At 45.5% G+C, this 72,089-nt stretch overlaps 1 protein-coding gene and 1 long non-coding RNA gene across 5 annotated transcripts; one reads left to right on the forward strand and one right to left on the reverse strand.

Annotated features, from left to right (window-relative positions):
• Nucleotides 1-9,623: 9,623 nt before the first annotated feature.
• On the forward strand, nt 9,624-35,697 carry LOC147620464 (uncharacterized). Of its 4 annotated transcripts, XR_015269931.1 has the most exons (5): nt 9,701-9,781; nt 10,104-10,181; nt 10,287-10,375; nt 35,094-35,261; nt 35,417-35,697. It is a non-coding gene; the product is annotated as an uncharacterized LOC147620464 (long non-coding RNA). The 4 variants fall into 4 exon arrangements; XR_015269932.1 differs by lacking the exons at nt 10,104-10,181; nt 10,287-10,375 and having other exon boundaries at nt 9,624-9,781; XR_015269933.1 differs by lacking the exons at nt 10,104-10,181; nt 10,287-10,375 and having other exon boundaries at nt 9,628-9,781; nt 35,124-35,261.
• Nucleotides 35,698-40,887: 5,190 nt separating this feature from the next.
• LOC147620465 (uncharacterized) lies at nt 40,888-42,459 on the reverse strand. Its single transcript, XM_086825530.1, has one exon. The coding sequence runs from the start codon at nt 42,457-42,459 to the stop codon at nt 40,888-40,890; it is 1,572 nt and encodes a 523-aa protein (XP_086681656.1).
• Between the last annotated feature and the right edge of the window lie 29,630 nt (nt 42,460-72,089).

Raw genomic sequence — 72,089 nt, forward strand, 5'->3', positions numbered from 1 at the left:
TCCACGTGAAGTCCGGTTCACGCGTGAAGGTGTGAAACACTAGTTCACGCGATAAAAATTTTAAAAAAAATTTTCCACGTGAAGACCGGTTCACGCGTGAAGGCGTGAAACACAGTTCACGCGGCATTTAAAAAAAGACTCTAGAAAACACCCATGTTTATTAGAGCCGTATCTCATAAACCGTATATCCAATGAAGGCGCTCTAAGGCTCATCGAAAAGCTGACATCGAGCTCTTCGACTTTGGATATCGTTTGAAGTCAAAATCAACCATTTTGGTCTCTGACCAATAGCCTCAAAATTCAACCCGAAAATCGGTAAAAAACAGCCCAAAAATCATAAAAAATCGTTAAAAAATGACGACAAGCCATATTCAGGCTACTTTTTGAGGGTCTAAACGACAAAATCCCGGACGACTCAGGGAAACAAAGTTATAATCCAACTTTAATGGATATCTATGATACTGAACGCAAAAGGATACAAGCCTCTTCCACAAAAGCCCCTCTACACAATGACCTATCATCTGCGTCAACAACCAACTCCGATAAAGCCTCTACTCCTTCAACGCCATCCTCACATACGAAGTTTGATGCCAAAACCTTACAATCAACAGCTATTACTGAAGAATTTCCCAGAGCCCAACCAACACAAACTTCACCAAAGGAGGAGACAACCACATGCTCAAAGGCCTCGTCATCGACAGCCACTCCACAAGAGACTCTAACATCATTAAAAATGCCAATGAGTCTCAAACCTATAGCCTCAGTGCCAACCAAAGTCAAGGAGGGCCCTAAATCTTACACATCAACCCTAAAGAAAACTCCACCAAGACTACCACAATCACGATATCTTAATAGTATCAAAATGTGGGTGGAGAAGCAGCTACTATGAAGGTGCCAATCAAATTTGGGTGCCTCGACAGTCAAAACTTATTCCTCAACGAAGCACTCGAAAGCCAAGGAAGAAGAAGAGTACTCCACAATAGCATCCACAAGAACCTATGCGAGTTCCTCAAAGAACACCAATTCAACAAGTGTAGGTACCAAAAACATTGCATAAAGCACAAGGGTACTACCAAAGAAATACCAAAGCTTAGGTCCCCAAGTGCATCACAAAGTCTCCTAAGCTTGCACAAAGAAGAAAGCCTCAACACCAAGCACATCGGCAACCAAATTACAGTGTTTATCCAAAGATGGGTGCCTATGCATGTACTTCAACAACAAGGATACTATGATGGTAATTCCATCATATGGTTGCCAAAATTGAACAATGTGAAGAGACCAACTTCAACCCCAACAACTTCACCTATAGTTTGACAAGAATGAATCCCAAGCAACAACAAGCAAATCTCTCCACCACTCTCATGCATTCAGCACCAACATAAGAGCTTATCTGTTCAAGCAAACAATCAGCAGTCTTCCCTACTGCCTCGACATCATTTTAGCAATAAATTCAAGATCAAATACGGAGACTTAGGAGCACATATCAAGAACAAAATAACAATGCTCTTGTCACCCACTCTGCTAGTGAGAAATGAGCGCACAAGAAGCTGTTGCTTGCAAGTCATGACCTAGAAGACCAAAAAAAAAACACACACACAGAGGGTCAAAATTACAAATTCACAGAATTCCATTTCACGGAATTACAATTGAAGGAGTTCTATCTCACGGCTTAAGAACCTGCACTTTCACGATTTAAGCCTCATCACACGGATTAAGCGATATCACACAATAGCCACTATATATTTGTTAACCTTATTGCTTACTATTCTTTTGTCTAAATTAATGTAGTAGAAGCTCCATGAGTACATATCCATACTCATGCACTGGAGAACATTTGCACCAAAGCCTCACCATCAACAACTTCTAGGTACATCTCTGGATGGGGGGGCCATGGTGGGCGAAAGCCTGGTCAATGGTACAACCCATCGCCTAGAATTTTCCTTCAAATTACAAACCTCTCCAAACGATGCCACAATCTTCACAATTCAATGATTTTCAATCCCTAGTGAAGATATCTATATTAGCCTCGCAAGTCGACGTAATTCTTTCAATCCTCACCAACAAGTGGCTACTTCAACACAGAGTAGTTTAATAAAAGTCTATATGACTCAGTTCTTGTACTTCATGAAAATCTGCTTCTAAGAGCACTTAATTATGCATAAAAACATAAAAAGCACATGGGTAGAAGAAGACAAGATTAGGTCCTAATCAACAACATTTGACAAGAATCCTGCCACACAAAGGGACACCATCACAAGCCAATTACTTCAAATGATGAATGTCGCTTCTTCAATGAATCAAATGAGGAACTGAGAATCACCATCTCGTTCTGATGATTACGTCTATGTTCCTCCGGATCCTTCTCTCTCTTCTATCCCATTATTAACATCTCTTAGTGTCCCCACTAACAAAAATCACATGTAACCTTGTCGAAGATTGCCAAAAACAAAGTGAACCAAAAAAAAAAAAGCTCACACAAATATAAAAATGCAATCATTCGAAGCCTCCCACCCCATTGGAATTCCCAATACACCACTAACCTCTTCATTCATTAACTAGCTTTTCTTATTCCTTCCAGAGGAACAAAGACCATTGAACGTCATTCAACATCAAAGCCATCGACAAAGCTTGTTCATTCTCCCCACACAAAGGTCTTCAACGCGATCACGAGGACGCGATCGTCATCTCAAGAAGGGGGGAATGTTAATCCAATTCTAGGATTAACAAGAGATACCACCATTATCTTACATCAAGGAGTCATGATAGATACACCAAAGGGTCATACATTCAAGATATAAAGCAATAGTGTCCAAAGCTACAACTTGGATGGGTGCCCGTAATGGTGTGACAGAGTATTTATGGCAATTCCCGCTTCAAGAGCGTGTGGTAGCAAGATAGGATGAAGTCTTAAGTGATGTACTTCATGGATATATTATGAGAGTAGTCATTGTAAGAGCATTAGGCCTCTTATGAGCCTAAAGTGCCCGACCGACCATAGTTAAGTGAGTGTGAACACTTATGGCCATGTATATAAGTGAATTTCTCTCATAATACAAGATACTCTCCCATTGTGCAATTGAGTCTTGCTCTTGCTAATCCTCTTGCTAATCTCTCTCCCTAATGCATGCTAGTGAGTGTGTGTGAGTGAAGTGAGGTGAGAGGAGGGACGAGGACCCGTAGTACAACGCGGTGATGTGACAACGCTCGCGAAAGACGAGGTGGAATTGCTTCTCAAGGAGTTGTGGAGCTTGGAGACCTCAAGGGTTACGAGTTCGACCATTGGAAAGATCCTCACACGACAGTTGCGGTTCACCAGGTAATCTCTTTTTGGATGTGTTTCAAGGAGGGCTAGGGTGAGCCTTAACAGTCACATAAGCCTCATTAGACATTTGTGCATCTTGTATAAGCACTTGCATATGCACAATCATAGAGTCTCTTACGCTGATAGACAACTAATACATCAGCTTTCTAGCTCTTTCATAACATGATTTATATGCTTGCACCACTGGGGGGGTGGGATTTTTTTTCAGTAATCTCTGGCTCCTTTTTATCACTTGTGAATCCTTTTCCCACAAGGAAATTGGTCATCCTGAATTTCCAAGACTGGAAATTATTCTTGTTGGACTTCTCGCTCATAATTTGTGACAAGTTGTCAGACATATTTACCAGCAACTTACTAAATAGTGCTTTGCAAAAGCTTCTACACTTACAACAAACGTGCAATCTCTAACACAGTAGTACTGTAAACGTGTTATACTATAACTATACATGGAACAGTCACACAAACATATATTCACCAACAACTTGCCAATCTTATATCCTCTTCACAAACTGTCCTACAACTAAATTTTTGCCACAACTTTGCATGGAACCAGAAATTGGGCATACACATTCAAAATCGACACTTTTATAGGGTACCTACAAAAAACTTGTAGGGTCAAAATGGGACCCAAAATGGACTCGAGTTTAAATTTTGAAATCATAATATAATGCCTCTTTACTTCACTATGAAGAGCGCCTCAAGATGTGACAGTGCACCTTAGTGTTGTGCCTACCCGAGACTCTTGCCTAGCAGCTACCTGCTTGCAAATCAAAGAGAAATAGATGAAGTTACCTTTACCATGTACTGCTTCCTTTGCTTGCCTATTGCTTTTCTCTTAAGCTCTTCACACATACCGAAGCTCTCATACCATGAGAAGAATGAGGGGGGGAGGATAAGCTTAAGCTCCTTGTAAGCAAACACACACACACAAGAGAGATGGATGGTTGATTTTTTTAAAATTCTCTTCACTTCTCTACAACCATAACATAAAGCAATAAGAGTACATACTATATGGGAAAGTACTCTCCTACTATAACTTCAGTCCATAATGTGAACTCAACTATGACATGAGCTGGTGCTATAAATATGCCATAACTCTAATACACCAAAGTGGCTATCATACAACTTGTAAAAACCACTAATGGCATATCATCCATAATCTCACCAACCCAGTGGCGTAGGGTGGGGTCATTAATGTGCAACACTAGTTGAGCTCTATATCTCAACAATTTTCTCCTTACATAACTTGGATTATTACTTTAAATCTTGGTAAAACCCACATCATCATATCCATCACATTATTTCATAATTATAAAAGTGGCTTTACATTTGGTTCCACTTATCAAGGTTTAAGTGACTTCACATTTCGAAATAGACACATCATCATATACACCATTTCATAATTGTGAGAGTCACTTAAAATTTTAGTAACCACATCATTATACAGCATACCAATAATTGTAAAAGTGAATTTACATGTGGTTCCACATCATCAAGTCTTAAGTTACTTTGCATTTCGGTATCATCAATATTTGACTTCAATTTTGGTTGTTGCCACACCATCAATTTTTAAGTGACTTCACATTTTGGTTGCAATATCATCAATTTTTAAGTGACTTCACATTTTGGTTGCCATATCATCAATGCTTAAGTGACTTTACATTTTAGATTCCATATTATCAATGTTTAATGACTTTAGTTTGGTTGCCACATCAACAATCACATTCATGAACACACTTCACATTGAGACTCACATCACCCACACATCGTAAGATAAGAAAGTATGCCTATGGGACTCAATACTCGAATTCCCTTTGGGACAATGAACACTTGTACAAGAAGACTTCAAGGATTGACTAGCCATCAATTAGTGTAGGTTAGTAGTGGAGCAAGTGCACAAGAGTAGGAGTAGAAATAGGTTTGACTAGCCATTAGTTAGTGTAGGTTAGCAGGTGGAGGAAGTGCATAAGAGTAGGAGTAGAAATAGGTAGGTTTTGTGTGTTATCACTAGTCTGATGTGCTCTCTTCCAAGTGATATATAGAAGTGGGAGTAGAAAGCAAATCCACCAGGTTTCCTTAGCCCTTGCTAGCGCACCATACTAGTGTAGTCGCCCATGTGGCTAGTGATTTCAAACCCTAGGAACTTGACATTTGTGTGCCCATAACAATTGAGTTAACATTAAGAGAAGCCCAAGAACAGCATCATGTACATTAAGACTTAGAGGAAGGTCAAGGATGATAAAAACCAAGGACTAGTGGCATCCACCAAGTATGCTTCCTTTTCAAGGGTATTCTGCATTGCCTTGTTTTGTTCAACACTCTTGTGAGATGATTCATTTTGCTACATGGATCCACTTAACCTTTTAGCAAATGTATCCTTAGATAGAAATCATTTCCTAGATAGATAAAGGGCACTCTCCATGGCTAAGTGATGTATTATTACACTTATTGTGTTTAGTTTATTCTTGTAGTCTCAATCATTCACATGTAAAAAAAGATGCTACCAAAAAATTTTAGTAGTCGATTCTAACTGTATCACATCTTATTCTTTTCAAAGCAATCATTTGGCAGTTACCATGCATGAAGATTGTGATTTAATTAGCTTTTTCAATAAACACTTAGCAAGTCCCAACTTTTAAACACATCTTGGTCAAAGTGTGTAGCCATCATCATCAACCATGCAAGTAGGCCAATATGCTTTTCAATATGATATATATTTTATAGGCTTATCATCATGGCAAGATTATAAGTGTAATTGAATATTGCACGACAACCTTAATATGATTTTTTAACCACATGATCTAAAAAGATAATTTATTACATCTAATAGAAATAGTTAAAATAGAAGTGAAGTCAAAGATGTGCATATACAATTCAAAGGCAATATAAATTTCATCCATTTAAGTCATTTTTAATAATTGCATGATCCACCAAACTTGTAGTTATTGTTGGTGAATCTTTTAAAGTTGATCACATGCATGTTGATGAAGACTTACATGCAACATGATTAAAAGATCCATTCAACACCCAATTTGCATTCATATAGTAGAAAATCATTAGAGAATTCAAACCATGATTTTTTCATTACCAATTGTATTTGGTACTTTCCACCACCATCATGGTTTTTATATTCACTTGCAAGGGTACTTTCCAACAACTTCAAAGTTTTTATATTCACTTGCAAAGGTAGAGTAACCTACAAAATCTTTCCTTACACCTACCCTACAAAGACAAATAAAGTGACAAAATCTTTCCTTAACACCTACCCTATAAAGACACATAAAGTGATAATAGGTTTATTTAAATATAGTTTCATCTAATGTTTTGCATGAGAGTGTGAAAGACAAACTGCCTTATCTAGAAAGTCATACTACACAAATAAAAGTTCAATAATGCAATATGCATGGTTAAATACTTTGGGAAATCAAGTGCTCTTTGCAATATCCATGGTTAAATACTTGGGAAAATCAAGAGCTCTTTGTATTTAAACAAACAAACAACTACCTTCAATAGTAATTGGTGCAACTTCTAAAATTTACCTCACTACTTACATTATTTAAAGGGCCATTTTATTTCAAAATATATTGCATGAGTTTATGAGCAAAAGGTTTTCTCCCAAGTTGCAAGAGCATTGATTGTGAAAGAAGAAATAAGAATGCATAACACATCTAATGCTAATAAGGCAATATAGATAAGCCACATGGTAATGCATAGCCCCCCCCTCCCTCTCTCTTGGGATTGCTCTTGGGATGACATGAACCCACCTAGGTTCAAGTCTCTCCATCGATTGGTCTCTCTAGATCAAATGAAAATAACCCTTTAATAATACTCATACGATGGGGATTACTCTTTTTTACATAAAATTTAATTACTAGAAATCCTCTTTTTCTTAATTCATCAATTATGCATAACATAAAAATCAATTTCTCCATGATTACAATAAAATTCTTTCAATTAATCTAGGATGATAATTCCTAGAATATGGTAGGAAGTCCTCTTTTCATGCTTTGAATGAAATTATTTTATGTGTAATTTTTACAAAAATTTTACCATAGCTCCGCTGCTATGACTGATAAATCTCAATTATTTTAAAGGATAAAGCTTAACATTAAGGGAATGATTAGAATGATCCCTAATTGGATCATTAACCCAATAATGGATTGAATCATCCATATTCATGAAATACATAAACTAAAAGCATAAAAAAAGCCATTAATCTGGCCTCCAATTAAACAAGCATAAATTAATCTTGGATTAAGAAAAAGCTTTATGAGAAGCTTCATTTGGGTTGAGAATAGGTCATGAGAATGACCATTCTTTGAGTGAGAGAGAGAAATTACACTCATTGCCCGAATGAACCTGGCCATGAGCTGTTCTTCATCTAGAGGTGGTGAGTATTTGAGTAGAAGAGCAAAGGCCTGGTGATATTCTTCAATGGTTTTGTTCTCCTGCTTTAGTTCTAAAAATTCGTTCATTTTGGTTTCCAAAAATCCAGGGGGACAGAATCTCTTTCTCAAATAGTTTTTTAGGTCATTCCAAGATTGGGTATTTCTATTTAGACGGTTGGTGTCACAGTGGTTCCTCCATGCTACCCTGGCTGTTTCCACTATTTTCAACCGGCCAAGAGCTATTTTGCTCAGCTCATTATAACCTGTGACGTCAAAATACTCTTCCATGGCAATCCTTTGCCATTTTTACTGCTTCAGCCATGGACACTGGTTTGGCATTTTTGACCAGTGTGTCCACAAAATAGATGTGGAAAGGAGTAGGTATAGGTCTCTCTCTCTCTCTCTACATATATGTGTGTGTGTCACGCATATGTGTGTCTTGTATATAGATGTATAGCAACATACATGCATGGAGCCATGGGGGCGTCATTGAAAAAAAATCTATGATATCACCTAAGCACATATAGAGACCTATTTTTTATTAGACCATTTACAATTTTACATTCACAGGAGGTGAATGTATATTCCCAAAAACCATGTATTCATACCTATTTTTAAGTACCTACTATTTGTTGCATTAGGTTTAAAAGATACACACGCGAAATTCTCATTATTGTTCATGTATTTATCCATTACATACTCATATGGTTTCCTACTGGTAGGGACTATCACCACAAAAATAGATTGGTAATTTATGGGATAAATTTATATGGTTTTTTTATCTATGGATTTTGTCACACTTAAATGACAAAGAACAGCTAAACAAAAACATTAGACTTTAATAAATGGGTTTCTCTAGGTTTTTGTTTGTTTGAGTGCATGATTGGGAAAAGAGACAAGGAGCCTCAATTATGAGTGGTATTACATAGGTGCAAAGTTGTGAAATTTTTTATTTGTTAAGGGTGGAACTTTAGAGAGTGTGGTCATCACACATCTTGAAGGCAAAAAGTTGAAAGCTTTTGATATAAGCCTAGACACCTTGTCAAGACATCTATGTCACCACCAACATCGGGTTTACTTTGTATGGGGGTTGGGATTTGCATGAGCACATGGTCATCCTCTGATGTTGCAATCTTGCAGGCACACTTACGATCCGCATATAGACCCACACACACCTTGGTGTTGAAGGTAGGTAGGTACAAAGTGATGGTGGGTATGTGGGACTTTAGGGACCCAAGAAGGTGGGGACATGGGGGCTTGTGGTATACATAAGAAAGTCAACGATGGGTATGATGATGTGAGACATTGGTAAAAAGAGAATGTAGGCTTGATTTTTACGGCTACCATGCCCGTTTTCAGGCATTTCCTTGTCATATATATATATATATATAGAGAGAGAGAGAGAGAGAGAGAGAGAGAGAATGGAAGGAGTTGTAGAGAGAGGAGTATGGGACTACAATGGAAGGAGTTGTTTAATGTCACACCAAAGGGTAACAATATGATCCATGTGACAACAACAAAGTGCAAAGAATAGAACTTGAACACATGAACTCAAGATCTCTGGCCTATGCGTAAAAACCACTATGCTTTTTTGGGAGACACAGAGAGAGAGAGGGGTGCTGAACGCAAAAGAGGAGAAGAGGGAGGTGGTGGTCAAGGCAACACAGGAGAACGAACAGGGAGGTGGTGGACATGTCAACGCAACAGAGGAGAAGAGAGAGGTGGTGGACATGCTCTAGGTAGTGCACATGACGTGGACCCCTTGTACTTTGAGCTTTGTGGGTGCTTAGGGACCCACTCAGTTTGTGGGGTGTGGGGCCTACTTTGTTGTTGTCGCTAAAGATGCCGGGGCAAGGGCTAAAGTACAATTCATGGGGAGGCTGAAGATCCGACGGTGGAGGAGGGGGCAGGTTTGACACGTGTCACAAGTTAAGGGTCGTCTCCCTAATCTCGTGGAAAAGCCCAGGACATAACCGCACAGAAGCGAAGATCCAGGTCCCATTTGGCCTCTCTCTCGGCAGGCAAAACTTTGCCTGCATGAATGGGCGCAGACAGCTTCGTGAGGCCACAGGTGCTCTCTCTCTCTCTCACACACACACACACATACACACACATGCACTCACACACACACACTCTCTCTCTCTCTCTCACACACACACAACACAATCTCTCTCTCTCTTACACAGACTCTCTCTCTCTCTCTCTCTCTCACACACACACACACACACAAAAACACACACAAACACACACTCTCTCTTACACAGACTCTCTCTCTCTCTCTCTCGCTCTCTCTCTCTCTCTCTCTCTCTCTCACACACACACACACACACATTTCGCTCATTTTTGGCTTAATCAAATCAAATTTATTTATCTTTGTTGTTACTCCTGATCAGCCATTCCTTAATTTTGTATTAATCCCTATCCTCAACATCGACCTGATGTCTTGTTGAAGGGTTAACGCTTAATGAAAGGTTAGAGCAAATAACATTAAAGCAAATCGGTTTGGTGCTTGTCGAAGAGTGTATCTCCTGCCTTCCTAATGGATACTCAAGATTCATGTGTCTTAAATGAACCAGGGTATTGCTGGCGCTTGCGTGTAACCCCACTCTTTCAAGGGCTATGTTGGAAAACTCCCACTCATCATCGGGATGGTCATTGCTCATGAGTGTGTATAATCCTTTTTGGCACTCTTGAATTCCCTTCTTGGTTGGCTTGGCTTTGTTGCTCACTATTGCGAGCTCGATTGCTTGATTGTCACTGGGAATTCCTATCATGGATGCATGTGCCATATTACTGGAGTAAATAGATGAGGGTTGGCCTTCTTGTGAGTCCTATCTGATAAAGAAATAGGGGCTGGAGTGAGTAGTTGAGGGTTGGGGTTGGCCATTCGTGAGCCCGATCTGATGGCAGGAGTGATCATAAGGATGCACAGATGGTTCAAGTGCACCGAAGGGTTTCCACGTCTCTGAGACAAAGCATATGAAATGACAGGCTGGGAGAACCGATGGAACTGAATTTGGACAGCAGCAAAGGTTGATGGGCAAAGAAGTGCAGGTTTTTTTTTTTCTGTTATAGGGCTTGTTTACAGCCCACAGGCAGTCTCATGGCGAGGGGCTGGGCATGTGAAAAGGGCAGAAAAGGCCCACATTGGGAACTCCCCCGAAGTCGCTGGAAGGATGTTAGGTGGCAACAATCCTTGAGGCTTAAGAAGGCACTAGCAGCTGAAGGGGAAGGACAATTCTAGTGAAGGAGCTATGATTCGAAGTGGATGGAGGAGGGTAACTTAGCAAATTCACCTATGGTTTTGCAACTTTATCTTGATGCTTTTGGTTTGGACCCTACCATGGATAGTGCTCACACAGGGTGTGGGTCTGGAGCATTACGTGATGCTCAAGAGGGGGGTTCCTCCACTCCTTTGTCACAGACACATTGAGATGGGATCTAGGAGTCGCTTGGTGATCTCTTTATGGTTCACCTGAGGTACTGAGGGTTGACAGTACATTTGCTTGCAGGACCTCTATGATATGTATACTAGTCACATGGTTTATGGTATCTTTTGACTTGGGTATGGTTGGAAAAATATTGGGACATTGATCTTTACCATATGGTCTTGGTCCACCAACAACATCAATGCCAACAATGAATATAGTGCTTACTTCATGGCCGCACTTGTATTGACTATGGGGAAGACATGGCTACAGAGTTACAAAAAGTGCAGCTATTGATGTTGATGAATTAATCCCAATGGTGTTTTCCTAATGTTAGTTATGTCCTATAGTAGGCTAAAAATAATGATGAGGCTATGTTTTTGTATCACTGGTGCTTGTACATATGGAGCATCTTACATGTTTATGTCTGTGATAATACTGCTAATCATGGGTCCTGTGGGATGGCCATATTTGGGAGCAGTTGGGACATCACTTGGAGACATGTATATTACATGGAGTGGATGCTTGGTTTTTTATGACAGTTGTTTTGTGTTTATCTTTCTTTGTGGTGTTTTGTTTCAAGTTGGCAAAACTTGGACGTTCCGGTTGCACTATGGAGTGCAATCGAGGATGATTGCTTTCTTTCAAGAGGAGAATATGTCACCGCAAGACATGTTTTGCAACCCTAACCCTAATTTTCAAGATTGTTAGAATGAAGATTTGTTCGCGTCATTGCGAAGAGCTCGTTGAGAGGAGAAACTTTGTCTCTTACACCATTTTCAAATTCAGAAACCCTAATCCTAACTTTCAAGATTGTCAGAATGAAGATTTGTTTGCGTCATCGTGAAGAGCTCGATGAGAGGAGCAACTTTGTCACTTACAGTATCTTCAAATTCAAACTGGTTTGAGGGATTTTTAGGAGGATGACTTTATGCATAAAAAGTCAATAAAGCTGCTTTTCGAGCCGGCTCTAAATAAGTGAGGCATGGGGGATCACCACTGCATCTTGGCAGTACCAGTCATAGCCCCACCTACAGATCACTGGCGACTTGACTCATGCTAGAGATGGGAGATTTGCAGTAGTGTAACATGCACCGGAAGTATTCGTATTGGAGGATCCTGTCACACAAATGCTCACACCATCTTTTGTATCCTGAGTTTCGCGAGTTTAGCAATCCACTTTAAGACTTCAAACTTTAAAGAGATATGAGAGAGAGAGATGAGAACTGTACACCGTATGGGGTCCCGAATTACCCACTGAAGGGCCCCCTATCTCATTACCGAGATAGTATTTGCTTTATTATCTTTAAAAAGACTGACAGTGTGACTGACGATAAGCCAAACGCAAGACCTCTGAAGACCAAGTGTTGGGTTGAACTGGACACTACTGTAGAAGCACCAAAGATGTCCAATCTCGAGCCTATGCAGTCTTCCCAATGGAATGAGGGAGGGATGCAAAGCTAGGGCTAAGAGAGGGGTTGTTTGGAACTGTTCTAGACTGAGTAGGAATGCTGCGTTTTACCTTCACCAAGTGGCTGGAGCAAAACGATGATATGATGAATGCTGAAAACTGTATGGATGCAGAAAACGCAAGGTGGACTGTAGGCTGAATGCTGAACTGATGCGTTTTGCTGATGCAAGATGGCTGAATGCTCATGCGTTGAGGCGCCTACTACTGTAGGAGGAAAACGCTGAGAGAAGGAGGCTGAAACTGCAATAGCTTTGCTCCTTGTGCTGAAGATGCCAAGCGCCTGAATGCTCCTTTGCTGAATACGATTGAATGAATGAATGAATGAATATGCTACAGATCTATTTATATGGACCACAAGAGCCAGTCGGCTGGCTACAGAGCTAGCCGACTGCTCATGTCCATAAATAATGCATAAAATATGTATAAAATGCTGAAAATGATGGGAAAAATACCCAAAAAATCCTAGTAAATATCTTGATAAATACTGGATGATCTCTGGGGTTCCTGCAATGGTCTAGATGCTATGCATGAATGATGTGCAATATGTAGGATGCTTTCTAATGCAAACCCTAAGGTTTCTACTATGCATGAATGCGTCTCTTTAAGTGGGTTAAGGGACTTAGACTGACGGACTGACTTGCTATGGCTGAGAATGACCTACGTAGCTCGTGCCTGACTTATCCTGGACTGAGAATTACAATGGGGTCACGGCGTACGACAAATATCATCCTGAATGGAACTAATACTGTACAATGTTGCACTGTTGATGATTAGCCATCTTGTCACCATGCACTGAGTGCAGAGTGCATGTGACATTCCCTCCTGCTTAGCTTGGCGGCAGGTTCATGGCTTCCAAGTAGTCCGCCAACAACTGGGGGTACTCTTGAAAGAACTCCTCGTCTAGCGATACAGCTTCGTGGGTACCTCGATCTCAGAATTTCATGTAGAACTGACGTATCCGTTGACCAGAACCATGCTGCCGACAATGAAGAAGGATTTGCTCGGGCTCGATGACTTCTGCTTCGTCTACCACGTCTAGCCGCTGTTCGTTTGAAACGTCAAACACTTCTGGTCCTACATATGGTTTTAGCCAAGAAACATGGAAAACATCATGCATTGTCCAACTGGTAGGCAATTTTAACTTCATGGAGACATCACTGAACTTTTTAACTATTGGGAAAGGTCCAAAACTATGGAATGAAAGCTTGGGACAACGTTTGCTCACTTGTTTCAATCTTTGTTTCATGATACGCAGATAGACCCAATCCCCTTTCTTGAAGTGGATTTCTCGTCTAGACTTATTCGCCTGTCTGCTATATGCTTCTTGTCCTTTGGTCAAGCGGTCCTTGACTGACTCAATAATCTCATAAAATGCTTACGTGGTTTTATTAGCCTCTAGAGATGGAGACACCAATCTTGTCAAAAGAGAAGAGAAACGACGACCAAAGGTTGCTTCATATGGAGTCCGTCCGACACTGGATGAATGAGTGTCGTTGAAGATAGCTTGGACCAATGGAAGATAATGTTCCCATTTGGACTGCCAGTCATGACAATATGACTTGAGAACATCAAAGGCCAACTGGTTATAAACTTTTGTTTGGCCGTCTGTCTACGGATGGAATGCACTAGACAATTGCAACTTAGTTCCGAAGTTTTCAAATAATGCCCTCCAGAAATGCGAGGTAAACTTGGAATGTCTATCTGATGTAATGGTGCTAGGCAAAGCACAAATTGGATACCAATGCTTGAGAAACAGACAAGTTACGTCCTCAGTTGTGGCCATATGCTTGCATGGGATGAGCATGTAGAATTTACTGAAGTGACCCACAATGGTGAAACACTGAGTGTTCCGGGATTCGGTGGATGTTGGTAGAGGCTCTATAAAGTCCATAGATATGTCGATGAAAGGTCCGTCGAGGATAGGCAAAGGTTGAAGTAAACCAGCCTTCTTTGTATGTGGAACCTTTACTTTTTGACAAATCTTACAGGCTTGTACATGTGGATAGACATCACGCCTCGTCTTTGGCCAATAAAAAGACCGTTCTAATTTCTCTAGGGTACTGTTGATACCCCTATGTCCTCCAACTAAGGAGTCATGGGCATCATGGAGAAGAGCGGAACGCTTTTCCCGAATGACAGAGGGGCGGTTCTTGAAGAACAACCAACCGTTCTGTACTGAATAATGGCCCGGCTTAGAATTGAGAGCCAAATTGTACTGAGTACTAAACTTAGGGGAGTCCACATATTGGGCTTTCATGCTATCTAAGTCCTTCCTCGTGATTTCGAGAATGGTAGATTCTTGGACTGCCTGGATGCTGGCCTTTCGACTAAGAGCATCTGCTACTGGGTTATGCTTACCAGGGATGTATTCAATCATTCCTCCAAACTGTTGGAAGAGTTGACTCCACCTGGCGTGTCGATCACTCCACTGGGCACTGGGCATAGTTTGAAGCCACGTAAGTGCTTGGTGGTCTGTTTTTACTGTGAAAACCTGTCCATAAAGAAAAGGCTTCCAATGTTTGAGTGCTGTGATCACACCCAAAAGCTCTTTGTCATATACCGAATAATTCTTTTCGGTGACATCCAACTTTCTACTGTAGTATGCCATGGGTCTATTGTCCTGCTGGAGAACTGCACCTATGGCTACATTGCTTGCATCGGTAATGACCTCGAAAAGTTCATCTCAAGATGCTAACTTTAATAGAGACGCTTCTGAGGCGGCTTTATGGAGTGCACGGAATCCATCAAGTGCCTTGCCTGTAACTGAGACTTTCTGCTTGCGAGTCTTTATCCCCTTGAGCAAGTTGGTAAGAGGTATTGCAAGGTTGGAAAGTCGATGGACATGGGTACTGTAGGCCTGACAAAGACCTACGAATGAGCGGATTTCTTGGGCGGTCTTAAGAATGTCCCAATCTAAGATTTCTTGAACCTTTGATGGATCCAATCTCATCCCATCGGAACCGATGATATAGCCCAAATATTGAACTTCCTTAACACCAAAGATAGACTTTTTGGCATTTATGTAGAGCTCATTATCTCGCAAAAGTTGCAAGACTTTCTCCACATCTTTCTCATGCTGCTCCGCAGTGGCTGAGAAGACTAGTATGTCATCAAGGAATATGAAAACACACTTCCCAATGTGGATTGCGAAAATCCTGGACATCATTTTATTGAAGGTTGCGGGTGCATTTGTAAGCCCAAAAGGCATGACTACAAACTCGTAGTGACCACGCTCTGTCCGGAAAGCTGTTTTTGGAATGTCAGCTTCAAAAATACGGACCTGATGGTAACCACTCTTGAGGTCGATCTTAGTGAAAAATTTAGCACCGTCTGAACGCTCCAAAATGGACTCGATCCTTGGCATAGGAAACTTATTCTTAATGGTGAGTTTATTTAATGCCCTGTAATCTACACAAAGGCGTGCAGACTCGTCCTTCTTTTGGACAAAAAGGATGGGTGCAGCAAATGGTGAGGAAGAAGGCCGAATAAATCCGGCTCATAGGAGCTCAGTTAACTGTTTTTGTAGCTCGCCCTCTAAAGTCTTGGAAAGACGATAGGGAAACCTGCTAGGAGGATTTGATCCAGGGACCAAATCAATATGATGGTCCTCAGGGCGAGAGGGTGGGAGACTGGGTGGGAGATCGTCCCTGAGCATAATGTCCTGATGTCTGGACAAGAGGTGCTAACTGAGAGACTAAAGATGAGATGGATGCTACCGATGAGGTAGAGGCTATTTGAGCACGAACATAAAGTAGTGCTCCTTCTGCTCTCTTGCGGATAGCTCGTCGGGCCTGGAGATGCGAAATCAATGGGATACCAAGAATGCTTCTATTCCCACGAATCATGACAGGCTCAGGAAAACCTTTACAGATAGTAAAAGTGTCCTGCCCCCAATCAAGAATAGGCTCATACCGACGGAACCACTGAATTCCTAAGATTGTGTCACACCCCAACGGAGGCGAGACAATGAAATCTCGTTGGAATGAGGCCTTTTGAACTTCAAAGGCAAATTGTTGTGCCTTTTGAGAAATGTGGGTGCGGAGACCAGGTGTGAACCCGTCCACATGTAGATGATATGGGACTAATGTGCAGTTCATTTTGTTAGCCAATTGGGGAGAGATGGCATCCTCAGAACTACCCATATCAAAAAGGACTACAAACTGTCGGCCCTTGGCAGAGCCATAAGCTCGGATGAGGCTTTTTTGTGCAGCATCGCTCTCACCCTCCTGCATAGCATCAAATACCACGGATGGCATAGGATGCATAGAAGTTAAAAGTTGAACTACATTGGTTGTAGTAGGCGGGGCTGGAGGAGCTGAAGGAGCTGGGGAGGCTGTGGTAACTATGGCAGAAGGAGCTTTGGCGGCTTGTTCCGCTTGCCATTTGTGGCAATCCTTCTTACCATGCCCTATGATGTGATAGAAAAAACATCTATTTTTTGACTGATACTTCTTTTGCTCCTATGGAGGAAGATAAATTCCAGTAATGCCTGCTTTAGCCTTTTCATCGAGGGTTTTTGTCATGGCCCTGTGTAAATGGAGCAGGACAAGTGTGGGCATGGTGGTTGCAGAGTCAGAATATTTTATGATTCACATGGGGGGTGCCCGGACAGTGTTTAAGATGTGTGGACATCCCTAGGTGTGAAGGGGGGAACTAGAACATTAAACTTTTAATGTTTATTAAAGTTGCCCCTAGGCCTTAGTGGCCCTAGGGAACTTTTAAAGTTTGGGGGCCCTAGGATTTTTATGGGGAGGAGGCCACTCCACTTTTGGAGTGAGTGCTTCTCTCTCCTCCCCCTCTCTCTAGCTTTTGGGAAAGGAATCGTGGAGGAGCCTTCATGCGCTTGTATTCATGCGTGGAGAAGCTGAAGAGAAGAACCGACTGCAGATTTTGTGTGCTGTTGATGCTGTTTTTCTGAGGGAATCAGCCGTACAGCACTGTACGGCCAGGACTGCGCAAGCTCTCTCTCTCTCTCTCTCTCTCCTCTGTTGCTGGCGGCGCATAGAACTGCTGCTGGTTTGGCTGCGCAGAAGCTCTGTACAGACTGTTTTCCAGCCCATACGCTACTGTACGACTGCCGTACAGTGTACGGGCAGTCAGATACAGCACGTACAGGTGCAGGCGGCGCTTTTCTGGGTGCTGGACAGACCTGTGTATGCTGATTCAGGCTGGTACAGAAGTGGACAGCAGGCTGTTTATGCAAGTACAACACCTGGCACGTATCCCGAGGCGGTACAGACGGGTACTGTGCTGATTTTCAGATCTGTACTTTTCAAGGACAGCATAGGAGTGAGCATTAGGAGGAGGATACAGGCAAGTGCAAGCACACGTGTGAAGCAGGGTTGTGGATTCAAGTGCCTGCAGGCACAGATTGGTGCTGTTGCTTCCTCCAGTGTTGTTTCACGAGCTGAACTTGGTAAGCTCTGTTTCTGTTCATCCATCTCTCTTTCTACTGCTTGATGTCTGCTGCAGGTATGTGTTATCTGGCTCCTTGTGAGAGGAGGGGTTTGGCAGATTGACAAGGGATTAAGACAGAGATTGGACAGCACATGTATGTTTGAGCTGAGAAGATGTATCAAGCTCTTGAGTTATGCCAGATGTATGCCCATGGCTGGCCTGCTTTGTGATCTTGGCTGATCAGAGGGAGGCACAGTGTGTTGCTTGAGGACACAGATCTGTGTGCATAGATCCTCTGTGCTGAGAAGGATTTGTGGGCCGTCAGATTGGACTTACAGGTGTAAACTCTTGGCTGGTCTTTGTGTTGTACTCAGCCATTCATATTATTTTAATTGAATAAAGAAATACCGCAAGGGGCGCCAAGCTTTGGGGCCAACAGGTGTCGCTGTGTTTTCAGATTTGGGCACTCTAGCCCCAATCTGTGTTTTGTTTCTCATCTAGACTACAAGTGGACGGGTGATTGCTCCTACCGCACTCTGGTTTCTATCAGAGGCCGGTTTCAAGGTTCCGTTGCCGGGACCAATCATCAACTTTCTGAAGGGGGTGAGCTCGTGGTTGCTTTGGAGAAAGCCATCGCTGAAAATTCAGCAATCATGTCTGATACAGAGGAAGAGTACTTCTATCAAGAAGAAGAAGAGCAAGAGACTTCTCCTGAAAGAGATGTATCTGAGGATATTTTTGCAGGAGAACAGGCTGCAGATGTTGAGCCTTATGAGGATGTAACACAGCCAGAAGATGTGCATGGTAAAGAGGATGATGATGCTCGGTTCAAAGATCGCTTGGCTAGTGTTATGGATACTTTTATGCAGCTCACACAGAGTGAGAGATTTGCTGAATTTTTGAGATCTCGCTCAGAGCCCCGCACAGAGCCCCAGAAAAAGAAGAAGAAGGTTCGTTCAAAGAATCTTTCTCAAGGTCATAGTGGTACCACTCCACAGGATCCATCTCCTGCCCAGTTTCCAAACATGCAGCATACTTTTGGTGCTAACCCACAGAGTTCCTTCTATGGACAGCCACCTATTCCTCAGCAGAACATGCATCCAGGTTACTTTGGTGGTGGCTCGGTGTTCCAATCCATGACTGGGGGTTATCCTCAGGGAGGCATGGGTATGTATGGGCCTTTTGGAGCCAATTTTCAGCCTGGCATGCAAGGGAATATGTATGGTGGTATGCAGTCCGGTATGCAAGGAAATGTGTTTGGAAGCATGCAACCTGGGATGCAGGGCAATGTATTTGGTGGCATGCAGCCAGGTATGCATAGTGGAATGTATGGAAACATGGCTGGAATGTATGGTATGCCTGGCATGGGAATGGGAAATGTTGACCCAATGATGGGTATGAATGTTGGGGGCAGCAATCTTACGAAACCACTTCCATATGATAATCTAACGCCTATGGGCAAGGCGAAGGATTACAAGGAAGGGGGAGCTGCAGTGAAGTTTGACACTTTTAGTGGGGCCAAGGATAAATTGAAGGCACTTACCTTTTTACAGCAGTTTGATGCTGCTTTTTCTGGTGGGAATTACACAGAGTCCTCAAAGGTGAGGAAAGCTGCCACTTTTCTCAAGGGCAATGCTTTGCAGTGGTGGTCTACTCTTCTTTTGCAGGGCATAGCACCCACCACATGGGTCCAATTCAAACAGGTTTTCTCTTCCGTATGGCTCACATCTACATTTGAGGTGGATGTTATGACCGCATGGCACAAGCTGGATGCTTCAAAGTGTGATAGTTTGGAGGATTATAACAAGAAGTTTTGGGAAGCTTTACTCGCCGTATCGTGTTAGTGCAGCCCAACAGGAAGAGATTATGAGTCAGGTGCAGGAGCTTTTGAATAAAGGGTTGATTCAGCCTAGCTCATCACCCTTTTGCTCACCTGTGCTCTTAGTGCAGAAGAAGGATGGTTCTTGGCGCATGTGTATAGATTACAGGGCGCTGAATAAGAATACCATCAAGAATCGATTCCCCATACCGAGGATCGATGACATATTGGACCGCTTACAGGGCTCCACAGTTTTTAGTTGTATTGACTTGAAAAGCGGGTATCATCAGATACGCATTAGACCCGAGGATGTGCATAAGACAGCATTCCGAACCACATTTGGGTTGTATGAGTTCTTGGTTATGCCCTTTGGTTTGACAAATGCACCTGCCACATTTAACAGAATGATGGACAGGATTTTCAGGCCTCATAGAGAGTTTGTGGGCACATTCTTTGATGATATGATTGTGCATTCACGAACTGAGGAAGAGCATAGAAGGCATTTGGCCATTGTGTTTGCAGAACTCAGAAACCATAGGTTGGTGGTTAATGGCAAGAAGAGTGAGTTTTTCTTGCAGGAGATACATTTCTTGGGGCATATTGTGTCTGGTCATGGAGTCCGTATGGATCCAGCAAAGGTGGAAGCAATACTTAATTGGCCAGCTTTGAGGACCGTGCATGATGTACGCAGCTTTTTAGGATTGTGTTCCTATTACAGGCGTTACATACGGCACTTTGCTGAAATTGCTTCGCCTCTTCATGCTTTGACGAAGAAAGCAACTCCGTTTAGATGGGCTGATCGGGAAATTACAGCATTCAAAAAGCTCAAAGAAAAGCTTACTTCGGACCCAGTATTGGTGTTACCGGACCTCCGAAAGGCTTTTGTTGTCCAGTGTGATGCATGTGGAAGTAGCATTGGTGCAGTTCTCATGCAAGAGGGACATGTGATAGCCTATGAGAGTAGAGTTTTGCAATATGCCGAGAAGCATTTGCAGGTGTATGAGAAAGAGATGTTGGCTGTAATTCACGCTCTTTCTACATGGAAACACTACTTGCTTGGGGCTGATTTCACTGTGCAGACAGATCATCAGACTTTGCGATATTTCCTCACGCAGACTAAGCTTTCAGAGAAGCATATGCGTTGGGCAAACTTTTTGTCAATGTTTCACTTCCAGATTGTGCATGTGGAAGGCAAAAAGAATGTAGTGGCAGATGCTTTGTCACGCAAGCCACAGGTTTCTGCAGTTTCACTTGCTTATCATCATGAGCTTGATGAAATGAAAGAGCAGTATGCCCATGATGAGGATTTTGAAAGGTTGTATGATCAGATGTCTGAGGGTCAGCGGCATGAGCATTACACTCTCAGAGATGGGTTTTTATTGATGCATGGCAGACTGTGTGTTACCAGGCCATTGCGACTCAAGGTTATGATTGAAAGTCATGCTCCACCGTATGCAGGTCATAGAGGTATTGACGCCACGGTCAAAGCAGTGGAGACTTTCTTTTATTGGCCAACCTTGAGAAGAGATGTTGATGCCTTTGTGAGGCAATGCATCGTATGTCAGAAGGTAAAGTTTGACCGTCAGAAGACACCAGGGTTATTACAGCCTTTACCTATTCCGGATAGACCTTGGGAGAGCATTGCCATGGATTTTGTATTTGATCTTCCACGGACACAAACGGGAAATGATGGCATCTGGACAATCATATGCAGGTTCAGTAAGCAGGCTCATTTCATTCCCGTGCGGAAGACAATTAAAGTGGATCATATGGTGAAGTTGTTCATGGCGAACATCTTCAAGTATCATGGCTTGCCTACGTCTATCATTAGTGACCGTGATCCACGGATGACGAGTTTGTTTTGGAGAGGGTTGTAGGACGCTTGCCATCTTTCAAGAGGGGGGTATGTCATGGCCCTGTGTAAATGGAGCAGGACAAGTGTGGGCATGGTGGTTGCAGAGTCAGAATATTTTATGATTCACATGGGGGGTGCCCGGACAGTGTTTAAGATGTGTGGACATCCCTAGGTGTGAAGGGGGGAACTAGAACATTAAACTTTTAATGTTTATTAAAGTTGCCCCTAGGCCTTAGTGGCCCTAGGGAACTTTTAAAGTTTGGGGGCCCTAGGATTTTTATGGGGAGGAGGCCACTCCACTTTTGGAGTGAGTGCTTCTCTCTCCTCCCCCTCTCTCTAGCTTTTGGGAAAGGAATCGTGGAGGAGCCTTCATGCGCTTGTATTCATGCGTGGAGAAGCTGACGAGAAGAGCCGACTGCAGATTTTGTGTGCTGTTGATGCTGTTTTTCTGAGGGAATCAGCCGTACAGCACTGTACGGCCAGGACTGCGCAAGCTCTCTCTCTCTCTCTCTCTCCTCTGTTGCTGGCGGCGCATAGAACTGCTGCTGGTTTGGCTGCGCAGAAGCTCTGTACAGACTGTTTTCCAGCCCATACCCTACTGTACGACTGCCGTACAGTGTACGGGCAGTCAGATACAGCACGTACAGGTGCAGGCGGCGCTTTTCTGGGTGCTGGACAGACCTGTGTATGCTGATTCAGGCTGGTACAGAAGTGGACAGCAGGCTGTTTATGCAAGTACAACGCCTGGCACGTATCCTGAGGCGGTACAGACGGGTACTGTGCTGATTTTCAGATCTGTACTTTTCAAGGACAGCATAGGAGTGAGCATTAGGAGGAGGATACAGGCAAGTGCAAGCACACGTGTGAAGCAGGGTTGTGGATTCAAGTGCCTGCAGGCACAGATTGGTGTTGTTGCTTCCTCCAGTGTTGTTTCACGAGCTGAACTTGGTAAGCTCTGTTTCTGTTCATCCATCTCTCTTTCTACTGCTTGATGTCTGCTGCAGGTATGTGTTATCTGGCTCCTTGTGAGAGGAGGGGTTTGGCAGATTGACAAGGGATTAAGACAGAGATTGGACAGCACATGTATGTTTGAGCTGAGAAGATGTATCAAGCTCTTGAGTTATGCCAGATGTATGCCCATGGCTGGCCTGCTTTGTGATCTTGGCTGATCAGAGGGAGGCACAGTGTGTTGCTTGAGGACACAGATCTGTGTGCATAGATCCTCTGTGCTGAGAAGGATTTGTGGGCCGTCAGATTGGACTTACAGGTGTAAACTCTTGGCTGGTCTTTGTGTTGTACTCAGCCATTCATATTATTTTAATTGAATAAAGAAATACCGCAAGGGGCGCCAAGCTTTGGGGCCAACAGGTGTCGCTGTGTTTTCAGATTTGGGCACTCTAGCCCCAATCTGTGTTTTGTTTCTCATCTAGACTACAAGTGGACGGGTGATTGCTCCTACCGCACTCTGGTTTCTATCAGAGGCCGGTTTCAGTTTTCTTAGGCTTAGATTCTTTATCTTTCTTGCCCCCTGAACTGGAGCTATTACTGCCGTCCTTCTTAGCATCTTTAGAAGATGCATTACCTTTCCCTGGCTGTGCAGTGGATTGCTGCTTCTGGGGTTTGGTACTGGACTGAGATAACTGCTTGGGCTTGCCTCCGTTCATCTCCATTTCTTCATTTTGAGCGAGAGTCAAAGCCCGGTCATATGTACTGGGTTCAAAGTTAAGAACTGTGAACTGAATGTTAGGATCCAATCCACGAATGAATTGCTCCATCTTGGCCTGCACAGATAGCCCTAACTGCTGCGCTAAAGTAATAACCTTACCGGAAAACTGAAGCACTGGGGATCCGTTTTGTCTGAGTCCATAGAACTCATCTACCAAACCGATCATGTACTGGGGCGGGAGGAATCTGGTCTTCAAGTCATGGACAAAGGTATCCTAGCTAAAAGCTGTGACACCTGTGGTTTGGTCTGTATAAAGATTAGACCAATGCTGCCACCAAATGATTGCCTCACCAGTGAGATGGGGAGCCGCTACGTGGACTCTATCCTGAGGATCTGTGATCCTAGCTAATGGAAAATGAGCAGTAAATTGATGAATAAATTGATTAACTGCTAAATGATCACAAAATTCGATTCACAAAAGTTATTCTTTTCAGTTCATCCGAATCTTCCTTGACGTACGCATGGGTGTCCTAGCAACTGCGAGCCCGTGCATCACCTGGTCAGAACCCTCTAGGATCCTACTTAGGTGTCATAGCACTTCACTCAGGGACCGCTTCGTCGGTCATCGTATCGGAAGCGCACCATTTTAACCATACCGAGGCTGGTCAAGACCTCGGCAGGCTTTGCCGCGAGCGACGTCCCTCGACGACTCCCGGCCAGCTGTTGCAACGAGCCTCTTTTTAGTTAAACACATACCAAATGCTTCCTCTAGCATTCTGGCGTAAAATAGTCCTTTAAAAGAAAACAGAGGTTCTATGCAAGTAAAATTCCCGGTTTGAGATTGGTTCTACAGACTGTTGGCTGGTGGCACCTGAGGCGGGGGATGCTGAAGAGAGGTGTTGGTATCTAAGATGAATGGCCTCCTTTTCCCTTTGGTGCTCGAGTAACATACGTTCTCGATCGAGCTCTCGTTGGTGCTCCCGAGTGGCGAGTTTAGCCTGACGCCGGTCTTCGTCGATCCTGTGTTGGGCTTTCTCATAGTCTCGTCTTTTTGCTTTTTCTTGTTGCTTTCTTAATTTTGCTTCTGCTTTTTTTTTCTCTCCTTTAGCCCTCGTCTTCTCTTCTTTGTTGTTCCATCTGAAAGAAGAGGGAGATGTAGTCGGAGGCTGTTGGAGGCAGAGGAGGACGTGCTACTGCTTCCTCCAAGAGTTGGAGACGCTCCATCAGCAGCCGGTTCTGAGCTCTAAGAAGAGCTATGGTGTTTGCTATAGTCGAAAGAGCAAGGTCTCCTTCGGGGGAGACGTCTTCCGGCTGATGGGTACTCTCCTCTATAGACATGATGCTGAAGTTGGTGGTCGTGCCGGAGCGCAATTCGACTATCCAAGGATGCCCTCACGCTAGGATAAGGTGTGTGTGGACAAGCTGAATCTGATACCAATGTAACATGCAACGGAAGTATTCGTATTGGAGGATCCTGTCACACAAATGGCTCACAATGTCTTCTGTATCCTGAGTTTCACGAGTTTAGCAATCCACTTTAAGACTTCAAACTTTAAAGAGATATGAGAGAGAGAGATGAGAACTGTACACCTTAGGGTTTGCATTAGAAAGCATCCTGCATGAGAATCAAGTTATTGGGACATTGGGACCGCTCCATGGGTTTGGCCGGTGGAGGAGGGTACATCTCTTCAACCCGAGGAGATAAAAATGCTCACTTTGAATGGGTTTGTGTTGTAGGGTGTTACTCCCCATGTGTCTCCTTTGCAAGGTACCACCAACAACACAGGGACACTAAAGGGCTCCCTATCCCATTACCGAGATAGTATTTGCTTTGTTATCTTTAAAGAGACTGACGGTGTGACTGACGATAAGCCAAATGCAAGACCTCTGAAGACCAAGTGTTGGGTTGAACTGTACACTGCTGTAGAAGCACCAAAGATGTCCAATCTCGAGCCTATGCAGTCTTCCCAATGGAATGAGGGAGGGATGTAAAGCTAGGGCTGAGAGAGGGGCTGTTTGTTACTGTTCTAGATTGAGTATGAATGCTGTAAATGAATATGAATGCTGCGTTTTACCTTCACCAAGTGGCTGATGATATGATGAATGCTGAAAACTGTATGGATGCAGAAAACGCAAGGTGGACTGTAGGCTGAATTCTGAACTGATGCGTTTTGCTGATGCAAGATGGCTGAATGCTCATGCGTTGAGGTGCCTACTGTTGTAGGAGGAAAACGCTGAGAGGAGGAGGCTGAAACTGCAATCGCTGTGCTCCTTGTGCTGAAGATGCCAAGCGCCTGAATGCTCCTTTGCTGAATATGATTGAATGAATATGCTACAGATCTATTTATATGGACCACAAGAGCCAGTCGGCTGGCTACAGAGCTGGCTGACTGCTCATGTCCATAAATAATGCATAAAATATATATAAAATGCTGAAAATGATGGGAAAAATACCAGAAAAATCCTAGTAAATATCTTGATAAATACTGGATGATCTCTAGGGTTCCTACAATGGTCTAGATGCTATGCATGAATGATGTGCAATATGCAGGATGCTTTCTAATGCAAACCCTAAGGTTTCTACTGACTATATGCATGAATGCGTCTCTTTAAGTGGGTTAAGGGACTTAGACTAACAGACTGACTTGCTATGGCTAAGAATGACCTACGTAGCTCGTGCCTGACTTATCCTGGATTGAGGATTACAATGGGGTCACGGCGTACGACAAATATCATCCTGAATGGAACTAATACTGTACAATGTTGCACTGCTGATGATGAGCCATCTTGTCACCATGCACCGAGTGCAGAGTGCATGTTACAAGTAGCATTGCAGCTTGGCACATATGGCGAGCTAGATGCAGTGAAGCCATTGAGGGTGCCCACACTCCACCAGTAGAGTCTAGCATTTGGCTTGATATCATACATACCCTTCGCGGTTAGTGGGGGAAGTTGCAAGGTGGATCTGACCACATGTTGAAGCGTTGGGAAGCTTTCTTAAGGCTCTGGTGGCTTGGCCCTTTTCTCAATGATAGAGGTGGTGACCCCACTTGGCATTACAAACCACCTGTGTGGTTGCTCCCCCCTCCCGCTTTATGAGATAGCCTTAGATAGCCTTCTCCTCGTAGAGCAACCAACCAAAGGAGAAGCGTCTCTTTCCCCTCTTTTGATTACCTGATTCCTACCCTGTACATGAGGTGAGTTTGTATCTAGTCCTTCGTGGCTGTTATTAGCCCTTCGTAGCTGTTTTTTCAGTAACTAATAGAAGGATCTTTTTCCCGAGAAAAAAAAAGTGAGGCATGGGGGAGGGCTCCAGTTATAACCACGTCATAGTTGCATGAAATAGAAATGGCAACGGCAACGGCCGGCCTTTGGGAAACGGCAACGGCTCAAAATTAGGAAACGAAAATGGCTAGGAAACGGTGAATGTATGATACATAATATAAAAATAATGAGAAAATTAATAACTAGGGAAAAGTTTGAGTAGTACACCATCATAATTTGAAATAATTAGTGAGCAAAATTTGTAGAAAATCACTAAGCAAGCACTAGATGAGACAAATCAGTAGGCTTACCCAACTACTGTGCCATGGCTATGACCTTGTTTGAAAAGGTCAGCATGGGAGACCCATTTGGGAGAGTTTGTAAAACTCATCCTCCAAATTGGTCAAATATTGGGGTGGAAGGAATCTAGCTTTGAGGTCGACCTATGGCTAGATCCATATGGAGACTTGACCAATGCTGCCACCAGGTAACGGCCTCCCCAGTAAGGGGTGGAGCCGCTAGATAGACTGTCTGGAAGATTTGAATTTTTAGCCAACAGAAAATATGGAACAAATTGATGTATAAATTACGTGATTGCAGAATGATCACACTTACCATCATACTTAGTGAAGTTTGGTTGAGCTTATATGACGGTGGTTGATGGAGCGCTGCTAATTTTAGGAAGGGTTACCATTAGACTAGCTTGTAGGGTTGCTAGCAATTGCTGATGCTCGAGTTGCATGACTTCCTGATCGAGCTTATGTTGATACTCAAACGCCATGCATTCTGCATGGCGTTGGGCTTCAACCTACTTGCGTTTGGCTTCCTTTATCTGTCATGCCTCATCAAGTTCCCATCTTCTTTGTTGTCTTCGTGGACACTTTCTTATGCAGTGATGCTATCTTTGAAGCTTCGTGGACATGGTGAATGGCTGGGTGTTTTTTTCTGACCTCAATTTTAACATTCACGGACTTGCTCTCAGTTTAGGTAGTCAAGTTGGGTGATACCAATGTAACATGCAACTGGTTTGATCATGTAACGCATAGCCAGACCTTCTTTATACCTTTATGTTAGTGAGCATGAAGCAATCCACTTTATCTCACAGGAGGTAGAGCTGAAGAGAGAGATGATGATGATGTTTTATCGTCCACGGGGATGATGATGATGATGTTATCATTGATGTGGATTACATGCAATTCAGTTTGGCATTTGGATGCTTGCCTTCAGGGGGGTATTATGCGATGCCTCTTGATTTGATGCAGTTGATGTCCACATGATCTTTGACATGCATTTCAAGTGATGTGTTTATGTACTACTCTAGCTTTAGCACTATGACATTGGGGTTTCTCATCTTCCCCGTCATATAGTGCTTGCTTTTCCCATTGGCACTGTAGTTCATCTTTGCCATCGTGATCTCTCTTGATCACTCTTACTGTGGAGGATAGTACAAGGCTGCTTTCACAGCTTACGCACCCTATACCCATTCACACCGTTCACTTGAGGGGGGTTTGTTGGTCATGTTAGTCCATGTCCACCCGGCCGTTTATGGTGTGAACCCTCTCTATCCTCGGGCACTTTTTGCCCTGACTGGACAGGGGTTTTTTCCTGTGGGAACACACTTTTGTGTGTGGGCACTCTGCCCTAGAGTACTTTAGTACTCATGCCTTGTACATTTTTTCTAGCACTCTCACGTCTCTCTGTGCTTGAGCTTGTGTGTGTATGTGTGTGTGTGTGTGTGTGTGTGCAGGCTAGCTGCCCTCCTACCCAACATTGGTATCAGAGCTTGGTTAGGGTTACACCCTGCTGCCCCCTCAGCTTGAGCTTTGGCCTATTGCACACAGACGAGCAAGTCTCTCTCTACAGTTGCCCGCACTTTCTCTCTCTTCGCGCATTACTCCTGCGTGCAAACGTCCAGCTGCTGTTAGAGCCGTTACTATTCTACCCGCGCTACTACTCTTGCTGTTGTTGCAGATCTGCCCGACCACTGACCTGCGCCGCCCTCCAACTTGTTGCTGTGCGCCACCAACTCCTTGCAGCTACCGCCCTCTGTCGCCCGATTGTACCAACGCTGTACCAGCGTTGACGTCCTGCGCAGCCTTGCAGCTTCTGCACAGCGCCGCCACTCCCCTGTGCCGCCCAATCTACACCATCTGCCCGACCCGTACTACGCGATTGTACCTGGCGAACGCTGATAGCGTACAGATCTCCGCCTACTTGCGCACTACAAAATTTGGGACATTTGAAATTTTTCGAAAATTTCAGCCCATACAGGTTTACAAATTTACAGGTTTGTGGAATTTGGCAGATTTTGACCTAAAATTGCACATTTTGTCTATTAAAATTTGGGGCTTTTCACCACTGAGCTTGAAATTGCAACATTAGCACACATTGGCATTGATTTCATCAGATTTGGTGCATCAATGCACTAAAAATTTGGGGATTTTGCAGAAATTGACACTATTTGCAGGTCTATTATACACATTTGCAAGCATTTTGGGTGTTAACAGGCACATTCACTTGGCATTGGGGCATTATAGCATTGGTACAGGTGACAAAAGCACATTTGGACACTTAAGCAGCTTCACAGGTGCAAATTTACAGGTGTAGGTTCAGGTTTAGCCTAATTGGCTGTCTAAAAATTGGGGCTTTTCTACATTGAGCCCATTTTTGCAACATTCGACCCATTTACCTATGATTTTGTCGGGATTTGCAGCTCTTAAAGGTGTCAGCTAATCGTGTTTTTCACAACACATGTATACATTTGTGGTTTGCTGCAGTATATGTATGCCCTTGTGGACATTTTGACAGATTTACATTGTCGTGCATTACACTTGTAGATTTGGGACATGCATATGTATTTCTTGTGTTGAAGGAGTTCCCTTTCAGTCCATTGATTATCTTGCTATTTATCTCCCACATTCTTACAATATTGCTGGGCATTGCCTACTCTTGTGGTGACCTGTGACAGATTTGTTGTGTTGTCATGGCCAACAGTAACAATGACCTCTTTGGCATGCTGTCTCAAGAGGACAAGCTCAATGGGGATAACTACCTTATATGATGCGTCATTTATTGGTTGCCAAGAATGTATAGCTATATGTGGATGGCATTGAGGAGCGTTCTCTCGCACCTGCTCTAGCGGAAGGTGAAGTGATTCACGCTCACCCTCCTGCAGGTTAACCTTCTCGTCCTCCTCCTACCCAGCAACAGCATACTTGGGATGCTAGGGATGCTTAGGCCCATGCATTGATTCCTCTCTTGTGCTGCAGGCACATCATTCCGCATATTCGTTCCTGCACCACCGCTAAGGGTGCTTGGGATACCTTGGCGGAGTTGTATTCAAGTCGCAAAATGAGGCTCGTGTATGGGCCTAAACCTAGCCCATAAGATCCTCCCAAGACATAGGACAAGCCTGAAAACAAAAAGCGTTGTAATTATTACAGGAAAACAGGGCACACCATAGAGGAATGCAAAAAGCGTATTGAGAGTGGAAAAAAGAAGAAGCTGGCATCTTCTTCCACACAGGTGCAGATCAGGTCAATTTGGCTACATGTATCAGCCTTGACCATTTCAGCTCCATCACCTGCAGAGATGTCTTCTGATGCCGTTGCTTTTGATGACTATGCTCTATAGTCGGTACTTCTTGATATGCATTGTCTGGCAGATGCATTTCAGGGGGGAATTTTACTTACCCACATGCAGTTGGTGATGCCTCATGGTCACTTATGCTTGTTGACCCTTATGCTTGTCTTGTAGAAAATATGAAAGCAAGAGCAAAACTAGAAATGAAACAAAAACAAATGAAAGACAAAGAGTTACCTTGAGATGAGTGTAGACAAGACACAAGATTGATGCTTTCATTGATGTGACACCCACAATATATAGGTGAGAAGTACAAGATTGAGTAGACTGACTTATGGGATAAATGTAGAGGTGCCACATGGCACTAGACTCAAGACATAAAGACTCAACTGAAACTAGACTAGAGAAATAGTACACCTAGTGTGCACTTATTTCCAACACCCTCCTTAAGTGGACACTAGGAGGAAGACAAAAGGACAAGACTAGAAGACAGACATAAAGACTGATAGACTGAGAGACAAGACATGAGAGACAAAAGATCCTGAGACACCCCTCCTCAAGTGATATCCTCATATGGGTCCACAAGGATAGGGACAAGATGGATCTAAAACAAGACACAATCAGATTGATAGACAGATAGATAGACAACAGATAGACAGACAGACAAGACTAGATAGACAGAAGACTGACTGTAGACAAACAGATGGACCTTGAAGACATCCCCTCCTCAAGGGCAATCTCTGCCTCTTGGTAGGGACAAGAGAGAGGTCAAAAAGCATAATGAGTAAGACACTAGAACCCCTTGACCTACATCATCGGTGGTCAAAGTGGTAGACAAGAAAGGTGAAGTAATCAGAAAGCCCATTCCTCATCATGTGAGGAATGAACAGCAAGATCTGCTGATGTAGATGCTGCAGCAACATGGGCTGAGGTAGATGCAGGGGCTGATGTAGAGGTTTTAGAGTAGCAATCCTTCTCCCGGTGATTATCACGGCCACAAATGGTGCATGGATGAGCCTTGATTAGTTTTCCCACAATGGGTGCAAGGCTTTCTTACCTTAGAACCTCCTTTCTTTGCTAAAAAAGCAGTGTCAGTTACCTTTTGTTGTTTTGTTCTTTCCTCTTCTTGGAGAGCATTGATGATACCTTCAAGAGTAGGATTATTGTGATACTTGAAGGTAGTGACAAGAGTAGCATAGGTTTCAGGTAAGCTTTTGAGAAGCACAGCAATAGCAATATCTTCGGAGATGGGGGACTTCACTGAAGCAAGCTGAACCATAAGACTGCGAAAATAATTGACATGAGAGGCTATAGTAGCTCCCTCCTGCATATATAGATCAAAGAATGAGATCATAAGTGCAATCTTAGAGTTTTTAGAACGAGGTCCAAAAAGGGTATCCAAAGTGATCCATGCTCGAGAAGCAGACTGTATGTCGGAGATGTGATGAATGTAATCATCGCCAAGACCGAGCAGGATGATAGCATAGGCTTTGTCATTCTTGGCAGTGGGAGCATAAGTGATAACTTGCTCAATGTCTGAATCTTCGGGAGCAGCATGGTGAACAACGTCCCAAAGACCTTCTTTCATAAGATGGCACTTGATTTTGATTTGCCAAGTATGAAAGTTGGAGCCATTGAATTTGTCGATAGACATGAGAGAATGAGTAGAAGAGGCCATGTGGGAAGGTCTTACCTCTTGCTAAAATGCAAGGGCATTGTCTATTCCCTTACAAGATTGCAGAAATGAATGAAAAAGAGATCCAAACTGTTTTTAGAAGCCGGCTCTCTCACCACTTGTCAAGGCCATAGCATGTGACAGCCCATCGAAGCATGAGGAACTAGCAGTTTGCAGATATGAGGAAAGGACTGACCAGCAAACTGAAGGAGACAATGTAGCATGTACCTTGTAGATTTTTCAAGAGGAAGCGATGGCAGAACTGAACTGCCTTTAGATAATGCGTAGCCTGTAGATGAAGAAACACCGCCTCCAGCAGATAGACGTAGGCTGCTCTGCAGAGGTGTAATACAGCTCCTGTGAATAAGCAGTACAAGTGCTGCTCATCCAGAGAGGGAGGCCGACAGTAGCTGCAGGTATGGAGTGATGCGCAGCATGTAGAGGGTGAAGCGCAGGCAGCAGCAACAACTGTAAACAGGCCAACGCAGGCAGCAAAAACTGGCGCAGAAAATGGCGGGCAGATTCCTGAGTGGAATGGCGGGCATATTCCTGAGTGGAATGGCGCAGATCTGGGGCAGGAAATAGGTGGCCAGAACTTGAGCACGATGGAGAGGATAACGAGCGACGAGGCAAGGTAGAAGAGAATCAGGGCAGCATCAAGCTGGAAATGAACTAGGAAAGGCTGGCTCTGATACCATGTAGAAAATATGAAAGCAAGAGCAAAACTAGAAATGAAACAAAAACAAATGAAAGACAAAGAGTTACCTTGAGATGAGTGTAGACAAGACACAAGATTGATGCTTTCATTGATGTGACACCCACAATATATAGGTGAGAAGTACAAGATTGAGTAGACTGACTTATGGGATAAATGTAGAGGTGCCACATGGCACTAGACTCAAGACATAAAGACTCAACTGAAACTAGACTAGAGAAATAGTACACCTAGTGTGCACTTATTTCCAACATGTCTATGCTAGACGCTTTCTCTTATGTGATGTCTACTGGAGATGCCTTTTATGCTGCTTTCCATTGTAGCGGGATTGTTTCTATAGTGTTGACATTGTCACTTTCTCACATGTGATGTTTACTGGGAGTGCCTTCTACACACTTGGCCAATGTTGGCTTGCCCTCATGGTTTTGACATGTCACATGTATATTATTCATTGTGGGATTATGCATCTTTACACTTGCCATACATGCCACTGATCATGGCATCGTTGAGAGTTTACTCATCCTCTCATAGCATTAGTTGATGCCTGCTCTGAGCCCCCACTTTTTCTCCTGATTTTTAGCTTTTCCCATTGCTGAATTTTTATTTTTATCAGTCCTACCATTGCTGATTTTTCCTCATCGGACCATCCATTGATGAGTTTATCTCTTGCAGCTTACTTTGCATGTCTCATAGGCATGACTTCTAGATCCTGTTGCCTTTACACATGCGTATATCTGCTACATCTTCTTATGCTCATCAATAGTGCAGTTACATAGCTATGCTTTGCTCTCTTGTTATCATTGATGTGGATTACATGCAGTTCAGTTTGGCATTTGGATGCTTGCCTTCAGGGGGGTATTATGTGATGCCTCTTGATTTGATGTCCACATGATCTTTGACATGCGTTTCAGGTGATGCGTTTATGTACTACTCTAGCTTTAGCACTATGACATTGGGGTTTCTCATCTTCCCCGTCATATAGTGCTTGCTTTTCCCATTGGCATTGCAGTTCGAGTTGATGTCCACATGATCTTTGACATGCATTTCAGGTGATGCGTTTATGTACTACTCTAGCTTTAGCACTATGACATTGGGGTTTCTCATCTTCCCCGTCATATAGTGCTTGCTTTTCCCATTTGCACTGTAGCTCATCTTTGCCATCATGATCTCTCTTGATCACTCTTACTTTGGAGGATAGTACAGGGCTGCTTTCACAGCTTACGCACCCTATACCCGTTCACACCGTTCACTTGAGGGGGATTGTTGGTCATGTTAGTCCATGTCCACTCGGCTGTTTATGGTGTGAACCCTCTCTATCCTCGGGCACTTTTTACCCTGATTGGACAGGTTTTTTCTTGTGGGAACACACTTTTGTGTGTGGGCACTTTGCCCTAGAGTACTTTAGTATTCATGCCTTGTACTTTCATTTTATTCATCAAGTACATCTTTTCTAGCACTCTCACGTTTCTCTGTGCTTGAGCTTGTGTGTGTGTGTGTGTGTGTGTGTGTGTGTGTGCGTGTGCGGGCCAGCTGCCCTCCTACCCAACAAGTGTGGCTACACTCTTTTTGTTGAGCCATAAGTTGATGGCAATGCTCAAAAAGCATCCATACATACCTTCCACATTTCCGAGGGTGAGACTCAAGGATTTGTGGGACACTAGCACAACCCTCAAGGAGATGTGAAGACCCTCGTCGAATCTCATCATACGCAGGGCAAGCAATCATCAAGTGATGCTTATCCTCGATTGCTTGGTTGTCTCTCTCTCACACACACACACACACACACACACACACACACACACACAGGACACTAGATTGGGTCCAAATCTACCCACTTAAGGGTCCCCTCTCCCTAGAAGCAGGAGTATTTGCTTTATTACTCTGGAGAACTTCTATTACAATGCCGAGACTGATTGACAGAGATTGCCAAATGCAAGGACGTTGTAGACAGGACGTCGGCTGAACCATCAAGTGGGTTGAAGACAACTTTGAAGCCACTTCGGAGAGCCTTATGCACACCCAGATCTGCTGAGGGAAATGCACTAGTGAAGGCTGAATGCTGAAGCAAAGCTTTGGGCTGCCTTGGGACTGAAGCACTAGGTGCTTGGCTGAGAATTATGCATGCAAAAGACTCGTCCCACCAACTGATGGAACAGTAGGCCAGGAGGCTGGTGGTGAGTAGGTTGGCCAGGTAGGCCGGCTGGCCAGCAGGCTGGTAATGAGTAGGTTGGTCGGCTGCCTGCCATGTCCAGTGCAAACATGCTGGTTGATAGGCTATATATCCTTGGGCTAACCATAAGCTCATTTGTTACCTCAAGTTGTTGCTCTGTTTTTCTTGTAAATTTTGTGGGATATATATTACATAGTTGTAGTGCTTTCAGGGACTGTAGGCTGGCAGGCATTAAATCCCTGTCCTACCCGTCACTACCAGGCTACAGGCATGTGGACATTTTAATATCCATGCATTAAAACAAAATTAAGCCAAGTGTAAAGTTTTGCCTGATTTTGCAGTTGCTTTCTGCCCTTTTGGGGCACAATCAGGTGGAGCATGTTTGTGGGCAGGTTCACTCTCCCAGAAGACTTACAAGGAAATGGGGCTGCTTTCAGCTTTGTATGGTTTCACCATTCAGTTTGCTGTCTCTCAATTATTGGCAAAGCCGTTCAGTCTTCCACACGAAGGTATCAACTCAAATTATTTTATGTAGTAGTATCGTGCTTTAATGATACAACTTTTTAATGGTATCAGGTCACATGATTTATCAATGTTCCAAAGCTTTGAGAACTAACCTAGCTTCTTATGGTCCCATGTCTACCTTCTTGATGGTGACAATCAGATGTAACTGCTGGGAGTGCTCAATATAGCAACTATATATATTTAGGCTGTAACTTGTTCGCGCTTGCAGCTTAAACATCCCAGAGCTTCCCCTTGTGTAACATAGATTGCAGTATTTCCAAGGATTGTGCCTTGTGAAATGGTTAGTAAGGGTTGTCTGTGGTGTGATATTGGCTGAACGGCTCAATCGCAAAAGAACATGGAATTTTGATGATTATATGGAATTTGTGTTTATGTGTTGTAAGAGAATTTTTTAAGTGAAACTCAAGAGTTTAAGGAGTTGATATTGTGTTGGTTACTGCTGCCATTCTATTATAAACTGGGTGTATTTATCTGTTCAGAACTTCAGTTATTATTACTGCTTACATAAGAAGACATGGAAATATTAGTTAACTTTGGCAGTATTCTTGTCTACGTTGGACATAATGACCTTCAGATGCTCTTGCTAGCTTCATGGTCTTCCAAGAAAGAAGGCTGCTGGGTATAAAGTGAAATGAGAAAATACTTCTGTCCCCTTGAGAGCACAGAGCTCATCTTTGTTGCCTCCCTTTGAAAAGGTGCTGGTCTTAGTGTTGGAGGCTCAAATTAACTCATGGGTAGAAGGGCGTAAACACAGGGCCATAGGCCAGATTCAGGAGAAATTACTCAAATCTTAGATGGGTGATCATCAAAAGAGCACAAAAGTAGTGGATCTATTGTTGTTTTGTGGATTTCAGGAAGGCCTTTGACTCAGTGTACTGAGATCATGGCTTTTTGCTCGCATTTGCAGGAGCTCTAGTTTCCACTAGAGGGGATGATGCACACTATGTGTCTGTGATCGGTCGGATTTGGGTGCTGGGGGTATCTCAGGCAACATTTACAGCACGATTGGGGTCAAACAAGGCTCCCTCCTCTCTCCTACACTTTTTGATTTGTACGTTGATAAGATTTTAGATTTTATTGACCAAGTAGGGGGGACATGATCATGGCTAGCCCAAACAGTATTGCCTATCCTCATATGCAGATGACATGGTTCTTATATTAAACTCAAAAGAGGGGTTACAGAGACACCTTGATGCACCTCAAACGTTTTGCGATAAGAGGGATCTCACAAATAATTTTAGTAAAACTAAGGTCGTGCTCTTTAATGCCTCATATTCCTTCTCATATATAGCTGAGACGATTGAGATAGTCACTCATGTGTGTATTTGGGGGGTTTCTTTCACTGGCTCTACCTTTACCATGCAGCTGGTTGTTTAGGCTTGTGGATATGTTGGCTTTGCTCGTTTCAAGAGAGTGTTTTCAGGCTCACTTCTAGAAATTGTGCACTAAGGGATGGCTCTTTGAAACATTGGTGAGGCCACTTATAATGTACACTGCTTAAATTTGGTGGCCTCACCTAGGAGAGGAATCGGAGGAGGATAGAGATAGTCACTCATGTGTGTATTTGGGGGGTTGCTTTCACTGGCTCTACCTTTACCATATGCAGCTGGTTGTTTAAACTTTAGGCTCGTTTAGCGAGGGGATATGTTGGCTTTGCTCGTTTTCGAGAGAGTGTTTTCAGGCTTACTTCTAGAAATCGCGTACTAAGGGATGGCTCTTTGACACATTGGTGAGGCCACTTATAATGTACACTGCTTAAATTTGGTGGCCTCACCTAGGAGAGGAATCGGAGGAGGATAGAGTGCGCAGATGGTTGAAAGGAAGAGCATCACAGGTTGTAGGCCCAAAGCTCAAACTGTAGAAGAAGGCTGGAAACAGATATGCAAGAATGAGATGAAAAGAGAGGGAAAGAAGAGCACCCTTATATATCCCTCTAGAGAGTTGGTCGGCCAGTTGTAGCGGAAAGAAGAGCACCCTTATATATCCCTCTAGAGAGTTGGTCGGCCAGTTGTAGCAAGCCGACAGCTGTCCAGTAGCATAAAAATAAAATGCCTAAAAATGGTAGAAAAACCCCAAATAATATCTACTAAAATATGCACATGCAGGGTCTCATAAAATGACCAGTACAAGCATGAAATAAGGTGAATGTAGACCCTCTGAAGATGATATATAATCCAACACCTCGTCTTCTACGCTAGAGGGGCAGTCCAATACCAGCACGTTGAAGAAACACTAGCTCTCGGAAGTGGTTTGGTGAAGAGATCAACCACATTGTCCTTGGTAGAACAGTAGGCCAGCCGAAGAAGTCCCAACTCAATCCAGTCGCGTACAAAATGATAATGCAGTTCAATATGCTTGGATTGTCCCCATACCGTAGGATTCTGCGTAGGATTCTGAGCTAGAGCAATAGCACTGAGAATCCAAGAATATGGTAATTGAGGGAGTGTCGGCACAGCACAAATGCTCCAGAATCTGATGAATCCAAAGTGCATCACTAGAGGAGAGAAGGTAGGATTCAAGCCTAGAAGGCCCTGGGGTAGAATTTGGAAAAGGAACAACTGTAGAGAAATCTCTGGAAGCCATGTTTGCTGACAGATAATCCTCCTTTGACTCAAGTAGTCCACTGACAACCTGCTAAGCACCACCGTTGCAGTGCGTAAGAGTGTGGAGAGGAAAAGGAACCAAGGAAAAGCCCTTTCCTCTGACAATAAACCTCCTCTGAAGCAAGAGGGCTGTTAAAAGAAAAAACAGCAAATAGCCTCCTCTCAAGCTGTGCACAGCAAGAGGAGGAAAGAAGAAAGGGACGGAGGATGGGAAAAGAGAAATAGAGAAAGCAAATCTCTTAGTAACCCTATCCTCAGCACCTAGAAGAGAGCTTCAGTCTCCAACAGCAAAATGCAACACTCCTAGGCTATAGATGCAGAAAATGCAGCCAAAATGCAGAAACCGCAGCAACTCCTAGAAACCTCTGCTTCTATAGATCATCGTTTGGCTGTGATACCATGAAAGAAACAAAGCTCAAGCTGTAGAAGGGCTGGAAACAGTTGATTATCGCTGAAAATGAGCACAAGGGAAGCCCGTAGGTGCTTACAAGCATAAGAGACTGTTGCTACAGCCAGTGACCTATAGCAGATATGCAAGAATGAGATGAAAAGTGAGGGGAAGGGTGAGCACCCTCGAGAGAGCTGGTCGGCGAGCTGTAGCAGGCCGACAGCTGTCCAGTAGCATAAAAATAAAATGCCTAAAATATGGTTTAAAAAAACCCAAATAATATCTGCTAAAATATGCACATGCAGGGTCTCATAAAATGACCAATACAAGCATGGAATAAGGTGAATGTAGACCCTCTGGAGGTGATATATAATCCAACAGTGGTGATGTTTTTCATAACTCATGTTTATGAGTAAGCCTCCGGTACTACACGAGATAGTACTGGCTGAGTTTGGAGCAGCACTGTTGCCTCTTGACGCCTTCTTACACATCTCTTGTACAGGAGCTCTGTTGGCTGTTGGCAGTTGGCAGTTGATCAACCCATAGTCACTGGAAACAAGAAACGGTAATGGAAACGTTGGAGGAATGGAAATGGGGAAACGAGTTTTTAGGGGTGGAAACGGCCATTTCCTGTGACAATATCACTTGGGAAACGAGAAATGGCCATGGAAACGGATGAGGTCAAATGAGTCAAACAAGGTTGACGCACCCAAAGCCCTTAATGAAACTGAATTTCACAGAGCATTTTTTGAGAGTTAGAGAGGATAGGTTCATTGAAAAAATCTAGACATGTCTCATGCTATGAGAATTTCCATTGGTCAATTGAGAGTGTCTTCCCATTGCCTTTGGATTGGTCAAGGAGAGATGAGTGCGTCCCACGGAAGGAGCGAATAGAGACTATGCATGACTTAAAGATGCATTGCAATGGGATACATGAGAGATTCATGGATACTTTGAGATCCTCTTGCAAGTGATGCATTTTAAAGAAGAGATGCTTGGGCCTATATGTGCTTGAGCTTCGTCGTCGTTGAGAGGCCTTCATGAACCTACACTTAGGGAGGCAGGATCATCATGATATGATTCACACCTGTATTAGAGACTTCTTTGGCTCTTTCTAGATATGACGACCGCTCCCTAGCTTCGATAAGATTAGAGGGAGCAGACAGATTATGGACAACACACCAGATCCTAGCCATGTGCATGTAGAGAGAAGAAGAAGAAGAAGATATATGTTAACATCTTACAGAAGACCCAACGGGTCTATGAGACAGAAGGTGTACATTGTGTCCATGGACAACACACCGGATCTCGTTATCTCCTAGCCATGCGCATGCAAAGAGAGAAAAATATATATATTAACGTCTTGCAAAAGACCCAACAGGTGTACGAGACAAAAGGTGTACAATGTGTTCATGGAATCTCATCATGGAAAAAAAGTCAACATAACAAAAAAAACTAACACTAATGCCTAGGTAAATGTAGATATGTATGGATCATCATCGTCATCCTCATCCTCATCCTCATCATGGAGGATCACCATCCTCATCCTCGTGGATACAAAGTGGGTGTAGAGGATATGGGGGGGTAAGCGTGGAGAGGGAACTATCCATCTCTGTGGTAGGGGTCCATAAAGGATGTCCAGCATGAAAGAGTGCACAAAGCGGAAGTAGAGTGGCACTAGAATGTGCTGAACAGAGAGTGCAAGAGAGAGAGAGAGATATGGAGCAAACTATGCTGAATATACTGAAGCAAAACAGTATGATAAACAGGCCAACTGGAGCTGATGGACATGGCCGACTGGTAAATGCCAGAAAGGCTGGGAAAAATCCCAAAAAAATAGTAAAAAAGGGGTGGCCAGCCCACAAGCAAGGGCCATGCAAAAGGGGACCAAATGGGCACCATAAAAGAGCAGAATCTGGGGATGAATGTGCTAACACCCCCTCTCAGCACCAGATGCTGAACAAACTCCGAGAATCCGAAGACGAGGAGCCAAGGAAGCCTGAGAAACTGGCTTGGTGAACAAATCTGCAGCGTTCTCCACGGAAGGACAATACTCCAAACGCAAATCTCCAGCAAGAACCCGTTCACGAACATAGTGATACTGAATCTCAATGTGTTTCGTACGAGCATGAAACACAGGGTTCTTGGCGATGGCGATGCAACTCTGATTGTCACACCAAAGAAGAGTAGATCCGGTAGGAGGACAGCCGAGCTCCTCCAATAATCTCCGCAACCATATCGCCTCACATGCAGCATAACAAACTGCACGGTACTCCGCCTCGGTAGAGGAAAGCGCCACAGTAGGCTGCTTTTTACTGCTCCAAGAAATGGCTCCAGACCATAGTCACCAGGGAACGGGAACGGATATGGGAACGAGGTGCCAATCCGGAACGGGAACGGGACCCCTTGCAATCCGGAACGACACGTTATCATATTTCAATACACATGAGTAGACAAATATACAATTGAAAGTAGACAAAAAGAGACAAGAATTTGATAGCAAACTCAATGACCTTGTTCATATTTAGAAAACCAGAAGTACAATAGCTTGTACAATGTATAGCCACATAGTGAAAGCTAGATAGCTAAGAACAAAGAAACCTAAAGTCCTAGGTGATATCAAATAGGTGCAAAGATGTCAGCTAGATCATCCATAGATGCATCATGCATCGATGCAGGTGGAGGTGGAGGTGGAGGTGGAGGGTCGTCATCATCCGACTCAGACTGTGGCTCCATATCTATGAAGCTCTCATGGTCAAAGTCACCACTAGCAACCTGGGCTAATAGTCGCAAGTTGGCTGACACATACACAAGGTCATTTGTTCTGGTAGTGAGTAGCCGATTTCTCTTCTTCGAGGCAACATGGCTAAAAACACTCCATAGTTGCTCAATTGGAGAAGAACTTGCATTCTGACTGAGAATGCGCATTGCAAGCCGTTGTAGCTCTAGAGTACCCGATCCGTAGTTCTCCCACCAAAGAGCACCTCCCATAAGTGTCCTATCTTGCTGGGCATCTGCTGAACCAAAATTACCTGTCTTTGCTCTGTACTTTCCCAAATCAATTCTAATCTTGCTTCTCATCGTAGCATCAGGCACCAATCTGGCAAGGATTTTGTCCCAGCCATTTGTGACTTCTTCATCCGATTTTTGGCCTTTGCCTTGAAACTCTGGATCAATCACAAATGCAGCTGCATGCATTGGTGAGTGATATCGGTCCCACCTTGCTTGACACAAACTTTGAAGTTCTGCCTTCTTTGTTGTGTCGGGCTCCAAAGAAAGGATACGCTCCGCCATCTTGTCCATGCCCTCATAAACTTTGCCAATGCAAGGTTTTTTCCCATCCACCATACGCAGCATGTAGATAATGGGCTTCGTAATGTTGACAACATGCTCAATCTTCACCCACAAAGGAGCATCCATGATGTGGGTGTAACAAGTTGTTCCTTGTGTGCTACGGGCAGTGGGCCACGTGCTCCACTCATCACTCACTACAAGCTGCTTGAGAATGTTATGGAGTGCAACTAGCCTCTCTAGCATAATAAAATTATATGCAAAACGAGTTTCCGAATATTTTTTAAGATCCAAGTTTGGGGATCTTTTCCTAAACTCGGAGAGGCTAAATGTGTGCCGAGTGATGAATGAAACTATGTCTTTTCCCTTTGCTATGCATGGTGCTACCCATGGAAGACCATCAATGTCTTTCAGAAGATTATTCAAGCCATGTGCAATGCATGGAGTGAATGTGATGTGTGGATACCTTGCCAAAAGAAGGTCGCCTGCAGCTCGATTTGAGGCCTCCCCATCACCAATGACCTGGATCACATCTTGAGGACCCACTTGCTCAATTGCCTCTGCCCACTCCTCCACGATGACGTCGGCATACTTACCCGTTGGAGAGGCATCATGGGAAGACACAAAAAATGTGTTCCCTCGAGAGAGTGCGATGATGCCATGGATGGAGCGAGATTGGCTATCACTCCATCCATCACTAATGATGGAGACACCGTTGCGTTGCCACCCTTCCTTGACGTTTTGCATGGCTTGCTTCAACAACTTCCTTTTCCTTTGCCAAAAGCGTGGTTCGAAGGCTCTCCGAAGAAGGGGGAGTGTAGGTTGGTCCAAATTCAGCAATGAGACGAACCATTTCCCGAAAATAAGGGGACCTTGCCACATTGAAAGCGATGTGGTCATGGTAGAAGAACCTTGCAATAGCTGCATCCACGGCTTCTCGTTTGCGTGGATTCCAAGAACCCGCAAGAGTTCTTTGCGTGCCTTTGGGGGGTGGCGGTTGATGCACGGAAGAAGAGCCTACGGATGTGGAGAAGTTGCTTGAAGGAGTTGTAAAGAATGATGGGTTCGCAGCCATAGCTCTTGGAGGAGGAGCACGAAAAATCACTTCATTATGCCTAGCTTCTAGCTCTCTCTTTTTCTCAGCTGAGATTGACAAGCATGGTTGGATTTCTTGTCCCGGCTCATGGATTAGGTGACCTCGAACTCGGTTGACTCCCCCATGTTTGGTGCTGCCACAATAGCGACATTTCCACTTCCTAGCTCCTCCGCCTTGATTGGTCTCAAGAATATCCACCTCATCCCACCATGACCATGCTTCGTTCTTCTTGGCTCTCTTGGTTCCCTTAGGAGGCATTATATGAGAGAGAGAGAGAGAGAGAGAGAGAGAGAGAGAGAGAGAGATTGTACTTGGCTTTGAGAGAGAGATTGTACTTGGAAGTTGGCTATGAGAGAGAGAAAGCTGTCTTGGTTCCCTTATGAGAGAGAGAGAGAGAGAGATTGTACTTGGCTATGAATAATGAGAGAGAGAGAGATTGTACTTGGCTATGCACATTGCACACTATACTTGCAGCTGCACTGGATTTTATAAGTTCTCAGACTCCAGAGAGGTACGTTTTTTTTTTAACGTTGATATTGACGTTTTTTTTTTTGAACGTTGCAGGGCAGCCTGGCAGCCTGCAGGTCGTCTTTCAAGTTTCAACGTTTTTTTTGAACGTTGCATAATCTATTCGTTAATTTCGTTTTTTGATTTGTTTTTTTTTAGGGGTCGGCGGCGGCGCTCAAAGCAGGTATCCTCTTTTCTTTTTTTTAAGGGTTACGGGTGCCCAACGTTTTGGGCACCCTTAAAAAAAGGCCCAAATTTTGGGCCTTTTTTAAAGGGTGCCCAAAACGTTGGGCACCCGTAACCCAAAAAAAAAGAAAAGAGGATACGCTATTACGCACCGGCTGCCATAACGTGGAGAAAAAAAAACATTAACGTCGCCGTTTCGTGCATGAGGGAAAAAAAAAATAAAAGCCACGTAGCTCCACGTTCCACCGTTCCCAAGGTGGCTTTCTCCACGTTCCCCCGTTCCACACCAGTGGAACGGCGTTCCCATGTGACTATGCTCCAGACCCAAGTGAAAAAACACAACCAGTGGTCAAACGCCGTGTATCTGGATCTCTAGCCCAGTCTGAGTCAAACCATCCAACAAGGGTGCGTCCTTGGCCATAAAAGATGCCAAAATCCAGAGTGCCACACAAGTACCGAAGAACTTTGAGAGCACACCGCCAATGCTGCTGACGGGATTTGGATGAGAAGGAACTCAATAAACTGACTGCGAAGCATATGTCCAATCGAGAGTAGGTCAACCATACCAAACAACCGACGAGAACCCGATACCGTCCCTGATCAGTCCCTGGTGGAGAAGCATCAAGTGAAGAAAGCTTCTCACCAATATCCATAGGAGAAGATGCTGGTTCGCACCCAGTCATCTGTGTTGGGGTAAAGGCATTATGCCCACCCTTATAGTGTGTACAAGCCCATAAGTTATAGTACATAGTACACTTGATACTTTTAATGTACTAAGTGCACTATGTGTACTAGTGCAAAATATACATGTGTGATAGGGGAGTCACACACTCATATCATGAGTTGACTTATCCCCACAACTCTCTCTCCCTTCTTCTCTGTTTATGTCTCCCACATGAAACCCTAACTCTTAATCTCCCATTCAATTGGTATCAGAGCCACAGTTGTGTCCGTGTGTGTGCGGGTGTACGGAGTCATCTTCATCGCGAAGAAGAAGCTCGGCTATGGAGCCTTGAGCTTGGCACGAGCAGAGGAGCTTTCTGGAGCACATGCGCTGCAAACAAACAGGCTGTCGTGTTGGGCGCTGCAAAGAGCTTGCTGTCGTGTTGGGCGCTGCAAGACAGTGAGAGGCGGCAGCAACAAACAGGCTGGCTGAGCTTCGCTCGAGCTACTGGTGAAAAGCGGAGGCCTTTAGGTGGACATCGTGGGGAAGCGTGTAGCGGTGGCCACTAGGCGGAGGCGGCATTCAACTGGCGGGCGTCCATACTCAGGCGAACACGCCTACGAGCGAGCCTCTATAGGCGCCAGCTTCGGTGAGAGCAAGTTCCTGGTGCGGTGAGCGTGGAGAAGAAGCGACCACGTATCACGACTGGTTCCGCCTGTTCCGCCTGGAGAAGAAGCGACCACGCATCATTTTGACTCCACGCCTTGTTGCTGACCTGAGTCGAGTACGCCTGGTAGCCCTGGTTGCCTCACTTCTTCAGCCCGTTGCTTTTCGTGCGCCTACCTCCAAGCGCCTGCATCTTAGTCTCCTTCAGCAAAGTAGCTAGGAGAAGCCTTAACCTGCAACCTGCAAGACCTACACAGAACAGCAGCAACATCATCACCCCCTTTTCCTGCAACAAAAAATCAGAAATTACAAGGTATTTGCTTCAATTTTTTTTTGGGATTTGCAATTGAGCAGGTACAATTATCAATTGAGCAGGTACAGGTGCCAAATTGCTCAAATTTTGAGCAAAATTGGCAAAATTGGGTGACATTGGTCACATTCAGGATCAATTTGCAGGAAATTGGATATCAAAATTTGGGGCTTTTGATGTAATTGTGCAATTAAGCATTCATACATGCTGTACGATGTGAGAAATTTCACATTTGGCCAAAATTGCAGGAAATTGATGTGCAAATCAAAGGGCTTTTGTGCCGATTGGATTGATTTGCATGCAGGCACTCGCATTTGATGCTTTGGGCAATGCAATGTGTTGATGCCTGTCAAGCACTCAATGTGCCTGTAAATCAAGGGGCTTTTATGTATTGGATGTATATGTGGCCAGGGGGAAGCACTGTGAAGACTCTGGATGCCTTCATGTGCGTTAATGTACCATGTATGATCAGAAATTGATCTTATATCAAGGGGCTTTTCAAGATTTTATGCTTGTTCAGCTTGGCAAAGCAGCAGGCAAGACTTTTATGCCTTGAATCCTCAGAAATCCACTTGCAGTCAAGGGGCTTTTACCCAATTTCTGTTTGGGACTGTTGTATGCAGTGGTGGGGACTGTAAAAGTCTGATTTTCACTCATTTGGACAGCCAAGAGAGCATTTATTGCTGCTGTACTTCCTGGTACAGATTTGCTACAACTTTGTACAAGTTTTGGCATGGCTGCACATTGATTTGAGTGAGGAAAAGGCTCAATTTTAGTTGCTGTACTTGCCGGTACAGATTTGGTACATCATTGGTGAGCACTTGGTACTGTTGTACAATACTTTGGAAGGGCAACAAAGCACATTTAAGGTACTGTCCTAAATCTGCAGCAACCAGATTTTGGTGATTTCATCACATACAGTGGGAGTAGAGTTGCATTTGTGCTTCCGCAGTGGGAGATAAACTTTGGGAGAACAACTGTGAGCACTTTGTGTGCTTTGGTGCAGTGTCTGCACATCTTGCAGGGAGTCAGGCATTGACTGTATCACAGGTTGCATATTGGTATGGCAACCACAGGTGAGAGCTCTTCATTGCTTCACATCAAGAAGCTTGAAGGCTCACATAATTATGACATTTGGCAAACCCAGTGCTATAATGTGTTGCTCCAGAAGAAGCAGCACAAGCTTATCAAAGAAAGGGGTGTAATGCCCGCTTCTCTTACTGCTGAAGAGTGGGAAGATATGGATGAGCTAGCAAGATCCACCATCATGTTGTCTGTGTCAGACACTTTACTTTTCAGCATTCGTGAAGAGAAGACAGCTTGGGGAATGTGGCAAAGATTGTAGGACTTGTATGCCCAGCAAAGTGTATTGGTTGAAGAAGCTCATAGGTCTTCAAATGAAGGAAGGGGCGTCTATGGCAGCCCATCTAAATGAGTTTAATGGTATTGTCAGCCAGGTAATCAATCAAAAGTTGGCAATGGACGATGAGTTCAAAGCCACCTTTCTCTTATGCACTTTGCCAGAGAGTTGGGACACATTCAGGACAACCACTAGCAATTCGAATGCTATGCTGTCATATGCAGATGTTGAGGGTGCTCTCCTTCAAGAGGAGATGAACATGAAAAACAACTCTGTTGGAAAGTCCAATGCAATGAATGCACGTGGGAGATCCCAGCAAAGGGATAAAAGCCAAGAACGGGGAAGGAGCAAGTCCCGCTCCAAAAAGGACTTGGAATGCCATTATTGTGGCAAGAAGGGACATATCAAAAAGCAATGCTACAAATGGAAGAATGATCAAAAGGAAAAGGGCAAAGGAAAAGACAAAGACAAAGATGAAGCCAAAGATGTAAAGCCAAAGGGCAAAAGTGGAGTCAAGATTGAAGAAGTCAATGTGTCACATGCAGGTGACAGTGAGGATGAGGTCCTATTCACGTCTTCACTTGATGCCCATTCACTTCTCGCAGGAGATGGTTGTCATGGCCCTGTGAAAATGGAACAGTACAAGTGTGGGCATGGTGGTTGCAGAGTCAGAATATTGAATGATTCACATGGGGGGTGCCCGGACAGAGTTTAAGACGTGTGGACATCCCTAGGTGTGAAGGGGGGAACTAGAAACATTAAACTTTTAATGTTTATAAAAGTTGCCCCTAGGCCTTAGTGGCCCTAGGGAACTTTTAAAGTTTGGGGGCCCTAGGATTTTTATGGGGAGGAGGCCACTCCACTTTTGGAGTGAGTGCTTCTCTCTCCTCCCCCTCTCTCTAGCTTTTGGGAAAAGGAATCATGGAACTTTCATGCGCTTGTGTACATGTGTGGAGAAGCTGAAGAGAAGAGTCGACTGCAGATTTTGTGTGCTGCTGCTGCTGTTTTTCTGAGTGCAAACCAGCCGTACAGCACTGTACGGCCAGATCTGCTGCAAGTACTCTCTCTCTCTCTCTCTCTCTGGGACAGGCTGCAGGTCTTCTTCTCTGCTGGACAGGCTGCGCACAGATTCTGCACAGGCTGTGCAGACAAGTACACAGCGAGTACAACACTGTACGACTGCCGTACAGTGTACGGACAGTCAGGTACAGCAAGTACTGCTGCAGGCGGCGCAGGACAGGTGCTGGACAGAACTGATTACGCAGGTTCAGGCGAGTACAAGTGTGGACAGCAGGCTGCGTGTGCAAGTACAACTCTTGGCACGTATCCCGAGGTAGTACAGACGGGTACAGGGCTGTTTTTCAGATCTGTACATTCAAAGACAGCATAGAAGTGAACACAAGGAGAAGGGTACAGACAAGTACGTGCATGCGTGTGAAGCAGGGTTGTGGAAACAAGTGCCTGCAAGTACAGATTGGTACCGTTGCTTCCTCCAGTGCTGTTTCACGAGCTGATTTTGGTAAGCTCCTCATCTGTTCATCTATCTCTCTTTCTACTGCTTGATGTCTGTTGCAGATATGAGTTATCTGGCCCCTTGTGAGAGGAGGGGTATGGCAGATTGACAAGGGTTGAGACAGAGTTTGGACAGTACATGTATGCATGAGCTGAGATGTTGTATCATGCTCTTGAGTTATGCTAGATGTATGCTCATGGCTGCCCTGCTTAGTGGTCTTGGCTGATCAGAGGGAGGCACAGTGTGTTATTTGGAAACACAGATCTGTGTGCATAGATCCTCTGTGCTAAGAGGGATTTTGGGCCGTCAGATTGGACATACAGGTGTAATCTCTTGGCTGATTTTTGTTGTACTCAGCCATTCATATTTTTGGAATTTAATAAAGAAATACCGCAAGGGGCGCCAAGCTTTGGGGCCAACAGGTGTCGCTTTGTTTTCAGATTTGGGCGCTCTAGCTCCAATCTGTTTTGTTTTCACATCTAGACTACAAGTGGACGGGTGACTGCTAGTCTACCGCACTCTGGTTTCTATCAGAGGCCGGTTTCAAGGTTCCGTCCCCGGGACCAATCATCAACTTTCTAAAGGGGGTGAGCTCGTGGTTGCTTTGAAGAAAGCCATCGTTGAAAATTCAGCAAACATGTCTGATACAGAGGATGGGTACTTCTATCATGAAGAAGAAGAGCAAGACACCTCTCCTGAGAGAGATGTATCTGAGGATACTCATGCAGGAGAACAGGCTGCAGATATTGAGCAATATGAGGATGTAACCCAGTCAGAAGACGTGCATGGTAAAGAGGATGATGATGCTCGGTTCAAAGATCGTTTGGCTAGTGTTATGGATACTTTTATGCAGCTCACACAGAGTGAGAGATTTGCTGAATTTATGAGATCTCGTATAGAGCCCCGCACAGAGCCCGAGAAAAAGAAGAAGAAGGTTCGTTCTAAGAATCTTCCTCAGGGTCATAGTGGTACCACTCCACAGGATCCATCTCCTGGACAGTTTCCAAACATGCAGCATGCTTTTGGTGCTAATCCACAGAGTTCCTTCTATGGACAGCCACCTATTCCTCAGCAGAATATGCATCCAGGTTATTTTGGTGGTGGCTCGGTGTTCCAATCCATGACTGGGGGTTATCCTCAGGGAGGCATGGGTATGTATGGGCCTTTTGGAGCCAATTTTCAGCATGGCATGCAAGGGAATATGTATGGTGGTATGCAGTCCGGTATGCAAGGAAATATGTTTGGAAGCATGCAACCTGGGATGCAAGGCAATATGTTTGGTGGTATGCAGCCAGGTATGCATAATGGAATGTTTGGAAACATGGCTGGGATGTATGGTATGCCTGGTATGGGAACGGGAAATGTTGACCCAATGATGGGCATGAATGTTGGGGGCAGCAATCTTGCGAAACCACTTCCATATGATAATCTAACGCCTATGGGAAAGGCGAAGGATTACAAGGGGGAGCTGCAGTGAAGTTTGACACATTCAGTGGGGCCAAAGATAAATTGAAAGCACTTACCTTTTTACAGCAGTTTGATGCTGCTTTTTCTGGTGGGAATTACACAGAGTCCTCAAAGGTGAGGAAAGCTGCCACTCTTCTCAAGGGCAATGCTTTGCAGTGGTGGTCTACTCTTCTTTTGCAGGGCATAGCACCCACCACATGGGTCCAATTCAAACAGGTTTTCTCTTCCGACATCTACATTTGAGGTGGATGTTATGACCGCATGGCACAAGCTAGATGCTTCAAAGTGTGATAGTTTGGAGGATTATAACAAGAAGTTTTGGGAGGCTTTACTCCCAGTGACTTCTTATCGTGCGGTGCCACTGTCTGAGCAGGTAGAGAAGTATTGTTGTGGGCTGCCCAAAGAGGTACGAGATTATTGTATAAAGACAAGAGTAACGAACATGTCACAGATGATTGAAAATGCTATGACAGCTAATGCGTTACTCACAGGTGGTTCATCTGGGTTTAAAGGCAGTAAGAAATTGAGCAAGAAAGCTGAAAAATTTGGGCATGCTTCTCGTGATGCTAAAGGGTCTTCAGAGACGAAGTATAAGAAGTTGCCAATGCCCAAGAGGACTTCTGAGGAACGACAGGCTTTGAGAGATGCTCATAAGTGTTTTTACTGTACTGAAGAGGGGCATATGTCATTCAATTGTCCCAAAAGAAAGTCCCAAAAGGACTCTGACAATAAAGGAGAGCCCAAGCCAAAGAAACAAAAACCTTCTGCAGGCTTAGTTCCTGATCTTGTGGGGGAACAGCCAGGTGGTGAAGCCACAGAGTTGTGCAGGGCATGGGGCAAAGTGAGAGATCAGAATGCCTTGATCTTCTTTGACACAAGTGCTAGAGCTAACTTCATTTCACCAGATTTGGTTGGCCGATTGGGGATTCGCGCAGAGGAGATGGGGCCGTTACATGAGGCTAATATGGCTTGTCCAGGATATGCAGAACCCGTTACTCCTATCATTGGGAAGCTTCGGCTTCATTTGCAGGGTTATGTGGACAGCGAAGAGTTCTTCATCATGCCTTTGGATGGCTGTGATGTTTTGTTGGGGATGCCATGGTGCCACAGAGTACATGCGGTGGTGGATACTTACAATAGGAAAATCACTCTGACTCAGAGAGGGAAAGAACATGTATTGGATGTAAAACTCAAAGGGGAATCTGTTCCTATTGTATCCGCTTCGGCGATTTCATCAGTAATGAAAAAGCATCTTTCCGCGTACTTGATTTATGTAAAGGATGCACAGGATGATGAGTCTAAGTCTAATTTGTCTATGTTAGATAAGGACAGGACTGATTTCTTATGTGGGTTTCAAGACTGTTTTTCCAAGTCATTGCCAGGAGAACTTCCTCCTGAGAGGCCAGAAGATCATGCCATTGATTTGATTCCTGGTAGTACTCCACCGAATAGACCGCCGTACCGTGTTAGTGCAGCCTTACAGGAAGAGATTATGAGTCAGGTACAGGAGCTATTGAATAAAGGGTTGATACAGCCTAGCTCATCACCCTTTTGCTCACCTGTGCTCTTAGTGCAGAAGAAGGATGGTTCTTGGCGCATGTGGATTGATTACAGGGCGCTGAACAAGAATACCATCAAGAATCGATTCCCCATACCGAGGATCGATGACATCTTGGACCGCTTATTACAGGGCTCCACAGTTTTTAGTCATATTGACTTGAAAAGCGGGTATCATCAGATACGCATTAGACCCGAGGATGTGCATAAGACAGCATTCCGAACCACGTTTGGGTTGTATGAGTTCTTGGTTATGCCCTTTGGTTTGACGAATGCGCCTGCCACATTCAACAGAATGGTGGACAGGATTTTCAGGCCTCATAGAGAGTTTGTGGGCACCTTCTTTGATGATATGATTGTGCATTCACAAACTGAGGAAGAGCATAGAAGGCATTTGGCCATTGTGTTTGCAGAACTCAGAAACCATAGGTTGGTTGTTAATGGGGCAAGAAGAGTGAGTTCTTTTTGCAGGAGATACATTTCTTGGGGCATATTGTGTCTAGTCATGGAGTCCGTATGGATCGCAAAGGTGGAAGCAATACTTAATTGGCCAGCTTTGAGGACCGTGCGTGATGTACGCAGCTTTCTAGGATTGTGTTCCTATTATAGGCGTCACATACGGCACTTTGCTGAAATTGCTTCGCCTCTTCATGCTTTGACGAAGAAGGCAACTCCGTTTAGATGGGCTGATTGGGAAATTACAGCATTCAAAAAGCTCAAAGAAAAGCTTACTTCGGACCCAGTATTGGTGTTACCGGACCTCCGAAAGGCTTTTGTTGTCCAGTGTGATGCATGCGGAAGTAGCATTGGTGCAGTTCTCATGCAAGAGGGACATGTGATAGCCTATGAGAGTAGAATATTGCAAGATGCCGAGAAGCATTTACAGGTTTATGAGAAAGAGATGTTGGCTGTAATTCACGCTCTTTCTACATGGAAACACTACTTGCTTGGGACTGATTTCACTGTGCAAACAGATCATCAGACCTTGGCGTTATTTCCTCACGCAAACTAAGCTTTCAGAGAAGCATATGCGTTGGGCAAACTTTTTGTCAATGTTTCACTTCCAGATTGTGCATGTGGAAGGCAAAAAGAATGTAGTGGCAGATGCTTTGTCACGCAAGCCACAGGTCTCTGCAGTTTCACTTGCTTATCATCATGAGCTTGATGAAATGAAAGAGCAGTATGCCCATGATGAGGACTTTGAAAAGTTGTATGATCAAATGTCTGAGGGTCAGCGGCATGAGCACTATACTCTCAGAGATGGGTTTTTATTGATGCATGGCAGACTGTGTGTTACCAGGCCATTGCGACTCAAGGTTATGATTGAAAGTCATGCTCCACTGTATGCAGGTCATAGAGGTATTGACGCCACGGTCAAAGCAGTGGAGACTTTCTTTTATTGGCCAACCTTGAGAAGAGATGTTGATGCCTTTGTGAGGCAATGCATCGTATGTCAGAAGGTAAAGTTTGACCGTCAAAAGACACCAGGGTTATTACAGCCTTTACCTATTCCAGATAGACCTTGGGAGAGCAGTGCCATGGATTTTGTATTTGATCTTCCACGGACACAAACGGGAAATGATGGCATCTGGACTATCATATGCAGGTTCAGTAAGCAGGCACATTTCATTCCCGTGCGTAAGACGATCAAAGTGGATCATATGGTGAAGTTGTTCATGGCGAACATCTTCAAGTATCATGGCTTGCCTACGTCTATCATTAGTGACCGTGATCCACGGATGACGAGTTTGTTCTGGAGAGGGTTGTTTGACAACATGGGTACAACTCTCAAGTTTTCATCGTCATTTCATCCACAGACAGATGGTCAGTCAGAAGAGGCTAACTCTACAGTGTTGGATCTTCTCAAGTGTTATGTGTCAGAGCACAAGCAACAATGGGAAAAATATCTTCCTTTGGTGGAGTTTGCTTATAACAACACTGTACATACCTCGACAGGCAAGGCGCCTTTTGAGATTGTGGAAGGAGGGAAGAAGGTACCACCCATTTTGCATACAAAGGATAAGATCTTTGAGGCTGATCAGTATGTGGAGAGTTTGGATGAGGCTTATCGGAGAGTAAAGTTGGCACTCCAGAAAACTCAGCAGAAGCAAAAGAAAGCCGCAGACCGTCACAGACGTGATTTACAGTTTGCATTGGGTGATTGGGTTCTTTTGCGCTTTGAAAAGGCTAGACTCAATAGGATGAAGGGTAAAGAGCGCTTATTCCCTAAATTGAGCATGCGTTATTATGGGCCTTTTCAGGTTTTGGAAAAGATTGGTGAGGTAACCTATCGTTTGAAGTTACCAGATCACTGGAGGATTCACAATGCTTTTCACGTGAGTCTTCTTAGACCTTTCCGTGGGGATGTGCCTGAGGATGTATCAGATGAGGCTCAGCCGGAAGTTGAGGAACTTGATGAGGTTCTGATTCCAGAGCAAATACTGGCACATAAAGAAAGGAAGGTACGAGGTAAAGTTTCCCGTCGCTATCTTGTGAAGTTCAAGAACTATTCACCGATGGATGCGAAGTGGATGGAGGAAGGTGACTTAACAGATTCACCTCAGGTTTTGCAGCTTTATCTCCATGCCTTTGAGTTAGAGCCGACTCTTGTTGTGGCTCATTCAGGTTCAGCAGAGCATGGGTCTGGAGCATTACCTCAAGAGGGGGGTAGCACCTCCACTCCCTTGGTACAGACTGGCTCAGATATGTGTACTAGTCACATGAGATTTTGTGGATATGTATGGTTCACAGTGGTATACAACTTGGACTATTACTATGCCATTGGTTTGCAGTGAATGTTGATACATGTGTATGGCTTAGAGAGATTGGGACGCTGATCTTGCCATATTGTATATTTCACTTTGGATATTCTGATGCATCACCAGAATGCAATCGAGGACGCTTGCCATTTTTCAAGAGGGGGTATGTCATGGCCCTGTGAAAATGGAACAGTACAAGTGTGGGCATGGTGGTTGCAGAGTCAGAATATTGAATGATTCACATGGGGGGTGCCCGGACAGAGTTTAAGATGTGTGGACATCCCTAGGTGTGAAGGGGGGAACTAGAAACATTAAACTTTTAATGTTTATAAAAGTTTCCCCTAGGCCTTAGTGGCCCTAGGGAACTTTTAAAGTTTGGGGGCCCTAGGATTTTTATGGGGAGGAGGCCACTCCACTTTTGGAGTGAGTGCTTCTCTCTCCTCCCCCTCTCTCTAGCTTTTGGGAAAAGGAATCGTGGAACTTTCATGCGCTTGTGTACATGTGTGGAGAAGCTGAAGAGAAGAGTCGACTGCAGATTTTGTGTGCTGCTGCTGCTGTTTTTCTGAGTGCAAACCAGCCGTACAGCACTGTACGGCCAGATCTGCTGCAAGTACTCTCTCTCTCTCTCTGGGACAGGCTGCAGGTCTTCTTCTCTGCTGGACAGGCTGCGCACAGATTCTGCACAGGCTGTGCAGACAAGTACACAGCGAGTACAACACTGTACGACTGCCGTAGTGTACGGACAGTCAGGTACAGCAAGTACTGCTGAGGCGGCGCAGGACAGGTGCTGGACAGAACTGATTACGCAGGTTCAGGCGAGTACAAGTGTGGACAGCAGGCTGCGTGTGCAAGTACAACTCTTGGCACGTATCCCGAGGTAGTGCAGACGGGTACGGGGCTGTTTTTCAGATCTGTACATTCAAAGACAGCATAGAAGTGAACACAAGGAGAAGGGTACAGACAAGTACGTGCATGCGTGTGAAGCAGGGTTGTGGAAACAAGTGCCTGCAAGTACAGATTGGTACCGTTGCTTCCTCCAGTGCTGTTTCACGAGCTGATTTTGGTAAGCTCCTCATCTGTTCGTCTATCTCTCTTTCTACTGCTTGATGTCTGTTGCAGATATGAGTTATCTGGCCCCTTGTGAGAGGAGGGGTATGGCAGATTGACAAGGGTTGAGACAGAGTTTGGACAGTACATGTATGCATGAGCTGAGATGTTGTATCATGCTCTTGAGTTATGCCAGATGTATGCTCATGGCTGCCCTGCTTAGTGGTCTTGGCTGATCAGAGGGAGGCACAGTGTGTTATTTGGAAACACAGATCTGTGTGCATAGATCCTCTGTGCTAAGAGGGATTTTGGGCCGTCAGATTGGACATACAGGTGTAATCTCTTGGCTGATTTTTGTTGTACTCAGCCATTCATATTTTTGGAATTTAATAAAGAAATACCGCAAGGGGCGCCAAGCTTTGGGGCCAACAGGTGTCGCTTTGTTTTCAGATTTGGGCGCTCTAGCTCCAATCTGTTTTGTTTTCACATCTAGACTACAAGTGGACGGGTGACTGCTAGTCTACCGCACTCTGGTTTCTATCAGAGGCCGGTTTCAATGGTCATGGTATGCACTCATGGATCATTGATTCAGGTGCCTCCTTTCATGTCACAGGTTGCAGAGACTTGTTTGTCAGGTATACTGCTGGCAATGAAGAAGTAGTTTATTTGGGTGACAACCATGCATGCAAGATTCTTGGCAGAGGTGATGTGAGGCTTGTGTTTTCAGATGGCTCACAGCTTATGCTCCATGATGTCAGGCATGTGCCTGAGATCAAGAAGAACCTGCTTTCTACTGGACAGCTTGATGATGCTGATTATGTTACCACATTTGGTCGTGGAAAGTGGAAGATTAGTAAGGGCTCACTGGTTGTTGCCAGAGGCTCTAAGGTGGACACTCTTTACTTCATGCATGCAGGTGTTTGTCACCATGCTAATGTAAATGCAACCGAGCTGCCGGAAATTTCTCTGTGACATAGCCGGTTGGGACACATGAGTGTCAAAGGAATGGAGCAATTGTCTCGTTTTGGTTACTTGCCTTCTCTAAAGTTTTCAAGTTTTCAGTTTTGTGAGCATTGTATATATGGAAGGCAACTCTAGTGCCCCCACAAGAAAGCTCTTGGACAGAAAGATGCTCAGTTACAGCTTGTAGCACTATATCATCAGCATATAAGAGAATAGACACAAGTATGCGTGCTAGGGATGCCCCTCCACTTCCCACTATGTCGATAGTCTGAGATCTCGTCAATGTATAGCCCAAAGAGGGTGGGGGATAGCGGGCAGCCCTGTTTCACCCTAATAGTATTGGTTCTCTCCTTTGCGAGTTCGCTAGGGCATCTCACCCTCCCAACCACTAACTCATATAAAGCAATAATGCCCCAAATCATGTCCCCAAGGATGTGTAGGCACTGTAGTAGACGATCACGTGGCACCGTATCAAAGGCTTTGTGGAAATCCACAAAGCAACAGTAGAGGTGACGGCCTGCTCAATGAGGCTCCAGAGTGTGAAGATGCGATCCAGGGTGGAGAAGGTCCACCTAAACCCTAGTGCTATATGCCCCTCTCTCTCTGCCAATGAGCTGAGCTTTGTCTCCAGCACGGATCCATATGGCTTGGCCAAGGTATGGCCGATCATGATGGTCATGTAGTTATTGGGCTCCATAATGTCCCCAGCTTTGTGTATGGGTGAGATGATGTGTGGTGACCAAGTGTGGGGAAAGCCTTCCGCGAGTGCTCTGTCAAACATGTAAGCCAAAAGAGGTGCAAGGGTGTCGGCTGCATGTGATAGATGCTCCAATCTAATCCCCTCATGATCTTGGGAGTGGCCATTTTGGAGTTTCCAGATGGCCTTTTCCACCATGGTTGATGTGAAGAAAGTGGATGTAGTGGGGCGAGGTTCAGGTGGGTGTGGGAGTGGGAGTGGAGGCTGATTGGGAATATGGTAAAGTGAATGTGCGTAAGTGTGAGGATCTGTGATGGGTGTGGGTGGGCGTTGTTCCCTCAATCTATGCCAGGCCTCCTCAGAGTTGCCGCTCAAGAAGAGTTGGTATATCTCCTAGTATTGCTTTATCACATATGCTCGTTTCTTGCGGCGGTGGCGAGTGAGAGAACGCTACCTCTCACTTGAGATGAGTTCGTCGGGTGCGGCACTCGTCATACCAACCCTTTTGGGGCGTGGGAGGCTTAGCATTGGAGCAGGGGTGTATGGAAAGCTGGCTATGGCTGCAGAATTTATGGTGTCGGTGAGTTGGGAGGTGAGGGTGGCAAGGGGAACTGATGGGTCCATATCTACCAAGCCACAATCAAGGTTGTTGGCATATATGTGGTCACATTCGTGTGTGAAGTGTATTTTGGTATAGTGGGAGGTGGGTGGGGGTGGCGGTTGGCTAGGTGGTGTACAGGCAATGGAGAAGAAGAGGTAGGTGTGGCCGGCTCTCCAAGAGGGCATGTGGGGATGGTGAACTTGGAGATGAGTGAAGCAAGCTCAGGGGATCCCATAATATAATCCACCGTGCTCGATTCTCCATGATATGGAAAGCTTGTGAGTCCGCCGGATAGGGGCCATTGTGCCATTCCGTTATAAATAATGAGACCATGCCGAGAACCCAACTCCCTCTCTCCTATATTTACTAATAGCTCCAAGGTCCTGAGAAGCCCTCTACAATCATGTGCTCTCTTGGTCAAGTGTGTGTAGTTTGATAGGGTCCTCAAAGTTATATAACTGAGACTGCTCACTCTTGGTTCTAGTGTTGAAGTCCCCAATAAAGAGAATTTCACCTAGTCCCAACATGGTTGAGATCTCATTAGACAATGATGCATAGGGGACTCCTTCCTCTCCTCAGCCTGAGTTGTTAGGCTATCCTGACTATCTGTACAGCATATCACGAAGTGCCTGGTGCAAAGTAGCAAACCGCCACGTGTATGTATCTGGTGGGTGTAAGCTGTAGCCTAACTCACATGTATGTGGCATCCTTATCTCGCTCGACTATGTTGATCATACCCTGAAGGTTTGACCTAAATAGGACTGCTGCTCCACCTGATCCCTATACCATAGTATATAGGGGGTTGTTTGAAATGGGTTTCCTAAAAGTTTCAAACAGGTTTTGTAAAATCAGCCTAAAGTTTCCTACCTACAGGCTTTTGCATGTACAAAATTTCAAATATATACTGTATAAAATATGTAAAAATAACACTAAATGCATGTAATACATGGAAACATCAATTTGAAGCCTACAGTCTTTGAATCACAAATAACAAAAACCATATAATCATCTAGGATTGCCTACCTACTCAATTAGGCAAAGGTTGCAATGACAAAATACCAATCACACTAATTGAACAATGGACAACCAATTCCTCTTCTTTGTGTGGAAGAGGGCCCAAGTGCTCCAATTCCTCTCGCAAGGACCTGAGCTACAATCCTATGATAGGACTCAAATGGTGAGGGATTTCGGTCATAATTCATGCAACAAAAGAAGTTGAAGCCCTTGTTAGTAATAAGTATACTGCAAGTGGATTCTTATGCAAGACTCAAGAGTCAAGACTCACCAAGTGAGGAGTGTTGATGCCATATTTCTCCCACCATGACATTGGCTAGCTATGTCTCTCGCCTTATGGCCGTCACTGAACCAAATTTAAAGCTACCATTTCGGAAAATAAGTAGCTCATCCTCCAATTGCCTTTGTTGGTCCACATCCCCTCTTGTGTACCTTTGGATGTACTGCTGCCATCCATTAGCTCCTCATTATTGTATTGCTCCTTATTTCTCCAAAGAGAATGCAATATGTGAGCAATTGCATGGATTGGTCTATAAAACCAATCCCATCGTGTGTTCCACACAACTCGAATATAGAGAGGCATGGCCTTAACAGATGGACATTAATGCTTTGTACTCCGTTTAGTGATGCTTAAAAATGTGGTCAAAACCATTCATTTTTTGGATGCCTAGTGTAAGTTTTAGTGACGACATCCGGCTCGCTGAAGCTCGCGCTCCCCCCCCTGCTCGCGCTACTGCACACCTCCCCCCTCTTCCGCCTTCGTGTTTGCTCACCCCTCCCTCCCCCCCGCCTGCATTCGCGTTCGTCCCCCCTCCCCCGCCTGGTTGTCCTGCGCGCCCCAGCGCTGCAGCGCCCGCCGCCCCCTCCTCCTCCTCTCCTTCGCGCCCTCCCATCTTCCTTCAGCGCCCCGCCCCCCCTTTCGCCGTTGCTGCCATATCTTCCCCCCGCCCCCCTGATTCGCGTTGCTTCCGCCTCCCCCCTAGGGCCCCCCTTTTTTGTCTTCGCCGCCTTACCTTCCCCCCCTTTTTTCTGATTTTTCCGTCTCCTGGGTTTTCCCCCCCTTTTTTTTTTTCGTTTTTGCCTTCCTCCCTCCCCCTCCGCCCTTGTGTGCAGCTCGGCTCCTGCAGTACTCTCCGCTTCGCTCCGCCTTCGACCTAGCTTCAAACTCTGATGGAGGCTCCTCCCGCCCCACCTCAGAGGGACTCTCCCGCAGCCCCCTCGCCCGCCCCTGAGGATACCCCCATCAGGCTTTCTCTTTCGCCAGAAGAGGAAGCGAGCCTCACTGCAGAGGTGGAACGCCTCCAGGCACATTCCACCATCTGCCGTATAGTCGGCCCTCGCCCCAGCAGAGGGGAGATCCAGGATCTTCTCCAGGCCCGCCTTCTTGCAGATGTGGGCAAGATCCTGGACGTTCAGCTATTGGGCCGTGGTCACTACCAGATCGAGTTCGAGACTGCCCAGAGCATGGCCAAGGTCCTAGCCATGAGTCCCCTAGACATCAGGGGGGCTCGGGCATTCTTCAAACCCTGGCAGCATGGCTTTGACCCAGCAGCGGCCGAGCAGGGAGAGCGCCTCTTCCATGTTACAGTTTGCTTCCCTGGACTCCGCCGTGAGTACTTGCCGCTCCTTTCTAGGCTGGGAGCATTGATGGGTTCGGTGCTAGAGACTAGCCCCACAGCAGCTTCAGTGGTGGCCAGAGCAGCTGGGCTACCTTCCGTCAGAGTTTTGGTTCCGGACATCTCCTCCCTTCCGAAGGTCATTCAGCTACCGAAGATAGGGGGGGGATGGATTGATCAGAGAGTGGAGTTCTCGGGGCTCCCGAACCAGTGCTTTATTTGCAGGCAGGTCGGCCATCTGGCCAAGGCTTGTCCTCGCAGGAGACCCCGACCCTCACCGCAGTAGCAGGCCCCTGATGGCCCACCCACAGATGCGGCTCGGCAGGCAGCCTCCGGGACACCTGCTCAGGCCACAGAGACCTCCGAGTGGCATCCTGGACAGGGGCGCCGTCGAGGGAGACAGCCACAGCAGCACGCCCAGAGACCGATGTAGCCGCAGCCTCAGTCTCAGCACCACTGGGTTCCCGTGAGGAACAGCTTTGCTCCCCTACAAGAGGAGACCCCTGCGACGACTGAGGACCAGGAGATGCCAGCACCCCCTCCTTCACCCCCCCCACCCCCACCCCCACCCCCATCCCCCCCTACCGCCTCGCTTCCACCTTCGCTACCTCCCGCCCCCGCTCCGGTTTCGGCAGCGGCTCCTTCTCCACCCTCCTCCCCCCCCCCCCCCCCGCCCGCCTCAGCTCCCCGGGAGGCCCTGGCAGTCCCTTGGCGTTCACCTGCAGTCCGGAGGGCTCTGAGCTCCGATCTTGATCAAGCACCGCAGAGGAGACTTACCATGCCGATTCGGGCTTCACGGATATCATCTATCCGCAGTCGGCTGAGTCGCCTCGGCACTAGACAGCGCTCGGAGGCTTTTGATTACTCCTTCACACGGCTTTTTGGAGCAGAGGGCTCCCATGAGCCAGCACCCATTCGAGTTCATGTAGTGATACCTCCGGCCCGCGGGGAGGAGGCACTTGACTCAGCGGTGGCCTTCTCGTTCCCTCTGTGTGGCCCATGCGACCGGGAGTGGACTTTGGAGCTCGCTCTTAGCACTTTGAAGACTCAGGCAGTTATGTTTTCACACCATGCAAGCGATCTGGAGGTGACAGATGTGATAGGCCGACTATGGGAGTTGGCTCATTTTTTCTTGGATCCCGGGAGTGTGGATGCCTCAGGGATTCGCCATTTGGTCGTTCGCATAGTGGCAGACTTAGCACGCGACCCTGGATATGTATGCATTCACGAGGTTGCTCTGTCTGAGCGAGAGGCAGTCGCCATGGGACGCAGCCACTGGCGCCTGATCCGTGATTCTTGCAGCACACCGGGTGGGCAGATTTGTAGCCGCTCGGATTGGGACTATTCTCCATCCAAGCCGCTTGCGAAGGCCCACCGTATGGCTGAGACAGCATCCACCTCAGCAGGTCATCCATGAGGATCATCTCATGGAATGTATAGGGTCTCGGTGGAGCTCATTACATACGCTATCGTGGTTGCTTGAGGCAGGAGCTGCAGAGATGCCTGGTTGGTGGCAGTATTGATATTTTGATGATGCAGGAGCACCACTTGGGTGAGAGCAGGATCCGGAGATATGGTTCGGTGATGCCTGGTAGATGGGACACTTTTTGGTCTGCAGGGTTCGGCCCTTTTGGGTGGACAGGGAGGAGTATGCATGGTCATTGCAGATGTATGGCGGCAGGCCATTGTGGATCGAGGGATCATTGTGCCTGGTAGAGCACAGTATGTCATTCTGAGGATGCATGATGAGCTCTTGGGCGTGCTTAACGTCTATGCGCCCAACCATGCTAGTGCCAGAGCAGAGTTCTAGACCCAGGTTACAGATGCATTGCCAAAGGCCGCACATTGGTGTGTCGAGGGAGACTTCAACATGCTTGAGGACCCGGCCGATAGGGTGGGAGGCAGTCATGTTACAGTGCACGGCACGGAGCTTGCAGCTTGGGAGCAATTTTGCATGTCACTGAGGATCACTGATGCATGGCAGCATGGGGCCTTCTCCCGCTCTCAGGACAGTCTTAGTTTCTTTCGGTCGGATCGCCGGCAGGGAGGGACTAATCTATCACGGATTGATCGCTTTTATGTGGGCGACTGATTAGTGGAGCGAGGGGGCTCCGTTGGCATTCTCGATGGCACCTCATTTTCAGACCATGCGCCAGTTATTTTGACACTTGAGGAGAGGACACGGGAGCCCAGCCTGCAGTTGAGGATCCCAGAGAGGGTACTTACAGATCCTAGTCTCGCTGAGGACATTGAGAGGATCTGGCATGATAGTCAGTGCTCTGACCAGGATGCAGCAGGCCAGTGTGCCCAGGGACTCATCGAGCTTAGCTTTTTTTGCACGCGGCAGCTTTGACACGGCTGAGAGAGACTCGCGAGTGGGAGCATCGGCTGAGACGCAGCCTTGCTTCGCTCCAGCGCCTTCAGGAGCAGCAGCTTGCATGTGAGTGGGTGGCGTCCCAGCTGAGCCAGGCACGCCAGGAGGTTAGAGAGGCAGAGGAGGAGAGACATGAGTTTTACTATCTCCGCCAGGCCTCTCAGTGGACGCAGCTTGGTGATAGAGTGACTGGGGAGTTTTTTGAGATCACTGGACCCCGCCATACTCGAGCAGGAGTCCGTCAGCTTGAGAGGCCGGACGGATCGGTAGCTACTGAGCCCGGGGAGATCAGAGCCATTGCCACTGGGTTCTATAGAGACCTACTTTCAGCGGAGCCAGCCACTGAGGCTCGGGATGCTTGCAGACAGACTGTGTGGGCCCATGTGCAGAGGAGGGTCACAGATCGTATGCGTACAGTTCTGGGTGAGCCTCTTTCAGAGGTTGAGCTTGCTGAGGCCTTGAGGGTCCTGCCGCGCCATAGTTGCCCAGGGGAGGACGGATTGACGCCTGCCTTTTTTATGCGCTATTGGGACCTTTTGGGGCCAGGCCTCCGCAGGGGCTTTGAGTATGTTTTGGACACTGGGGTGATGCCACAAAGCTTTTCAGAGGGCTTGATCTTTCTTATCCCCAAGGGGGAGGGAGTATCAGATGATATTCGGCATTGGAGACCTATTACGATCCTCAATAATACAAGGTCTTAGCAAAGGCCTTGAGTTTGAGGATCCAGCCCTTCCTGGGGGAGTTGATTCATGCTACCCAGACAGGATTCGTCAAGGAGCGTAGTATCCTTGACAACATTTTCACCTTCTGGGAGGCGACGGCCCGAGCTAGATTTCTTGGAGAGGACTTGGTCGTGATGCTTCTCGATTTTGAGAAGGCATACGATAGAGTCAATCGGGGTTTCTTAGAGGGCACTATGCTTCGCCTGGGCTTTGAGCCAGGTTGGACCAGATCAGTCCGACAGGGATGTCCTCTCGCCCCGTTTCTATTTCTCTTCTTTGCTGAGGCTATGAGCATGTATTTGACGGCAGAGGAGGTTGGTTTGAGAGGACTCCAGCTCCCAGTCCGGGGGGAGGACCTGCTCGATGCTGAGTTTGTTGACGACACGGGCTTATTTTTGCATGGCCATGAGGCCAATCTTCTTCAGGCAGAGCAGTCGCTCCAGGTTTTTAGTGCAGCTTCGGGAGCATTGATCAATTGGCGTAAGACAGTGGCCTTTTGGATCAGTAGCGCTCCCACTCCGGCATGGAGCCCAGACCCCGGTTTTAGATGGATTCCTCCTGGCACAGCAGTGCGATATTTGGGATGCCAGATTGGACTAGATTTGTCACCTGAGCAGCAGATTGCCCCGCTTCTTCTGAGCATTCGGAAGAAGGTTTTGTATTGGAGTACAGCTCAGCTATCCTTGGCTGGGAGGGTGGTGGTGGTGGCAAATCAGGTGCTTTTAGCGACCACGTGGTACATTACGTCTTGCTGGATCTTCTCGAGTTCTTGAATCAGCCAGGTACAGAGGCTGATCAGGAACTTTCTTTGGTCTGGGCGGGACGGTCAGCCAGCTCGGGCAAAGGTTGCTTGGGCAGTTATTTCACTTCCGTTGGCCCAGGGAGGCTTGGGCATTATAGATCCAGTCGATCAGAGTAGAGCCTTATTGGGGAAGCTTATTGTTCGGGGGCTGCTTCGAGGCGCTGAGCCTTGGAAAGAGCTTCTCTTGCAGCGGCTGCAGGCTCGGGCTCCCCCAAGCAGGGGGCACTTGGGCACAAGAGATTCGATGGATCTTCATAGAGATGAGGAGGACAGGCCTCAGTAGAGGATGGGAGGACAGATTTGCTTTGAGCATCCTGAGAGCTTGGGAGCTGCTGAGACCGGGGCTCTCTCAGCGACCTCCTCCTTGTGTTGAGGAGCGGGGCAGACAGCCGCTCATCTGGAGCCCAGCGGTTCGCACAGAGCAGGGTCATATGCTGGGTTCTCGGCCTCGTCTAGCCTGGGGACCTTTGGCGGCAGGCCTAGCACGTAGCTTTGGAGACTGGCAAGCCTTTTGCAGTCTCCCAGAGGAGATACAAGTGGAGAGGCTGAGTCACTTCAGAGGGGGGTTGATTATGAGGGATGACATTCAGGAGGCACTCACAGAGGAGTGGTTTACGCCTCTCGAGCTAGTGGCCCCACGGTGGATGGGAGCCTTTACACAGTTGGAGATCCTGATTGCTGTCAGAGCTTGCACTGAGGATGGCAATTGCCTCTACTATGAGATTCAGGATGAGGGCAGACTTCAGACAGAGGAGGTGGAGTCGCCTTTGGTTGCAGAGTGCACCTTTCAGAGGATACGGGTAGTGGCCGCCGCTTCTCAGAAGTGGCATATTGACTCAGACCTTGCAGATGTGCTCCCGGATTGGCGCATATGGGCATATGCAGCGCGCCCCTTGGCCCGGCTACAGTGGGACCCTGGTGAGTACGAGTGGCATGATCCTTATGCAGCCCTTGAGGCCACAGAGATCACCTTTTTCCAGTATACTGTTCGGCTGGGACGGCATATTTTGACAGCGAGGAGGATGGTCTCCCCAGCTGCAGCGGGGCATTGGCGGATACAGGGACTTTCACAAGAGTTCCTGGAGGATTTTTGGGCCCGGCTCTGGGCTAGTCGACAGGCCCGCAGGATCTCGACTTTCCAGTGGCTGGTCACCCACAAGGGATTAGCAGTTGGCACTTGGCTTGTCTACAGCGGTCTTCTGGCGGCCTGCGTCCGATGCGGCCACCCTATGGAGACACAGAGACATTGCCTTTGGGATTGCCCTCAGGCGCAGCAGATTTGGCTGCGGATGCTGCGTATTCTGGCCCCTCTCTCTCCAGAGGGTCTGTATACGTGGGTTGCCGCTGCTTGGTCGACTTCGTCAGGGCCTGCTATGGGCTATGAGACGGAGCAGGATAGCCAGGCCATCAGATTCATTAGGGGCCAGCCTCACCTTGTTCCTTCACCGGATTTCTCGTTCGCCAGCTGGACATAGGAGAGGGATTTACGATGGGAGCTCCTCAGCGGCCTCACCATCTGGTTCACTTGGAGGGCCCGATGTTTTAGGGTCTTTGAGGGGAGATTGGAGCCACCAGCAGAGACTGTTCGAGGGATTTGGCAGGAGTTGATCCACACCCTGCGAGGACAGTATGACCGCTTCCGGGGTGACTCGGATGAGGCGATCTTGCGGCGCCAGGCCTTCCACACCACCTGGCGCAGCGGCCCCTTCTATACCCTACACGCGGGGTCCCCCCGTTGGCATTACAGGCCACCTGTTTGGCTTTTCCCCCCTCCTATTGTATGATTTAGCCCCTCAGTTCTTTGTACTGATGCTTGTACTTTTCAGCTTTATATAACTAATGAAAGAATCTTTTCTCGGGAAAAAAAAAAGTTTTAGTGACGACACTGTGTGTAGGTATTGAAGGTGTAGATGAAAGTTAAAAGTCCTGAAGTAATGTGGCAATTACTAAGGGACTACATCAACCTTGGTACACTCTAGGAGATGGACACCTAGGTGATGTAGGTGGCACTTATAAGAATCTTCACAAGTCTATGTATTCAATTTATGATTTTTACGAGTTTATTTGAGTGATCTAAGTGGTTCTTTGTGGACATGCTCTTGTGGCTTTTATTGATCTATTGAGCTTGTCATTATGCTTTTCTCATGAATGGGTTTAGTCCATTGATTTGTTTCTTAATTATTTTTGTAGTATTGTTTAGTGCAATCTCTCTGGGTTATGCTTGGATTTTTTGTGAGTAGATCTCAAGGCTATGTCACCACTTCTCTGGCATCTGGAATGATGTCATGATTGAATACATGTGGAAGGGCTCCATGGAAGGATTGGTATCGTGGTGTGAGTTCCTGGCATGATTTATGAACTCATGAAAGGGTGGTAACCCTAGTGAGTGACTCTGGACTCATGGAAGGGTGGTTACCTTGGTGAGTACTTTTTGGTCCTGTGTGGACGACGCCTGTGAATGGGCTAGTTGGATGTACAAGATGTAAGTTGGGAGATTTTGTCCACTATGTTTGTGCACCAGCATATGTATGTGAGTTGCACATGCATGGATGACTTGTTTTTGATGCCTGGACATTGCTTGGTATTTTGCCTGTGAATGTCCACGGGCACCGAGGATGCCTGGACAACCCGTGGATACGCGTGTGCACACCTGTTTGGGACTCATATGGTTTCCTTATGTGTTTTGGAGGTGGTAAGTGTGCACACTTAACCCAACTTATTCATTGTTTCATGTTACTAAGGTTTATTGGGTGCAGGGTTCACATTCACTTAAAGTGTGGGCAGACACACTTATAATTTTATAAGTGAGTTCACATCAGGCTGGACTAATCAAGGCCAATTATGAGAGATGGGCACCCGGGCACTCCCAAATAGCTCCACGAGTTGCTATTCTGGGTGTGGGAGGGCCAAAGTGGGCAAGCCCTGACTTGTAGAGCACTCATCTGAAAAACGTGGGCTGTTAGGAGCTGTTTGGACAGGAAAAACAGCAAGTTTACTCATTTGCATGAGCTACAGGTGGAGTACATGCCAAGAGCTAGAGTCCCAGGGTTGGCTGGCTGCTCTTTCTCTCTCTCTCTCTCTCTCTACAAGGCTGGCCGACTGCATCTACAGGGCTGCAAGCTATTAGATTTGTTTCCAAAAGCTGGCACATGGCTGTTGGGACTGTTTTTGTGCTACTCTGCTGAGAACAGGGCTTGGACAGAGTGAACAGATCCTCAACAGGAGCTGGCCGACTGTTATACGGGCCATTATTGGCTGTTTTTACAGGTTTGCAAGAGGTTTCTCGCGACGAAATTTGAGCAAACATGTCCCTAGACAAGTACCAGACCTGGGGATGTGATCTGGTGGAACCTGTGGGTGGCCAGTGAGCCAAAACCATGGCTGGTTACTGTTTTGCAGGTTTGGGACAACACTTTGTTAGAGGGTTGGTGACCCCTCTATCAAAGTATAGGAATGGTTGGTGATCACTCTACCCTGGTTGGTGACCGAGGGTATTACTACAGGAGTGGTTGGTGATCGTTCAACCTTGGTTGGTGACCGAGGGTGTTGCAACAGGAGTGGTTGGTGACCACTCAACCTTGGTTGGTGACCGAGGAGTTGCAGGTAATGTGTTTACCTATGTTTTCACAGTTGGATAAATCTGGTGTCAGGTGGATGAGTGTGTACTCTCCGGGCACCCGCATCTTGTACATATAAATACTTCTGTTGGTAATAAAGATACCTCAGGGGGGGGTTGGCCCAACTTCAGTCCCTAGTGTTGTGTCATGTGCAAGTTGGTTTATGTTTGCAGGATGTATATGCTCTTGTAATGTTTCACAATGATGGTAATCATGTATATGCCAGGAACAGTTGATGTATGTATGCTGGTTTGGTAGTGAATTGGTTCCGTATACACGTACCCGTTTGTGACAGTGGTATTAGAGCATTGGCTTCTTTCTTTGCTTGAGAAAGACGATTTTTAGGCATACGGAAAGCTTTTTGCTGAGCATACAGATCATTTTTAGCATCGCAGCCAGGGTCCCGTCTCCCTATAAAATGGGGACCCAGCCTTTTATAGGGATCCAGCCCCATGAGCATGGAAGCAAGGTCTGGTGAGCATTCAGATGCACAACGGTCTGCTAAATCTGCATATTCTGACCACGTTGATGTACTTTCAGAGCTAGAGGCTCTCAAGCGTCAAGTTAGACGCTATCATGAGGAGACAGCTGAATTGCGGTCTCTCAAGAATGACCCTGATGTGCAAAGGGTTTTGAATGAAAAGAAAAAGAAGGGTTCAGGTGACGATGCAGCCTTTGAGGCCATAGCAGCAGAGATGGGATATGAAGATCCTAAAGAGCTGGCCATATCTTATTTGAAAGGCAAAAAGGATATATTGGGTGATGCAGGTACAGAAAGGACTCCCCGCGTGGAAGCACATGATGATTCCAGTACATCATGAGATGTAGATCCTCGTCACCGTTATGCATCTTCACGCTGAGAGCGTTCTTCAAGTGAAGATTCTCACCACTCCAGGAGCGTGTCTCAAGTACGTGGGAAGAGACCCAGGCATGAGTCTCCTAAGCCTAGACATGAGGCTAGAGACAGGTCTCGTTCTAAAAAGAAAAGCCGAGAGTTCAAGTCAGGAGACAAAGATGCGAAGTTTGAGAACTTCTATGGCAAGATGGATACTACGAAGGCGCGTGCTTTTGTGAGACAGTTTGAAATTGCTTTTTGCAATGAAGATTTCTCTAAGAAGTCTAAACTCAGGCGTGTGGGTATGCATCTCAAAGAGACAGCTAGTGATTGGTGGATGGCCAAGCTTTTGGATGCAAGTGTTGCCCGCACATGGGATGACATTAAAATTCAGTTTTATGCTGAATTTTGGCCTCCAAACTTTGCCAAGAATGTACGCAAAGAGTGGGACTGGTTGAAGCAAGATGAAGGGGAGACAGTGCAGACATATATAGCTAAGTACTGGAAAGTACTGCTGAAAGTTACTCCCTTTATGTCTCTTTCTAATGGGGAGAAGAAACAGAAGTTTGAATCAGGTTTGCACCCCATCATTCAAGAGAGCTTACAGGTGTACCCAAATCAGACTCTTCAGCAGTTATAAACTCGGCACTCATAGCTGAAAATTTGCATATGAAGTGGGTTAAAAACAAGTCAAATTCAGATTCATTTAAGGGCAAGAGACGGGCTGGTTATGACCAAAAAAAGGGTGGACAGCCCATAAAAGTGAGCAGAAAGATGCCTCAGATACTAAGGGAAACTCGTCTACAAAGCCGGGGGGGTAAACGCAATGATTTTGGGCTGTCAAAACAGCAGAGGCTTGATTATGTACGTGATGGGAAATGTTTTGGTTGTGGCAGTAAGGATCACATATTTACTAAATGCCCACAGAACCCCAAGAATGCAGATTCTAATGCAAAAAAGCCTCATGTGAATGTTGTGTCCGATGTGCAGGGAAACATAGGGCAACCCCCAGATCATAGAACAATATGTAAAGCATGGGGACAGTTGAGGGATCAGCCCGCACTCTTTTTGTTTGATGATGCATCCACATATAATTTCATTTCGGTACAGATGGCTGCTGCCATAGGCTTGGATGTATCAGATTTTGGGACTCAAATGAATGCAGATGCCACTTTTGAAGATAAAGGAGTTGATGTAACGCCAATCATTGACAAACTCTGAATTCACATACAAGGATATCTTGATCATGAGAGTTTCTTGGTTGCTCCTCTCACAGGATGTGATGTTTTGTTGGGGATGCCTTGGCATGCTCGTATGGAGCCCAAGAAGGACTATAAGTCCAAGAAAATCAGCTTTGTTCATAGAGGTAGAGAGCTTGTTATAGAAGCTGGTGCTCCAGGTAGTACCATACCTATTGTAAGTCATGTTCAGGTTTCCAAAATAATGAAGAAGTCAGCTTATTCTTACTTGGTTTTTGTATGAGAACAATCTGAACATGAGAATGTAAATGTAGATCATCTAACCCGAGAGCGCATAGACTTTTTGCATGGTTATGGTGATTGTTTCAGGGATGCATTACCAGGAGAGTTGCCACCTGAGCGTCCCGAGGATCATCGTATTGATGTGATACCTGGGAGTACGTCCCCAAATAGACCTCCTTACAGGGTGAGTGCAAGTCAACAAGAAGAGATTATGACGCAGGTTAATGACTTGCTTGAGAAAGGGTTGATACGCCCTAGTTCATCTCCTTATTGCTCACCTGTGTTGCTGGTGTAATAGAAAGACGGGACGTACAGGATGTGTGTGGATTATCGTGCTCTTAACAAGGTGACAATAAAGAACAGGTTTCCGATACCACGTATCGATGATATTTTGGATAGATTGGAGGGTGCAACATGTTTTAGCCGCATCAATCTTAAGAGTGGATATCATCAGATACAGGTGGCTCCTTAAGATATTCATAAAACTGCTTTTCGTATGCAGTTTGGACTTTATGAGTTCTTGGTGGTCCCGTTTGGACTTACCAATGCTCTTGCCACCTATAATCGAATGATGGATCGTTTCTTCAGAGCACACAGAAAGTTCACTGGTACTTTCTTTGATGACATCATTGTGTTCTCTAAAGATGAAGAGCAGCATAAGGAGCATTTGGCCATAGTGTTTGAAGAGCTTTGTTGCCATAAGCTATACATTAATGGCAAGAAGAGTGAATTTTTCTTGGCTGAAATTCACTACCTTGTTCATATTGTATCCAAGGATGGAGTACGTATGGATCCCGCCAAGTTGCAGGCTATAAAAGATTGGCCAAAATTGAAGAATGTACATGAGACTAGGAGCTTTCTGGGATTATGCTCATATTATCGCGGGTTTATTAAGCTCTTCGCCGAGATTGCTTCTCCTTTTCATGATTTAACAAAGAAGAAAGCTACTTTTCACTGGGGTGACCAACAAAGGAATGCCTTTCTTAAGTTAAAGGAATCAATCTTGACTGGATCAGTGTTGATCATTCCAGATTTACATAAACCCTTCTCAGTGGAATGTGATGCATGTGGGAGTTGTATTGGTGCAGTGTTGAACCAAGAAGGCTATGCAGTGGCATATGAGAGCCGTCGGTTGAAACATGCCAAACTCCACTTGCAGGTTTACGAGAAAGAGTTATTGGCAGTGATTCATGCTCTCACAATGTGGAAGCATTATCTTTTGGGAGCTGAATTTACCGTTAAGACTGATCATTAGAGTCTACGGTATTTTCTTACACAGACTAAGCTATCTGAGAAACATATGAGATGGGCAAACTTCCTATCTATGTTTCATTTTCAGATTTTACATACTCCTGGTAAGAAGAATGTAGTGGCCGATGCACTATCCCAAAGGCCTCAAGTAAGTGCTATTACAGTAGCCTATCATTTGGACTTATCAGATATGCGAAATTCTTATCATACAGATGATGATTTTCAGCATATATGGGCTGGTTTTCAGCAAGGTATAACAGCCCCGAATTACTCTATACGTGATGGGTATTTGATGTTTCATAATCGCTTATGTGTACATAAGGATTTGAGGCAAAAAGTGATGGTGGATGAATGCCATGCACCACCTTATGCAGGGCATAGAGGATTCCTTGCCACTACACAGGCTTTGGAGAGATACTTTTTCTGGCTAGGAATGCGTAAAGACATAGATGACTATGTGCGCCAATGCATGGTTTGCCAGAAAGTTAAGTTTGACAGGCATAAGACTCCGGGGTTGCTTCAAGTGTTGCCGATTCGGAATCAGCCTTGGGAGAGTATTGCCATGGATTTTATCACAGGTCTTCCTAAGTCGCAGCAAGGGAATGATGCCATCTGGACTATTGTGGATAGATTCAGTAAACAGGCACATTTTATTCCGGTACGGAAGACCATAAAGCCAGAGTATATGGCAAAGATATTTATGGCACAGGTTTTCAAGCATCATGGTATGCCAAAAACGATTGTGGGGGATCGTGATCCTTGCACCACAAGTCTCTTTTGGCGAGCATTGTTTGATAACATGGGAACGACGCTGAATTTCTCTTCTGCATATCATCCAGAGACAGATGGGCGGAGTGAGATTGCGAATTCAGCTGTGCTTGATCTTTTGAAATGCTATGTGGCTGATCGCAAATCAGATTGGGAGAAGTATTTGTCACTAGTAGAGTTTGCTTACAACAATACAGTGCATACTTCTATGGGCAAGGTGCCCTTTGAGATTGTTTATGGCAAGATTATCTTACCACCTATCCTTCGCACGAAGAATGAGATATTTGCAACAGATGAGTATGTAAGGGATTTGGATACGGCCTTTGCACAGGTCCGAACAGCCATACAGAGATCCCAGGATAAGCATAAGAAAGCTGCAGATAAGCATAGAAAGCAATTGGATTTGAAGGATGGAGATTGGGTTTTATTAAAAATTCCCAAAGGCTCACCTTCGCAACAAGTAGATTGGGAAAGATGGTAACTATCCGAAGCTATCTTGCCAGTATTATGAACCATTTCAGATCTTGGAAAAGATCAATGAGGTAGCTTACAGGCTAGTGTTGCCAGATCATTGGTGGATTCATAATGCTTTCCATGTCAGTCTCTTGAAGAGATATATTGGTCCTGAGCCGGTGGAGCCGGTTATGGAAGATCAAC

Source organism: Cibotium barometz, chromosome 31 (genome assembly GCF_041138505.1).
Source record: "Cibotium barometz isolate CiBa-2024 chromosome 31, ASM4113850v1, whole genome shotgun sequence".
Classification (NCBI taxonomy): Eukaryota; Viridiplantae; Streptophyta; class Polypodiopsida; order Cyatheales; family Cibotiaceae; genus Cibotium; species Cibotium barometz.

Bases quoted from the DNA above. Each gene is read 5' to 3' on its own strand.
- LOC147620465 (XM_086825530.1), bottom strand. From the start codon at position 42,459: ATGACCACATCGCTTTCAATGTGGCAAGGTCCCCTTATTTTCGGGAAA.